Source organism: Mytilus edulis, chromosome 8 (assembly GCF_963676685.1).
Source record: "Mytilus edulis chromosome 8, xbMytEdul2.2, whole genome shotgun sequence".
NCBI lineage: Eukaryota > Metazoa > Mollusca > Bivalvia > Mytilida > Mytilidae > Mytilus > Mytilus edulis.
In genome coordinates this window covers 54789836-54861924 of record NC_092351.1, presented here as the reverse complement: position 1 = coordinate 54861924, position 72089 = coordinate 54789836, and the positions used below count along the sequence as shown (strand labels likewise).

The window sequence follows — 72089 nt, the reverse complement described above, 5'->3', positions numbered from 1 at the left end:
ACTGATATAACTAAGAAATGCTACTGACAAAAGATGAAAGTAAAAAATTCTGAATTCCATTTTAAACAGGAGTTAATAAAAAAAAAAACGTTGCGGTCACATGGCAAAATATTGTCTATCAGCTGATAAACGAAACAAAATTACCCAATCAGAAGACTCGTTTTAACCAAAATTAAATTTAATTATTTTAGAATAACAATCATAAAGTGTCATTCCATGTGGCTGTAAATGTTTGTGGACTGATGAGTATGTTTAGGCATTTCAACTAGATTGGTTAAATTTCCCAAAAACAAATATGTAAATTTGCTTTTATTTATTCTAATTTGCATCAAACAAACATAATTACTAGTTAAATTTTATTTTAGTTTTTTTACGGTTGCTTTAAATATCAGAAAGGCATTCAATTTCTCGTTGTTGCTATTTATTTTCCGGTTAACTATGGCGAGATCAACAAACAAAGTAATACAAATCATAAAGCTTATATACAAGCTATTACATATTTTACTTTAACCGTTGTAACATTTAGATGCCTGACGTTGCAAGTAACAATAAAAAAAAGCTCTCAAATTATACTTTAAGCTCAGTTACAAAGTTAACAATATTCCATTTTCTATATAAATACTCTCCAAATTTCAGTTATTGACAACGATGTGTGAATAACACAAACAAACATAATAAGTAAAATATCAAAGATAGGGGTACAGTCAACATTGTGATATAATCTTGATCACTATATAGCAAAACAAATGTTCAAACAAAGGAACATAATAAGGCATATGGACAAAGCACAAATGAAAGACAAAAATACAAAAATTAACCATATCACAAAAACACAATGACTGGATGTATAAAAGCCCAGCCACGTCAAATGAATATTACCTTGTCAAAGCAATAATAGTTTACCGGTGCTCCAAAATAGACTTAACACTAAAATTAGCAATTTAAAAAAGTCAAACCAAAAAAATATATAACACGTTATTAAGACAATACACATCGTTATTGCGTAGAATATATAAGTTTAATGCATCGTCCGGTGAAATCGAATTTAAATTTTTACAAGAAAAAAAATCAAGTTCGCCCTCCTCCCCTTCCCCTCTTAAGTAAGATCAAATTAATGTGAAAGTCCAAATTTCAATACCAATCAGTGTTACTTAAAGATGATTTAAAATTTTACGAAACATTACCTGATGTCGATGAATACTTTAAACATATAATCACTGAAAGAAGTGTGTTGTAAAATTTCTGCTTTACCGTCGCCATTTCAACTTTTCAAATTGATAAATAATAATTTCTCACTATTTTCATCAGATGATTATTAAATTGCCCTGAACTATTCTTCAAACACAGTAACATAAAGTGAAAACATCTCACAACACAACACCTTCTTTTATCCATAAATTTACATGTCACACGTTTTGATATTTTTCTTGACAGTTTAATGGTTTATAGAAATAAAAGGAATGCAAGAAAACTATGAAAGCATTTTATTGGACGGCAGAGATTTTAAAATATTTTAATATTTTTATGTTAAACTAGAACACATCTACGAAATCTCGGGCATTAATGTAAACTGATTAAGGATGAATTTTTTTTGTACAACAAACTATATATGTATTCGAAAGGAAGGGAACGAACTGTGAGCCTCTCCTTGCCGACCTCTTTATATGAATCGGAGTTCCTTCATACACTTGTCAAAAACAAGAAGATCAAAGAAGCCAGGTTATTTAATTTCACTTTCAGATATATTGATGATGTTCTATCCATTGACAATCCGAACTTTTCTGATTGGGTTCCATTAATATATATACCAGAACTAGAAATTAAAGAGACAACAGACACGGTTTCCTCCGCCTCATTTTTCAGACTTATACCATGAATTTGACACACACAGTCATCTCAGTACCAGAATCTATGACAAACGAGACGATTTGAATTTTGAAATTATCAATTTCCCCCAACTTAGTAGCAATATACCAACTTCACCTGCATATGGAATATACATTTCCCAACTTTTTCGGTATTCAAGAGCTTGAAGCTCCTACTCAGACTTTGTAAAACGTCACCAAAGCAGAAAGTTGATGAACCAGGTGTATGTCACAGAACGTCTCGTCCTTTTTCTAATAAAGTTCATCGGAAGGTACCAAGAACTTGTTGATAAATATTCCGTATCAACTTCACAAATAATACACGATGGTCTTAAAGTATAGATTTTGCATACTAACGTTGGCTATCATCTTAATAACGTGTTAAAGTATTGTTTTATTTGTCTTTATTCATTTACTTTTACTGTTAAGTCTGTTTTTTAGATATTCATTTGACGTGACTCTGTGCTTATGTATACCATCATACTTTAAACGACAAAATTATTGTATTTATTAATATTACTTTTACTTGTGTATCCCGCCATCAGGTCATTCTTTGAATGACAATTATTAATTTATTTATACTACTTTTACTGTCAAGTCTTTTTTTTGTTATATCTACTTTACGTGACACTGTATTTATGTATCCCGTCATAATTTGAACGACAAAATTATTTTATGTCTACCTGTGCGATTTTCAAACGCGCAATTTTACACCAGTACTTAAAACCTTCCATCCTTTATGGGTGGATTTTACATAGATAAATAAAATTGTATAATATAAGTAAAATGAGGATGTTAAATTTGATGTATGCCTTTTTGTGCTTCTTCGTTACATTTGTTGTTTTTATAGTAATTAAGATGATAACACAATGCTGACTGTTGTACCCCTATTTTTGACATTTTAACCATTTGTGTCTGTTTGTTTTGTTCACACATCGTTGACAATATAATGGAATTTGATGCGACTGTCATACAAGTGAGAGGTTTAGCTAGCTATTAAACCAGGTTCAATCCACCATTTTCTACATAAGAAAATGCCTGTACCAAAAGAGGGACGAAAGATACCAAAGGGACAGTCAAACTCATAAATCTAAAACAAACTGACAACGCCATGGCTAAAAATAAAAAAGACAAACAGAAAAACAATAGTACACACGACACAACATAGAAAACTAAAGAATAAACAACACGAACCCCACCAAAAACTAGGGGTGATCTCAGGTGCTCCGGAAGGGTAAGCAGATCCTGCTCCACATGTGGCACCCGTCGTGTTGCTTAAGTGATTACAAATCCGGTAAATAGTCTAATTCGGTAGGTCATATTCATGAAAGGGAAGGGGATTGTAGTTACGACGTAAGGAACATATCCGATATCATTTGTGAAACGGTTATTCCATAACGGTCAACCAACTCGTGATGGCGTCCGTAAAATTTACGAAGGGATGATTTCAACTTCACCATTTGGAACTCTTGGTTTAATAGCTTCCTTGTGAGCAGCAAACCTCTATCAAGAAAATCATGATAGGAAATGCAAGCACGGGAATATCGTATCAATTGGGAGATATATACCCCGTATGCAGGTGCTGCTGGAATGTTGCTACTTAGAAATGGAAAGTTCACAATAGGAAAGCTGAAATCATCTCTTTTGTCGTAAAGTTTTGTTTTCAACCGACCCTCATTGTCAATTTCTAGATGTAAGTCAAGATATGAAGCCGACTTAACTGTATCTGTAGTATCCTTTATCTCTAGTTCGATTGGATAGATGCGTTCCACATAGTCACCAAATTTTGAATTGTTTAGTGAAAGAACATCATCTATATAGCGGAAAGTAGAGTTAAAGGATATTGCTAACTTCTTATCTTTCTTCCTAAGAAGTTCCTGCATGAAGTCAGCCTCATAATAATAAAGAAACAAGTCGGCGAGTAGAGGGGCACAGTTTGTTCCCATTGGAATGCGGACAGTCTGTTGAAAAACACGTCCTCCGAACGTAACAAATATGTTGTCAATCAAGAAATCAAGCATCTTGATAATATCAGTTTCAGAGAATTTTTTGTTTGAATCAGAGTGATTCTTTACAAAGTAGGATTTATCCCTACCTAAGACAAGATACTTGTATCTACGTTGGCCATTCTTTTTTATGAACCAAGTCAGGAATATGACAGTTGTTATCCATTCGTTTGATGTGTTTGGGCTTTTGATTTTGCCATTTGATTTGGGACTTTCCTTTTTGAATAATCCTCTGAGTTCAGTATTTTTGTGTTTTTACTTTTTATATGTACTGGAGTATTCAAGAAAGGTATCTAGTGTCTTTAGCACTTGGGAACAGGACAATTTTTTAGCCCTCTTCCTTTTTTTTTTAAAACCGTTTTTTTTTCTTTTAATTTCATTTATTTTCGCGTTTTCTGTATAATATGTACAGACATACCAAAATCTCTATTTGAAGTATGACCGCCAATGACAGTAGACTTTGAATTAATAGTAAATAGCATATACAATTCACACTCAGCAAAGGAATATTCAGAGTACTCAGAAAAAAGCAAAAATAATTGTCCTGTTACCCAAGTACCTATGAAAAGAATGAGTAATTTTAACCAGTCCTAAACGGAAGTGTTGTTAATGACTTAAAAGTCAGTCTAATTTTCGTTTTCCTCCCAAAAATAACCCAAACGGAATAATCATAAGAGAGGATGACAAATGCAAATATGCATTGTATCTGAAGGATACAAATGCATGATGATTAATTTATTGTGAGAAGAAAAGAACATTTTGACATTTAATAGTATAGATTATGCATACATTTGACTATTTCGAAGACAATATACAACTAATTCGGTTTGAAATGAAATGTTACTATTTAATTATTTGAACTGTCAATTGCAATAACCATATATATGAAAAGGGTTATCATAAAGGGAGGTCAATGCAATGAACACAAGGAAGAATTATTTAATCAGTGGCCTGATCACACTTGGTTTAATTTATTTGGTATGCCTGGTTAACAAAATGTAAATGTTTATGAACAATTGGGTGAAACCACAATTATATATGGGAATTAAAGAAATGCAAAACTTGTCTATTAGAATTGTACACCAATTGAATTTATCACGTACACACGAGTTATTATAATATCATATGTATCTTTCCTATTTCAACTAAGTATTGTCATTTGGAGAAAAGTTCAGCTTTTTGTCTTCATATGTAGACAAAACATCGATATATTGGCGTAATATCCAATACTTTTGGTAATAAGACTGACAATTTCTCTTCACGTTGAGACAAAATCTTCATCTTCTTTCTAAATGCTCATTAGTGTCATGATAAATGGCATATAGTCTGCTCATATTCAGTGTACTATTCCTCGAGTGCCAGTTTAATGAACCGTTTTTAAAACCGACCAACACAGTTTGCAGAATGTCAAGTGCTATGAAAGGCAAATGTGAAAATATGTGTGATACAACGACTCATCGCAATAAATCGTCTAGTTTGAAAAATGATACAATAAGAAATAAATTCATAAAAAAATGTTTTTTTGAATTTTAAATTTATAACATAAAAATGGCAAAATACAAATACAAAAAAAAATGCAGATTATATGAAAATTATTTCTTTTTAATATTATTCAAAACATCTTTATTGTCATGCATGGTCTAGAAGATTTGTTTTAATGTGTCGCTGTGTCACACATATTTTCACCTTTGGAAAAATGTTTCTTTTCAATACATTAGACATTCTGAAAATTGTGTCAACCGTATTTAAAGACGTCTCGTATTGGACACAATTTTTTTTGAAATTTGGGTCAATGCTCCTCAACTTTGTTTCGGCTTTCTAACTATTTTGATCTGAGCGTCACTTATGAGTCAGATGTAGACGAAACGGGCGTCTGGTGTATTTCAAAACTATAAGCCTTTTACCTTTTATTACTTTATTCATTAAGACAGTCAATCAGAGAAATGGAACACTGAATATGAGCAGATGAACAATTCATAATGACACTAATGGGTATTTTTGTCTAAACGTCCAAGGGAGATTATTAGTCTCATTATTCAATGTATTTGTTTCAAAGCCAGTATTACGATGTGACTGTGTAGTAGAAAATGTTCATTTGAACACAGGCACTCCTTAACGTTGATCTTTTGGAGACAAATAGGTGAACTTATCTTCAAATAACAATACTAAGTTATGATAGGAAATACACATATGATAATACATGTCTTTGAAGATTAATTCAGGGCAATCCAATAATCATATGAGGAAAATAGTGTGAAATTATAATTTATAAAGGAGTAGGTCCGGTAAGGGCTCATTTTGGCCTCAAATTTCAGTTTCATCTGACGAAAGATTTTGACCCCTTTCTAAACACTTAAGTGTCCATTTCACTTGATTCAATTAGTTTATGTGAAAGATTTTAACTGATAAAGTCATTAAAAACGATCCGATTGAAGCTCAAATATGAAAAATCTCTCAAATATGCCAAAAAACGTCACTTTTCAGATTGTTTTTGTCAAAAATGAAAGTGGCCGCATCCGTGTTCATCCTCAACCTTTATATATGTTATGTATTATCATAAAATACAACTTACATTGCAATATTAAGGATGAACACGAATGCGGCCACTTTCGTTTTACACGGAAACCGTCTAAAATTTAACTAAAATGATAGAATTTTGAAGATTTCAGTAATTTAACATGACTTAATGGTGCTACAACCCGATATATGTGCTTTGCATTGTCAAAAACAGCCCATATTTATGTAGCAGAAGCATTCAACTGTCCAATAAATAAGTAAAAATTTACATTTTAACAATTTTGTAAAACTGTTATATTTTTGGGCCAAAAAGGGGCCTTACCGTACTCCTTTGTAAAGTGAAAATGGCGACGGTAAACAAGAAATTTTACAACGCACTTCTTTCAGTGGTTATATGTTTTCATCGACATCAGGTAATGTTTCGATAAATTTCATCTTGTATCGTTAAACCTGATTGCAATCGAAATTTCGACTTTCACATTAATTAAAGCAAACTTAAGTGGGAAAGGGGGAAAAACCTTCTTTTTTTTCTCTAAAATTCAAACTTTGTATAAAACATGTAAAAACGACACCTTTTATAAATAATTATGTCCATGAACCAATCTTAGCAAATCTACTAAATTAATAATATTTTTGCTGTAAGATATTTTATTTTATTGTCCGTATCGAAATTCAATTGATGCATTCATAAATTAAAACAGTGCATAGGTAAAAACTGGATGCGCTTTGCAAACCAATAAAAGCTTATAAAAAGCATAAAAATATAGCAGATCTATTGAAGACAAAATTGAAATAAATTGATAGGTAAATCCCTGATTATTGTGGCATTTAGGTCCTCCGTAACCCCCCTAATAAATTATGTTACAAATAGCAAAAGTTACGTGTCCGAATCTCCCAGTTGTGTCCTTGATCACAATATCAGCACAAACTGGTTCACAATATAATGATACGATAGCATACATAGCATCAATGGTTTCGAGAGGACGGGTGGTTATGTGGTTCGGAAATGCAAGGAGGATAAAACTTGGGATGGAATTTCTCCTCTTTGTAGTGAGTATTTGTTTACTGTATTTGTCGGCTAAATTTCATTTCCTTTGTAAATAAACATGCGTGTACAGTTGAGTCGCCTCAAAATGCCTGCCTGTGTTTATGTTGCAATCAAGCTTAGGATTACACCGCACGTTATACATATCATTACCATTATCAACGATCTGTAGCATAAACGTAAAAATAACCCTCTCAGTTGGAAATGCCAGCCCTTCTATCTTTCGATTCGCCAAATATATTTGACCTACTACAATAGTACCATCAATTACGACAATGTACGAGAACTTGTAAACTCATCATGCAATATTCTAGGTGTAAAAAAATACAATTACAACAATACTGAAACAGAACAGTGGACCAATTATAGCCGGAGAATTAATACTAATCTTGATTTTTCCTGGTTCCTATTGCACTGTGTTTTCTACTCAAAAGACGACCAAAGGATACAAATAAGGATACATCAACAGTTGACGTGACGTAAGTAGAAAGTTAAATAACAAAAATACTCAACTCTGTGGAAAATTCAAAACGGAAAATCCGTAATCCAATGGTAAAACCGAAAGGTTAGAAACACCAAACACATCAAACGAATGGATAACAACTGTTATATTTGGGAAGACATTACTTAAATTAAAAACTTCCGTCTAATCCATTTGTCCTTTCTGAACAATAAAATATGTTGAAAATAATCCTAGAAAAAAATATAACTGACTCGTTTTATCCATGTTAACTGATCAGAATGAAATCCCTGTATTGTATTTATACAATATCATACGTGTCTCTAGAATCATGACATATTTAATTTGTACACGTCTTCTTTTTTAGAAACAGTATCCAAGGTCAAGACATTCTAAGTCTTATATTTTATAAGAACACTAAGCCTTATAAGGTTTTTCATTTCAGAAACAGTAAATAAAATGATGATAATCGTGTGATTAACACACATTCAGATACATAACAAATATACAGAAGAAGGCTATGTGGATATGAAGAGACAATATTTCAGTAATGAAATTATAAAACGAACCAATCATGAAGCAGATTGGTATGTTATCCGAATGAAAGCAAAATTATTATTCACCATTATCCACATGTGTGTATATGTTCATTTAAACTAAAACAAATATATCATATTAGTATATATAATCTACAACCCTTATTTAAGCACAACGATTAATCACATTAAAATGCGATTTACCACTTGTTTATATACTCAAATATTGCACCTCAATACCATGAACCTGTTAAATGTTAATTATACAGCAATCAAACGAACAAAATCAGACTGAAAACAAATATGTCCACACCATTATCCTCTTGTATTTATGTTTCTTTTAAATAACATGAATAACGCTAAATAACATGAATAACGCTGACCCTTTTTATAATTTTCTATGCTTTAATAACACTTACCCTTTCTTGACATTTTCTATGGTTTAATAACGCTTACCCTTTCTTGAAATTCTCTATGGTATAATAACGCTTACCCTTTCTTGAAATTCACCTGTTGTACCCGTAGTGTTGCTTATGGTATAACAAATCCGGTAAATGGTTAAATTCGGTAAGTCACATTCATGAAAGGGAAGGGGATAGTAGTTACGACGTAAGGAACATATCCGATATCATTTGTGAAATGGTTATTCCATAACGGTCATCCAACACGTGATGACCTTCGTAAAATTTACGAAGGGATGATTTCAACTTCATCATTTGGAACTCTTGGTTTAATAGCTTCCTTGTGAGCAGAAACCCTTAATAAAAAATCATGATAGGAAATGCAAACACGGGAATATCGTATTAATTGGGAGATATATACCCCGTGTGCAGGTGCTGCCGGAATGTTGCTATTTAGAAATGGAAAGTTCACAATTGGAAAAGCTGAAATCATCTCTTTTGTCGTAAAGTTTTGTTTTCAATCGACCCTCATTGTCAAATTCTAGATGTAAGTCGAGAAATGAGGCCGAATTAACTGTATATGTTATATCCTTCATCTCTAGGTCGATGGGATAGATGCATTCAACATAGTCACCAAATTTTGAGTTATTTAGTGAAATAACGTCATCTATATAGCGGAAAGTAAAGTTAAATAATATTACTAACTTCTTACCTTTCTACCTAACATTGTATCTTCAACCTATATCATCAACAATAAGAATTTACACATAACAGCATTGATATTGACATATTATTTTATACAGTATATTTTTATTATAAATGGAATTTGATTTAAAGTAGATTGGTTCTTGAAAGAGAATATTTATGACTAAACACAAAGAATTATTCTTTGTCTTTTTATGTTGTAATGTTTCACCACTGTTTCAGGTTTAGATGAAGGTTGTGTGCCTGTTTAAACGTTTAAACCCGCCGTATGTGTTTGCAACTGTCCTAACTAAGAAACATGTTTTTCCGTGGTCGTCGGTTTTTTATGTGCTCTATAATTTTTTTCTCGTTTCTCGTTTTGTTTATAGATAAGACTGTTGGTTTTTCTATTTGAATAATTTTACAATAGTCATGTGTTTGCACTTTACAGCTTTTTGTTCAGTGTGTACCAATGCTTCGTTAGTTGAATGCCCTACATTGACTTATGATGGTTCACCTGTTACTTGGATGGAAATTCGTCTCATTGGTGATCATACACACCATTTTATATTTCAACACTATGGAATAATATTCTGTGAAAACCAACAAACAAGTATCTGTAATTTGTCGACAGATTAAGGAATATGCATTTAGGAAATAACGCAAATTAACACATGTCCGACTATGTAGACGCTGAGTGGGCATATAGTTTATGCAAATACTTTTGAGCAGGGTTCCATAAAATGTCACAAATCTGTGTCTGATTGAAATATAAATGCACTAAACGAAACCCAAACATAGCAAAATTTATCTGGATTCTTAGAACTGGATGATACATGTATATGTGTATAAGGTATATATAACCACTAATTAAGGCCAGGTCTGAAAAAAAAACAATCAAGAAAGTAGTACATATTTAAAACAAAATAGTTCCTACACATAGCTAAAGTATTTTTAATGTGTAAAATATTTTGGCAATTTTGCTATCAAATGATCATTGTAAAACCTTTGGTGAATGTTTATATTATATAAAAAAAAAAGTTGTATGAAATTGAAACATAAGGGCATTTATTGCCTAATTTTCAGATCTGAAGTTCCTGTTTTAGTACTTCCAAACTTGTTGGAACCAGTGCGGTCTTATATGCAATTAAAGGTATGATGATTTTTCCAGCACGGATAACCAGAAGGTATTGTTTTGACATGGAATGAGTTTCACTTCATTTAAATTTAAAACGAAAGTGCTATGAAAGCTTGAAATCAAGGAATTTAACATAGAAAGCAATGGGACCATTAATTAATCGTTTTATTCCATAAGGAACATGAGAAAATGATGGCAATGGCAATTATATGAATTGTCCAAGGTCTATAACTGATTAACGAATCTAAGAGTTCGAACACTGACTGTTTTCTCACAAAGACACAATACGCTTTAAAATTTCGCTACGCACAACACAAATATGTTTCGTCTGACTAAATACAATGCTGGTGGTTAATCATTCATATAATATACTATAATCGAAGTGAAACTCAAAGTGGTTTTATTTGTGAAGGAAAATCTTTTTACAGATCAAAAACTTCGAATATGTATTTTTTAGCAATTTAATGTTGTCTTCTCATATGGAATCTCTCGATAAAACTTCAGCCAACGCACTGCGCACGTTCGGATTGAAAGAAAGCAAGTACCTGCAACAATAGGAGAAAAATAAGAATATAACAGATAATTTAACAGCTGTTAGTAAAATGTATACAACAAATATGAACGCATGCAACATATTACTGAAAAATTACATCACGATTTCGTGAGTGCTTCATCATTCTGTGTTGATTGTTTATCAATGTCACGATCTGGTAAAACGTCTTCAAGAAACTGAAAATGTATGCAGCTGGTGATCGACAACCACTGAAAACAAATATTACTTGACAAACTACGCTATAAATTTGTAATAAATATTTCATAAAAACGTGTATAGAGTACATAGTTTAGTATCTATGCATGCGTTGGTTCAATAATGTCTCAAACATTAAAAAACTCGTTTCATATGACTTTTAACTCATTAAGCATAATTATGTGCACATACCATAAGATATATTACTTTGATAGTACAAATATTTAATATCAATGTCATGGTGTACAAGATTTTGTTAACTGCACTTCTAGATAGATTAGGAGCGTCACTTCTTCACACAGAATGCCACTGGACGTTACGCAACCAACAATCAATCAATCCATCTTCACACAGAATTCCGTCTTTAAAAAACACTAACCTTCCATGATTGTCATGGCTTAAATCAAGCAAGTGAGCGAATCAATTTGTGTTTTCGGTTATTTTTTCTTAAAAGCGGTTGCGCAAAGCGCAATTTACACTTATTTCAAATAGAAACGATTTTTTTATTAATGGTCATTTGGGTTCTTGTTGATAGTGAAATGTATTAAACACGAAGGTTAACATGCCAAGGGGGTTCACTTTCACAGGATAAGAAATGTAAAGTTGTTTTGATATTTGAATGCTTCTATACGTATCCGACTGTATCAGTATACTTCTGATATTCTATATTAAAAGTAATATAAAAGATCTAAAATGGCCATAAGGACACAATCGAAAACCAAATAAAAAATACTGCTCCAAAGAAAACACACACTTGGATGTTGAAAAGTAACAGAAAATGTTTTGCCAGTGTACCTACAATGACCTAGAACCAACGTTCTACCAGTCTGTAATTAAGAAAGCCACCATTTTAAATTTCAGTCTGTTTTAGTATGCTATTTCTCACAGACTAAACATGAAAGTCATATTTTAAACCTCAAAATCTTCTTTTTGTCAACGATTCGTCCATTCTGAAGCGTACAAAAGGAATAAAATACGTCTAGTGTTTATATTCGACATCGCGAGTATATATATGACGTCACATGATTTAGCTGCTAAAGACAATGAAACAGTTTCGTGAACATTTTCATTTAAGTCATATTATACCATAATATTTATTAAAAGGTATTCATTTCAATATTCTGTATTAAGCTTTGTCTTCGTAAAACGTTATTTAACTGTCGCAAATAGCCGTTTTTGGCACAACCTTTTGGAATTTGTGATTTTAATTTTGAGCAGTCAACAATTAAGCTCAAACACATCAAAAAACCGAATGGAAAATAATTGATATATTCCTAACTTGGTACAGACATTTTCTAATTAAACTTAGTTTTATATCTAGCGAAACCTCAACCGTGAATGACAGTCGCATAAAATTCCATTTTATTGAAAACAAACCGACATAAAAATGAAAATGTAAAAAACTGGGTTACAGACGTCAACATTCTTTCATAAGCTTAATCACTACTAAAACACATAATTATGTAACAAAGAAACTCAAAAAAGGCATATACATGTAGCTATAGACATAGCACATCGGTATCAATGAAAGACAAGAATACTAGAATTTACAATTATAGCACAATAACGTACTGCGCAAATATTGCATGCATATGCTGGACCATAACATCTTGATGTCGTAAGACCTGAGTTTATTGATTAATTAACTAATTGGTTGATAGCAGCTTGCGCAAATAAAACTTTCATATGATATATTATGTCATTTAAATTCATAAGACCCAATCCTAGTTATGAAAGCTATTAAGATTGTCACAGGAACACAATAATTTTAAATCACGCACACAGAAATATTTCTATTCGTTATTTAGGTATACTTCACACGACATTGGTTTAAAATAAACCTGTACATGGGAATACTGATAAACGGCTAATTTTCAATTTTCAAACAAATGTGCATATATACCATAAACTCTAATTTCATTTCCATTTAACAAAAGTATTTCATAAGATATAAATATCAAATGCCTATGGTAAACATCAAAATAATCATAATAAAACCAGTTTTCATGAATTTATTTCTTTTTTAATATAATTTAAAACACATTAATGTCATGGTCGATGTGTTACACATATTTTCATCTTTATAAAAACTGTTACTCCCATAACATCTCACAATATGTATGACACAAATTAACATAAAATATAATTTTTCTTCATCTTTACCATAAAATAGTAAAACAATTTTCTCTTATCAGATCAATCAAAAACCTTACTAAGGGCTTATATTGTATATTTATCAAGCATACATAAATTAAAAGTATGCTAGAGTGTGAACTAGTGTTATCATGCCACTGATTTAAAAACCACTGTTGTGTTAATTTCATTGACCTCACTTTAGAACAACCGTTTTCATCTAGATGGTCATTGACAGTTTAGATAATTGAATATAAACATTTCATTTTAAACCAATTTGGTAGTATATTGTCATGCTTCAAAATAGTTAAATGCATGCATAATTTAACATAAGGTGTGTATTTTAAAATCACTGTCGTACATTAGATTGCCTTTTAAAATCTTTGTTATTTATATTATTTCTTAATAATTCTTTTATAAACCATTGAACTGTCATAAACAACATCTAAAAAACGTGTGTCATGTAATTTCAATAGATAAATATAGTTTTGTGATGTGAGCTGTTAAATTTGTTATATCGTGAATGGAGATAAATTAAGGATATAAATTTCAATTGTCATTTGAGGAAAATAGTGGAAAATATTGTTATTTGTAAATTTGTATAGTCAAAATGGAAACATTAATGGCGAAACTGTACAACGCCCTTCTTTCATTGACTATATGTTTAATGTATTCATCGACGTCAGGTAATGTTTTTTAAACTTTTACAATTTCATTTTGTACAGATAACACTGGTTACAATTAAACTTCCGAGTTTCACCTTAAGAAAGCTCGCTGCTCAGTTTCAAAATAAATAACTTTTCATAAAACAAGTATGCATTGATAGGGAATAAATTGAGGAATCAAAGAAGCAAACAAATATAGGGGTCAATGTGCTTGTTTTCGAGATATTAGCTTTTGTAATGTTAGCGGGAAAATGTTCTCTCTTGGTTTTTCATAGCTTTATCATTGACCAGTTAAAGTTCTCAAATACTATTAAAAAATAAATAAAATGTTATAAGACTTTTACAAATTACTTATAATTATACTTGTAAAAGAATCATAAAAAGAAAAATAGGGGTTCATGGGGTATTTTTTTTAAGGCATTCAAATGGATAAAACCAGATGATTCCGTAAATCTGACAAAAATTCCAAAACATGACCAGCAGACATCCTTAAGGATATACTTAGGTGAGGTTTTGGAATAAGTGTCAAATGTTCGGACTCCTTGGTGTTTTTTCATAGGATACAAGGTAAAATATTTTGCCCCATAACACCTATTTATTTTTTAACATAAGACTTATTAGCTCATAAAAGTCATAAAAAGCAAAATTTAAGTAGATTCTTGATTTTCTTTCTTCTGTTTTTACACCCAAATAATACCAGTGCAATTATATGGTAAAAGTCAGAGTCATCCTTTTATCGGCATTTTTTATAAATCAAATATCTCGAAAAGGAGCTCCATGACCTATCAATATTTTTGGCTTATTTTGATCCTTAAATAATACTCTTCAAACCTAAAGTATCAATTTTGAATTCTTGATTTATTTAATTTTACCTTAGATTACCTAAGTACACCCTTAATTTCTTCAAACTTATGGGGGAAGGGGGAGAATGTATAGATTTTTTTTCCTAAAAATGAAAATCTGTTTTCACCGGAGTGAAATGTGAATAATATGATAATCCTATTAGCCAGACATGCGTTTTATTACCACAAAAAGACTAACAAGTGATGCTCGAATAAAAAAGGCTGAATAAAGTACGAAGTTGAACAGTATTGAGGAAATACAAATCCGAAAGGTTTTAAACAATATCTATATTTTGGAGGAAGAAAACTCCTTAGTATTACAAACAAATCGTTGTCCATCTTATTCAGTTCGCGCAAAACGTTATTTACCATTTTCATGATTTGTATCAAAATAGTTTTTACATTTTATGTAGTAGATAAAGGCAACACTAGTATAACGCCTTTCAAAAGTCATAAATCGATTGAGAGAAGTCAATTTCAGGAAGAATATTCATTTTCATCCTATCTTAAGCCTTTTTTATTTCATCTCAGTTCTTGCTAGATCAGGATATCAATTTATAAAATTGTAGTCCCTATCCATCAGATAATTGAATTTTATTCATCTGATCAATATATATGTCACGGTGGGTATGGTTGTCCTGCGAGAGAACGTTCTGTGCTGGTGATTTGGTCTTGTCAGGTGCTGGCGGGTCCTGATTCTGTGCTGGTGGGTTTGTTTACATTGTATCAGAACGGCAATAAAACGACTATTTTGTTCCTTAATTTTTCTCTGATGCGTCATAAGTACCATGCAAAGTATATTACAACAATATTATATTGCAAAAGTCGTGCAAGTTCGTTAAACGGAATTGTAGTTAAAAGTGCCATATATTCAAGATCATTGATGCTGTACTGTTATTGACTAATTAACTGTTGTCTGCTTTCTTGAAATTGACATTGTTGTGAATCTGTTTACTGTTATTATGAGAGAAAAATACCCCTATTTTTTTTTTTTTTTTTAAATTAACTGTAATCTTATTTATTGGCCTGTTAATGGAACCTTTCTTTAAGATAAGAAAATATGTTAACGATTTTCGGGATTACGATCATTTTGCAAGATCACCAAAATACGTTGTAATTTATACAATACTTATATAAAGTAGATGATGTGGTATGTTTGTTGTCAATGGACAAATTTCTATAAGAAACCAAACAATAACCCATAAAATAAAAATGTAAAAGGTTTTGCATAAAAATGGAGAGCAAAAATATAGAACAAAGGACTTTCTGAGCGTTTGAATCAAATGTCTTTAGCAGCTTAAAACACATTTGTTTGTGAACAATTTAGTGCTGACTATAAGAATGACAAAAGTGGGTTTTTTTGCTGGTTTTTTTTTGGGGTGGGTGGGGGGGGATGGGGGTAAGTTAGAGCGAGGTTACAGTGAAAGTTTTAAGCTTGGAATAGTTTCCCGTAAGATTTAAATATGTCAGAGAATGAAGACGAGATAACCTAGAGAACACTAACAAAACTAAGATTTCTTTCAACATAATTTTTTTGTCTGAACGGTTATCAGGTATTTCTTTTAATGTTCTGCTTCATCAAACATTTTAAAATGTGAACTTAAGTTTTGAGTCTTTTTTAATCGACACGATTCGCCATAAGATCATATATAAGCTCACCTGTGTCGAGGGGTGTGAGGTTCATGTATTGTCTTGGCGTCCGCAATTACAAAATGATCTTTTCTGAAATTACTTGACCAAATGTTACCAAATGATTTTTCAAGAGTGAATCTAGAAAAAACAATATTCATCAACAAACATGACCACTGTCTGTTAAAATGTATTCGAGTTTTTAGTTACAGCCGATTCCATTGAGTATGTAGGCAAAGGTAATATTTTTGGTTAGCTTGCTTGTTAGCTAAACCGTGAAGTCATTGTTAGGTAAGGTATACTACCCTCCTCTCGAAGTAGCCTGGTCTTCTAGACAGAAAGATGTGTCATTTGTCGGACTAGTCTACTCTTAAAGTAGGGTAGTTTACATAACCTAATAATGACTTTTTTGTTCAGCAAGCAAGATAAACAAAGATATTCCCTTTGTCTACACACTCATTAAAATCGGCTTTAATATTCCGTACCATTTTCTTCCATTCATGATCATTAAATTGAACTGTAAAATATTTCTTGGTACCTTCTTAATTCCTTTATAAGTCTTATCTATAATACTAAAATGACGAGGTCTAATTTGTCAGCCGTCATCAGGTAAAAACGACAAATCAAAGAATTCAACTTTATATATAGCTAATATAGGACATTGGTGTTGATTAAAAATTACACCACTCCAGACCCTTTTGCAGTCCACATAATTAATATTGCCAATAATTAACAAGTTCCGGGTCGAATCCGATACCGATACCAATAGTATATTCACCTGTAACTTATTACCTTAACTGTACGTTCCGCATCTAACAGGCGCACCACCATACGGTGTATTTAGGATTTTGCTATATACACGGGTCATAACCACAGGGTTGACACTACTAAATTCAACCATTGTCACATTGTTCCCTATTGTAGTATTTTAATCAGTATGACTTTCTAAGATGACAATACGAATACTAAAGATTTGGACTTAAATTAAGGCGTATAGGTACAGTTTTCAATTTGTTAGCCGGCATGACGCAAAACAGCGAATCAAAGATCAAATAACTAATATAGGACAATGCTGTTGATTAAAAAATACTTCATTCCAGGCACTTTTGTTTTCCAAATAATTAATATTACCAATAATTGATAAGTTGAAGGTCGACGGGTTCAAACAGAAAGCTTTTTTAAAGCAGAGAAAACTGTGCATCTTATAATCGGCATGACTTTATCAGATAATACGCATAGTTCTATACTTTAATTAAGTCACGGACCCGCGATATCACGGGTGTGTTCTAGTGTAAACATAATTATGACAATAACTGTTGTGAGCACAAGATTCACTGCACACTTTTAAAGTTCTACTTCATCAAGCATTAAAATGTGAACTTAAGTTTTGAGTCTTTTTTAATCGACACGTGTGGATTTTTGTATATGAGAACGTTTATCTATTAGTTGAAAATGCGGCTTTGAACTAGCTTTCAGTACCTGCGAGCATTCGTTGTTCAATAATGTGTGTCTTTGTGTTATTATTTTATGTGATAAATTGTTGTGTTGGTACACCACTGTAACCATGAAGGAGGAAATGAGGAGTGTTGGTTGGGGGGAAGTGGGGAGAGGTATGCGGAGCGCTAACAAACATGTCTATGCGGCATGGGCTTTGATCATTGTTGAAGCATTAATGTAAGGGGCATTTAATATCTTAATAAAACTATTCTTATTTTAGATACTATATATTGTTATCTGATATTGGACGAAAGATGTTGCCCTTTTATGTAATTATGTAATACAAGTTACGATCATTTGAAAACACATATTAAACAGCCAAATGTATGCACAAGATCTAAAATAGGAGTCATAGATCCTATTGACAACAATTATCTGCCCAATTTTATTGATTTTGTAACATTTGTTTCAAATATGACCAACTTCTTATCCAAAATCACCAGCACCGTATCAGGACCCACCAGCACAATGACAGGACCCACCAGCACAGTATCAGGACATGAATAAATTGAGAAAATGCTAAATTTTAATAAATTGCAATGTTTTTTCACAAAATAGTTTTGTCGTGTGGATTGCGGTATAGAAAGCGGACTCTATAAGCATTTTTGTTTTATTTTTTCAGTTCCAGATTTTCTGAAAATGAGCATTTTTGTGTTACGCTTACTGAAACAGTTAAGAGGATCAACTTTTTAATGGTTTACATATGAACCCATAAGAAACAAAATAAAAAAATCTTAACTGTTTTCTTCCGTTTTTTATGAGTGAAAACGTCAAAAATCATCATTTTCGTCTTTGTTTACATTTTTTCATTGATCACCAGCACCCGTCAGGACCGAGTCACCAGCACAGAACGTTCTCTCGCAGGACAACCATACCCACCGTGTATGTGGAATATGCTCAAATGATTAAGCACTCATATAGGTACACAGTAAAAGATTAAGTATGCATATAACAAAATGATTAGAATTTGTAAATGAGTTTGATGTTGCAGATGGGTATACATTAAAGCAACTTTGCGTTTTTTTAAGTTAGAAAAGTTGAAATACCAAAACATACTTAATATTCCACAAACATTAGCGCAACATGTGATTATGACGTTATTACAAAATATACAATGTATAAACAATCATCTATGAAAGAAATTTCCGTGTATAACACTATTTATAATTATGTTTGTATTAACTTCAGTACTGCGAGAACATACGCACAAAATCGCAGGTCTGCGCATGAATTAAAGTACCTACTCTTATTTTGGCAACTTTTTCAAGTTTTCGTATTGCTGTCTGCATTCATATGATTATAAAGAGCTCAGTTTCCTCTGTTTTTTAAATCTTTGTTTTAAAATAGAATGGCATAGAACAGTGTTTTATTTTAATCAACACCATTGTTCCATGTAAGTTGTATATAGAGTTCAATTCATTGATTCGTCGTTTGGTGAAATTCTTGCACACATACTTGGTGTCGTAATGTTTTTTGACCATTACTAGAAAACGTGACATAACTAGCAGATCATTTTAAGTCTCAAAAGAGAGGCTAAATATACAAGAGGGACACTGACAGAACCATGGCTAAAATAGAAAAACTAGACTAAAAAGACGAACAATAGTACAAATAAAACACAACATAAAAAACTCGAACACCACCAAAAAAGGCGACTATATCACGTTCTCCAGTAGGATAAGCATGTCATTCTCGTCCCGCCATGTTGCTCATGTTAGTATAAGCTTGTCAAGAGAACCTTATTGAAGTGGAATTTCTTTCTTCTTCAACAGTATCATGATTCATATTCGGGCAATATAAATAAAAGAAGTCATAAAGATATCGACGAGAAATTAACTTAAATTGTAACGATTTCGTATGAAGCAGGATCTGTTTTTCATTTTGAAACACCTGATAAAACCCCGATTCTTAGGGAGTTTTAAGCTGCTCAGTCACCACGTTTTGAGATTGCGTTTTGTATACTTTTGTTATTTTTGGTCGTTTTGTTAGATTCTTTCAATTTATGAATTTGAATGTCTATTAGGAATATTTCGTTCATTTTCGCCATTTATCATGGCGTTTTCATTTTATTTAAAAATTAAGAATTTGAATTTCCATTTCGTCTCTCTTTCATATGCATGCATAAAACAATAAAAGCATTATAGAGATCAAAATAATGCCTCACATGTAGTTGACATCAGGCTGATGTTTTAAGCAATCACATGATCTACTTTTTTCAAGTCATTGGATTTTATGTTGTCTTATCTCTACATTCTGTATTTTCAGATGCCGCGTGTTCTTTGCCCGATGAATTAAAGTCATCAACATGGGAATATAATTACACACATGTTATAGACAATTCAGAACAATCAGCGACTATCTCCACCGGAACAAATACGATGCAAACTTCCGTTATTTATGACGTTCAGGGGACAAAACTTAGCCGATGGACTTGCATCAATAGTTTAAACATCTCTAACACGCAGGATGTTGTGGTTTTCAAGTAAATATAAATATAGATTTATTTTGGGACGAAACTTTTTCTACAAAAATGTTGAATGTAATTTGGTTGTGAGATTTACGTCTGTGTGACAGCAATCCAACAACAAAAGCAAACAACAAACAACCAAAGAGCAACATGCACGTCTATGGTTATACAAATGCATGTAAATGCTTTGTGTAAATGCATGACCACACTTTTTAACTCTTTTCATCGGATGAAGCATCCTATTTTGATGTTGTTTGAAAAAGATTATAAGAAAAGAAATGAATGTTATACAATTACAGGTATTCAAATAGTTATCCATGACAAAACTAAGTTACTCATTTCTAGAGAATGAAATTTGTTTTCAACCCAAAAGTCAGTTTCTTAAAAGGACTAATATTCTAATGACATAAAAAAAAAGGCTTCCTCCTGTGCAAAATTCTCAATAGTATTCCTATGCAAACACCTGTGCAAAGGTCATGCAACATTGAAATCAAATTAATATAATTTTCTCAGCGAAGGTATGATTTTAAAGTTTGACAAAATGAAGAAAAGGATTGCAATATATTTCCCAAATAACTCGCATTAACCCACACACAATAATTCCCTTTCTTTTGGTTCATTCCACTTACTGCACAATTAAAATACATCGAAAAACAATCGGTCAACTTATACAAAATAAGATTGAATGTCAAAGCAATCACGAGAAAGGAATATGAGCATGTTTTGTCCTAAATTTGTGAAATTTTTTTCTGGCCCTGCGAAAAAAAAAATCCTCATTTTACATGTTACAACATGTATAAGATATTTAACAACTTAATTACACACGAGGTAAGTGTTGAGTCTGATTTATTTCTCGATACCCTCTAAAACATATACTAGCGAATCATAATGCACCATTTAACAACATATAACGTCTGTCATGACCTGGCTCGGGCACTGGCAAGACATTTGCAAGCTGCCTTTTTAACACCTAGCTGTCATGTTGCAAGCATGTTAATAGTCAGATAGGCCATAAGAAATGGAGAAAAATCGACTTAAAGAGGTAGACAGTATTACTGAGGTCAAGATGGATACATAACCAACAAATTAAAACATATAAAAACATCTACGTAATCATTAGTAAATTAAACTTGAAACAATGTCTAAATCGCTGAGTATTTCCTTTTGTAATTTTTTAAAATAAAAAGGGAGTCTTATGAACTTCTCGTATGTAATTACTATAGGGACCAACTCTAACATATATTTATCAATTCAAATTAAAAAGTTTCTTTTGTTACCTATTTTAACATCGGCATCGGACTTTGAATTCTTTTGAACTAACTTTTACTGTGCGTTTTGTTACGTGTTTGTTTATTAGACATTAGCTAGAGGTATAGGGGGAGGGTTGAGATATCCAAAACATGTTTAACACCGCCGCATGTTTTTGCCTGACACAGGTCTAGAGCCTGACTTTTGTAAGTCTTCAAATTGTATGATTTCGGGTGCGTTATCATTTGGAGCATCGAATACCCATTGGTGGCATTCGGCTGTTATCTGCTCTTTGGTCGAATTGTTGTCTATTTGACACATTCCCCATCTACATTTTCTTTTAGCTTTCATTATATTTACTTAAATAGCTACTGTAAATTCAAGAATTATTGTGAGGGTTTATATTTGCAAAAATTGCAACACAGATGTAAACGCAATAATTTAAACTCCCATTTAGAAATATTTTATATGAATTAAACTGATCTCAAAATCGTAAAAAATTAAAATCTCATATTAGTCTTAAATGACAAAAATCCAATAATAAATGCACACAATAATTTCTGAATTTACAGTACTAGTATGTTCAGCCTTATATTAGAGTTTTTCATTGATTTCAAATGGTAAATAATAGTGTTTCAAGAAAGTATTCTATATTTCATAAATAAACATATATTGATACTTAGTTACATTATCTACTTTGTTGTTTAAAAGTTTAGTTTTGAACAGTTATAGAACAATATGTTGAATTAAAATTTCCAAAGAAAAAAGATATTCAATTAAAAAGATTCATCTTATAACAATTTACTACCAAATAGAATACATTGTAACATACACATTACTGTATATTTATATCTATATATTTATAATTTGAATCCCATAGGATTTTATTTTGTCCCATGGGATATTAAAAATCCCATGGGATAATAATAATCCCATGGGATTTTTTTTGTCCCATGGGACAACAAATATCCCATGGGACTACAATTATCCCATGGGACCAAAAAAAATCCCATGGGATTTAACCAAAATCCCATGGGATAATGGTAAATCCAATGGGATTTTGCCCTGTCCCATGGGATATTGAAAATCCCATGTTTTTATAAATCAAATAGAAAAATAAAAATAATAGTAACAGTAGAAAACCAATGAAATTATTGAATCCCATGTAATTCCGCACATTTTGGTTATATACATGACACTGTAGCTCTTATTTGAGGCGGCGGCGGATTTGCAAATGAGTTTTTTGCAAATTTAAAGTGTCCAGTGTTCATAATATATTTCAGAAGTGACAACAGCTTTACTAGTGGACCTTCAGGCCCTAACAGATGGCTTTACCTTTGTATGAAAATCACAAAAGTAACCGACGATTTATTTTACTTTCATCTTTTGTCAGGTATTTACATTTCTGAATTATATTAGTTTAAAGAAAACATGGAAACAAATTCGTTATATATCTAAAATGCACATACATGTAATCCAGGACAATCGTTTTTTAAGGCCCCATTCACAAGTCCACCGGAAGCATATCGGCAGCAGAAAGTATATTAGTATTTTGACAAAAAAAGTGTTTTAATGAAACCAAATTGTTTATTCTTTGTTAGAATTGGCATTTCAGACGGTTGATTTTAGAATAATGAATAAAGAATTGAAAAATAAATAAAGAATAAATAAACTTAGACTAATTTTTCAATTATGTATACAAAAATATAATAAATCAATGTAAAATACAACATTAAACATTCAATATTCATTTATATTATTCAAATCTTCTTTCGATACTGTGTCTGAGTTCTCATTATAGATGGTCCGAGTTGACTTATGGACGGCTCGAGTTGTCTTCAACGACGGTCCATGTTGCATGATAAGTCGTCCCGATATGATTCGGTCTGGGTTTTTTTCTGACCCACATGTAGTTGTCCCGCATTCATAAGTATAAACATAACAATAACCAATTAAATACATATAAACATATACATACACATACGGTATATTAGGAACACTAACTAAGAAAGAGAAAGACTTAAGTAGACAGTTCGAGAAAGTACAGAACGATAACACCGTGAATAAAAATGAGGAATGTGTCAAAAAGACAACAACCCGACCACAGAGCAGATATCAGCGAAAGCCACCAAAAGGGTCTTCAATGCAGCGACAAATTCCGGCACCGAGTTATAAAAACTGTTCGAATAAGAATGTGTTCTTGTTTTTTTGTTCTAACATTGTTTTTAGTAGCAACATACCAACTTCACCTGCATATGGAATATACATTTCCCAACTTATTCGGTATTCAAGAGCTTGCAGCTCCTACTCAGACTTTGTAAAACGTCACCAGTGTCTGAGCAGAAGGTTGATGAACCAGGGGTATGTCAAAGAACATCGGAAGGTACCCAGAACTTGTTGATAAATATTCCGTATCAACTTCACAAATAATACACGATGGTCTTGAAGTATAGATTTTGCGTACTGACGTTGTTTATCATCTTAATTACGGGTTATATTATTCTTTTATTTGTCTTTATTAATATTACTTTTACTGTTGTCTGTTTTTAGAGATATCCTTTTGACGTAACTCTGTGCTTTTGTATCCCATCATACTTTGAACGACAAAATTATTTTATGATATGACTCTGTACCTATGTATCTTGTCATACTTTGAATAACAAAATTATTTTATGATGTGACTCTGTACATGTACCTATGTATCTTGTCATACTTTGAATGACAAAATTATTTTATTCATTAATATTACTTTTACTGTTAACCAACTTTTTTTGTGATATACATTTTACGTGACTCTGTACTTATGTATCACGTCATACTTTGAACCACACTATTATTTTATTTATTATTATTACTTTAACTGCTAAGTCAGTGTTTGTTATATCTATTTTGCGTGACTGTATTTATGCATCCCGTCATACTTTGAACGACAAAATTATTTCATGTCTACCTGTGCGAATTTCAAACGCGCAATTTTACACCAGTACCCATACCCTCCTTCCTTGATGGGTGCATTTTACATAGACAAATATAATCGTATAATATAATCAAAATGAGGATGTTAATTTGATGTATGCCTTTTTGTGCTTCTTCGTTACATTTGTTGTTTTTATAGTGATTAAGATGATAACACAATGTTGACTGCTGTACCCCTATTTTTGACATTTTTACCTATTATGTCTGTTTGTTTTGTTCACGCATCGGTGACTATATAATAGAATTTGATGCGACTGTCATACAAGTGAGAGGTTTAGCTAGCTATAAAACCAGGTTCAATCCACCATTTTCTACATTTGAAAATGCCTGTACCAAGTCAGGAATATGACAGTTCTTGTCCATTCGTTTTTGATGCGTTTTAAAATTTGATTTTGCCATGTGATTATGGACTTTCCGAATTGATTTTCCCCTGAGTTCAGTATTTTTGTGATTTTACTTTTTTTAATTTAAGATGTTTTCACTGAAGTAACTCCGAAAGAAAGAGTGTTTGCACCAGACAGTAGTGCTCCAAGTCATAACGCACCAACGTGTAGCACCTTCTGTCAATACACAAGCTCACCGAAAATACGCACATTGAGAAAACAAGGTAATTTATGTTCTAATGGTTGTGTTTATGAATTTTGTCCTTTCGTTTGAAACATTGTGCAATAGGAATATTATGTTGCAAGTCAGAACGTCCTTCCGTATGTCTAATGAATATGATATATAGTCTATTTATCTTGAATTTGTAGTCAAATCAATTTGATACATTACTGAAAAAATAAAAATCTTCAGAAAAACGAAACATTAGAACTCAATCCAGATTTAACAAAGTAAAAGGAGGTTAAAGCAAAAAGATTAATTCGTTAGATAAAATATGTACTTTGTGTTTTTGTTAGATATAATCGGTGACAAGACTGAATTGTCGGCGTTCTGTCTTATTTTTTTCATAAGCTAGATTTTTATTTAATACATTGATATATTTGTTTATTACACTTTATGAATCACATGTGTTCGAAGCGATGTTTTGTATTGACGTTCATCAGGAAATTAGCCTAAAATCTTCAAACACTTTTCTAAATTGACCACCTCATATTGGATACTAGCAGTCTCCTTTTTGGTATCCTTGAATGTATGGTAAAAGCAGAATCAGTTGATTGGTTATTAAACATACATATTAACGAATAATATAAAAAAAAAAGAAGATTACCATACCAACGAGACATTTGTCCTTCAATATGAAATGGATCAGGATTTTGATAAATATTTGTCACTGCATAGTTTTCAGCAATGTCCGAAACACATACCGAATAGAAAATATACATGTTTTGGCAAAACATGATGAAAAACAAGTAAGGCATCATAAGTTCCAAACAGAAAACAAACTCCCTAGTGTATGCTGATAACTACAAACCAAGAAGAAATAAAACATAGAATTTTCAAATAAAATCTTTGAAAGACGAGACAATGACCTAAAAAAAATGGTAGACTTCATGCAATGTCATTATTTAATACCTTTTTGTTTCTATTATAAAACATTTAACTGTCATTCTAATGAAACAACGTTTGTAACGTTCATTTTGATTGGATTACGTCACTTATTTACATGGCATCAATTGACAATTGATGCTATGGGACGTACGCGCAAGCGCAGACGGCTTATGACAGATTTTAAATACATGTTTTAACGTTGTTTTCTGTCAGTTTCATTAGAATGGAGATAACAATATTGTATAATAAGCTCCGACGGCATCAATTGGGGATTTGATGGTCGCAAATACCCGTTTACTGTCTCCGCTAACGCGTCGCCAGTAAACTTAATTTGCGACCATCAAATCCCCAATTGATGCCGTCGGAGCTGAAAATACAATACAGTTATCTCCTAATTCAAGGGTGCAAAACTCTAATAATTGATATGTATCATTTACCTTTATTCAGGCACCAATGATGTTTTGCCAAATGATGCTTCCTTGTGTGAACCATGTGACAGCGCCTGTGACGTGGGTATGCTATTTTCTGGAGCTCCATGAAAATGGACGTTCAAAATAAAATTTCCAGTGCACTATAACGTGTATAATAAGAAATTGAACATGTCCGATGTTTACTTAGTATAGTATAAGGAAAAATTTAGAATATTTTGCTCATAAAAATACAAAATACAACGGTAGTCAGAGATGTTTAATAAAAAAAAGTTGCACAAAAAGACATGTTTGATGCTTTAAATTATTTTGTTTGTATTATTTGTTCCGATAAATTCCCGCATAACAGTTGCAATTGTCTCTTTGTTATACTATGTCTTTATACTGCTATGTTTAAGATAATTGTTAAATATGCTTTCAGCAAAATGCTTATCACAGAAAAACGTTTTGAACTGTTCATATGCATCAATAGCTAAATTTCCAATGAGACAACTCTTCACAAGAGACCAAATGACGCAGAAATTGACTATAGGTCACAGTACGGCCTTCAAAAATAAGCAAAGCCTATATCGCATAGTCAGCTATAAAAGGCCTCGACATGACAGATGTTAAACTATTCAAACGGTAATCTAACAGCAAAGTTTATGTAAAAATGAAATAAACGGGGAAAAAATATGTAACATAGCAACAAACGACAACCACTGAGTTACAGGATCTTGACTTGGGAAAGGCACATACATACAGAATATGGCGGGGTTAAACATATTAACGGGATCAACTTTATTTACTTTAAAAAATCTTCTTCCTTGAAACTGCTGAATCAATTTCAGCCAAACTTGGGCTGAATGAGTTTCAGAGTATGTAGTATAAATTTATATTGCATTTCCTTGTACTCAGAAAAATAGCCACTATTGTTGAAATAGGGGAACAATGCAATCTTTTGGGTGGCTTTTGAAGAAAAGATGACAGATACAAATAACATTTAAATGGCATTTTTGATCCACTCATTCATGATCAAAGATAAAGCAAAACATTACAGGTGAGCGATTCAGGCTCTTGAGAGTATCTTGTTATATTGTATATTAATCACATATCATGTTAAGAAATATAACTTGCATCTTCTATGTTAGCGGTGACATGTGACTTCCCGGACACAGTGTCTCATACAACGAATGTAACAAGCGGTAACGAACAAGGTGATACCATAACGTTTTCCTGTTCTGTTGGCTATAACAAAAATACTGGAGATGAAGTGCGTACTTGTAAATCTGATGGTAAATGGGACGGATCTCCTATTGTCTGTTGTGAGTGTCAAATGCATAAATAAAAATTAAATGATCCTAGTACATTAGTCCGTGTGGTTTTACAGGTTTTACAAATTTTTAAAGCAAATTCAAAGTCGTCGCATTGATATTGCAAGAATAGTCATTATAGTCTTTTAAACACTGACTGGTGTCGTTGTCGATTCCAAAAATAAATGATTACGTTTAACACACAAAGGGTTTTAAACGATCATGAGAATCATGTTGACGATAACAACACATATAAGAGAATTTATCTTTCTGGTGTACTCATCTGGACCACTAGTGCTGGTAAATATCTGTAAAATAAGCATCATTGTAGATTACGCAACATATAATTGTTTGTCATGCCCCACCTACGATAGAAGATGGGAATTATGTTTTCTGGTCTGTGCTTCCGTTCGTTCGTTCGTCCGTCCCTTCGTCCGTCTGTGCGTCCGTTCAGGTGAAAGTTTTTGGTCAAGGTAGTTTTTGATGAAGATGAAGTCCAATCAACTTGAAACTTAGTACACTTGTTGCTTATGATAAGATCTTTCTAATTTTAATGCCAAATTAGATTATTACTCAATTTCACGGTGCATGGAACATGATAAAAGGATAGTGCGAGTGGGGCATCCGTGTACTTTGGACACATTCTTGTTTTTTATATGATATTAAACACGTGAAAAGTAGTTTGAGAATGGAAACGGGGAGTTTGTCAAAAAGACAACGACCCGACTATTTGATTGTCTGAGCTTTTTTGTAACTATATGTGGAACTTTGAATGATACTGTCGTTCTTTATGTATAGCATTGTGATTGTGTATATGGAGAAGATACAAAAACACAAATTCTTTAAACATTACTACTACTTTAGTGTAAAGGTGTTGGTACCGTACAGTGTTGTTTTTTTTTTTTTTAAGTATGTTAAATACAATGTACATATCGTTTCAATTTTATTATCTCATAATTTTTTGACATAGCTGTTACAGAGAGTTTATCAAAAATTTGAAGCAATTTTTTCAACAAAGTATGGAAAAGAGGAAAATATGCTTGGAACGCAGTAACGTCAACTTTCATCATATTAATCTGTATAGCTAGAATAAATGTATCTGATCAGTCTTATTATCATTAAAGCTCCAGTAAAATGCCCCAATCCTTCAGCAGTTGTCTCTGTCACAATATTGGTACAAACTGGTTCAAATTATCTGGACACGATTACATACCAGTGCATTACTGGCCATGAACTATCATCTGGTAATTTAGTACGGACGTGTAAAGAGGGTAAACTTTGGGATGGAAGCCCTCCTGTTTGCAGTAAGTTCTCTTATACATGTGATAGAACCCGTTTGGTGATAAACGATATTGATATTTTAAGTGTTACAACATTTTCATTTTTCTCGTTATATTTTAATACTTAATTGTGGGTCAGCTTTCTAAAATAAGATTTGTTTCTTCTATTTTTTGTTGGACTAATATATCGAGTGTTTTGGGGGTTTTCTTATTCGTGTACAATGTTTTTAAATGCCAAGTAACGTATTGAATAAGCGTCTATCCCGCTATGCAGAGAATACATTGCAATGCATCCTACAGTCACGAAGGTAACCCCAAGAAAGATCAAATGTACCGTTCTATACTGCATAAGGTATAACCACCAACCAAAGAAATACATAAAACATGTGCGCTCACGTACGACAGAACGTCTATAATTATTGTGTGTTGACAAGACTCTACTGGACTTCATATTTTTTCATATCATTTCAAGTACTAAAATAAATGAAAGTTCGTTTTTATCCAAATTTGAAACGAAACTTATGTATTATAATTAAAAAGTACAAAATTACAAAGTAACCTTTAAAGTCTTTATTTATTTTTTTTGTTGCAATATTCTTTGCAAACGTAATATCACATAAAAAATCAGTTTGTCATTTGTATATTATGAAGCGTGTCATATGGTTATGATAAGTAAGCATTTCCACGTCATATAAGCAGTTACAAATAAAACTAACTCTGTTAATAATTAGAATTACGAAATCAATTACAGTTGTCAATAGATAAAGTGCACTAAAGTATAATATAGAACACATTACCATTTTGTATTGTTGTAAAAATAACTAGTCTTAATCTTGTAGTAAAGGTCACATGCGCAAGTCCTTCCTCAGTTGCCTTTGCTACAATATCTTCACAGACGGGTTCCAAGTATCTTGATACCATACGATACACATGTAATACCGGTTATGAACTCTCCTCTGGTATTTTGGTTCGGACCTGTAAGGCGGATAAAACTTGGAATGAAAGTCCTGTTTGCTGTAAGTATCTTACATAGAAAGTTATCGGTCATTGCTCTCATTGCTTCAATTGAGAGAAAACAAGGATCGATAACTGTGCATAGGAAATGGATGTAAGCACATGTAGTGAACTATAGTGTTCGTAATATGAATATGTTACGAAATATCGTGAATGACGTCCCTATCAGATATATGCATATCCCTATTGACTCACACTATTTATATATCTATATGAAGATATTACAGGACAGTTATTCGTTTGAAGAAACAACCCGGACGATATCAAGTTTGAATAAAATGTGCTTAATAATGAATAGACTATATAATAACATGTGTAATATCATATTTATCCCAATTGAAATGCAAACTACGTAACAATTTGTTAAAAAAAAATTAAATCAGAGGATAATAGTTGTTGCCTTTAGTTTGTTGTGGGTTTTTTTTTTTTTTGTACAATTTTCCATTTTTATAATTCTTATTTTTTTTAAATCATATTGACAGGGGAAAGAGAGAACAAACTATTATTCGAAATACATTCCTTTCAAATTGTCGAATTATCATTTGCCATTCCACCGAAAAAAAAATCATGAAACGAGAGAAAAAATAGCACCTCTCTTTTATATTTTTGATGTTATATTTTTGATGTTATATTTCATATGGCCATAAAAGTGCGAGGTTTGGCATGCCACAAAACCAGGTTCAACCCACCATTTTTTCCTTTAAAAATGCCCTGTACCAAGTCAGGAATATGGTCATTGTTATATTATAGTTCGTTTCTGTGTGTATTACATTATAACGTTGTGTCGTTTGTTTTCTCTTATTTTTTAGGGTAAATTCACATTGCGATAAGACGTGTCACGGTACTTGTCTATCCCAAATTCATGTATTTGGTTTTGATGTTATATATATATGTTATATTTGTTATTCTCGTGGGATTTTGTCTATGTGTGTTACATTTTAGTGTTATGTCGTTGTTCTCCTCTTATATTTAATGCGTTTCCCTCGGTTTTAGTTTGTTATCCCGATTTTGTTTTTTGTCCATGGATTTATGAGTTTTGAACAGCGGTATACTACTGTTGCCTTTTTTTATAAAGTTGAAATAATAAAAAAAACATAACCAAGAGACTAGTGTTTTCCACATACGGATGTTGTGTTTCTAGTTTGTTGGGCATGAAAAGAATATCCAACTATGATCTGATCGGTAAAATGGAATACAATTTCTTGCAAATTTTTGCTGAATATAATATTTTGAGACGACGGTATAATAAGTTGTAAGTAGTTATAATAAGTCAGATAATGCACATTTTAAGATTTTTAAAGTCGTAAAGCACACCGTTGGCTTTTATATGACAAGAAAAAACTAAAAATATTCATGCCATCTTAACATTTTATTCAATGTATCTGGACGTACCAAACTGATACAGTACAACATATGTTTTTGTCTCTGGAAAACATTGAAAAAGGTTTATTTTGTCAAATTGATATAGTAGCGAGGAAAATCAAATATTACTAAGTTTTATAAGAGCAAGAAAGTGAGTGCATTATTTTTCACATTATGTATCCAATGTTATTCTTGTCACATGTTCATTCGGAATATGCATAAGATACACCAATCAATAGATTTTGTCCAATGTCTTTGAAGGTATATGAATAAGTCTGACATAACCATAGCCGCGTCGACAATTCGTACACAATTTATACACGGATAACAACTAATTTGCTTTATGTTACTATTTGACATATTTGCACTACAATAATATTAAGTAAGTTGCAATGCATGGACTTTGATAGTTTGTTCTGATGATGTACTGTTACACCACTTTCTTTGGTAAGGAAAATCAGGAGGAGCCTGTAATCCAGTGGTTGTCGTTTGTTGCTATGTAACATATTCGTTTTTTGTTCATTATTTTGTACATAAGTTAGGTTGGTTTTTTCATTTGAATTGTTTTACATTTGTCATTCCGGGGCCTTTTATATCTGATTATCGGTATGGGTTTTGTGCATTGCTGAAGGCCGTACAGGGAGGGACCTATAGTTGTTAATTTTTGTGTCCTTTAGTCTCATGACTTGAGTTGTCTCATTGGCTAAATACCACATATTTTTTATTTTGATATGGAAACAAAATAGCAATGACACTATAAGTTAACTCGATAGGATTTATAACTTATTATCAAGGGATAATTACGTAACAAAAGACATAATGGAACAAAAGGGTTGGCAGGGCGGCTAAAGAATTACGTTTCTTCCGTGACTTCTCTTTTGCTGGCAGTTAATCCATTTCGTAAATAGATGCCCGTTTCCTTATGCAAAAGGTATAAATACACGTCTTCTAAGAATTGCGACATAAAATTCGCCAAAAGGGTAAATTGTGTCTTATACACTTTCCACGAAAACAAACCTTTGTATTATATCTCTTGCAGTTCTGTAGTAAGCCTGTTGCAAGGCAAAATGTATTTTGCTATCAAACATGCCATCATTCCTGAGTGGCAGTCAATATTTCACGCCCTTCATTACGTTCGTTCTATCTTGCAAATCCACCTTTTGTGTTAATTGTTAATTTTTTTCCTCGATTTGAAATACTTGCCACTGGACGTAAATCATTCATTAATCAATCAAATAAAGACAAATTGTTATAATATAGCAATCTTATCATTGTAGCAAAAGTTACATGTCAAAATCCTTCTGCCGCTTCATTTGCCTCATTAGAAACACAGACGGGTTCAAAATATCTTGATATGATAACATACAAATGTAATACCGGTTATGAACTTGCATCCGGTAATTTAGTTCGGAAATGCAAGGAGGATAAACTTTGGGATGGAAGCCCTCCGGTTTGTAGTGAGTATGCAATATATTAAACAATCAATACCAATTCTCTAAAGATCGGAACAGGTAGTTTTTTTTATAGAACTCGGTGATGTGAGTGATATGTGTCAATCAGATACATTCATTGTCGATTAAATTTCAAAACAGTTCAAATCTTTCTAGAAAAAAAATATTTTCTTATTTTCATCACTTGTTAAACACAAAATAAGTCACATCGCGATTGAGGTATCTGACAACCCTTAATAAACTATATATGAATATTATGTGTAATGTTTTTTTTTTCTTTGGTATTAACATGAGTACCTATGTTATACGTCTTGTCTTCTTTTTTTTCAAAATTATAGATATCTGCACTGATTGTTTTATTTAACGTGCATACTTAAAAACTCTTTAAATATGCAATTGCAATGCATCCTACAGTTATGAAGGTAACAACAAGAAAGATCAAATGCACCGTTTTATACCGTATAAGGTATAACCAACAGCAGAAAAAATACATAACACATGTGCGCTCACGTACGACATAACGTCTATAATTATTGTTTGTTGACAATAAAATTGAGAATGGAAATGGGGAATGTGTCAAAGAGACAACAACCCGACCATAGAAAAACAACAGCAGAAGGTCACCAACAGGTCTTCAATGTACCGAGAAATTCCCACACCCGAAGGCGTCCTTCAGCTGGCCCCTAAACAAATATATATTAGTTTAGTGATAATGAACGCCATACTAATTTCCAAATTGTACACAAGAAAATAAAATTAAAATAACACAAGACTAACAAAGGCCAGAGGCTCCTGACTTTGGACAGACGCAGAAATGCGGCGTGATTAAACATGTTTATGAGATCTAAACACTGCCCCTATACCTCTAGCCAATGTAGAAAAGTAAACGCATAACAATACGCACATTTAAAATTCAGTTCAAGAGAAGTCCGAGTCTGATGATGTCAGAAGATGTAAACAAAGAAAATGAAAAAAACACTTTACTGGAAGTCATATTTCTTTCATTTCATTTCAAGTACAAAAATAAATGAAAGTTCGTTTTTAGCCCAATTTGAAACGAAACTTATGTATTATTATTGATAATTACAAACCTTTAAAGTCTTTATTTATTACTTTTAATTGATGGAATATTGTTTGCAAACTTAATGTCACATAAAAATTCAGTTTGTCATTTGTATATTATGAAGCTCGTCATATGGTAATCATAAGTAAGCATTTCAAGACATATACGCGGTTACGAATAAAACTAACTCTGTGAATAAATAGAACTACGAAATCAAATTATTATAGTTGTATAGATGTCGCTTTGCATAATAATATGTTAATCTAGAACATAATACCATTTTGTATTGTTGTAAAACTAACTAGTCTTAATCTTGTAGTAAAAGTCACATGTGCAAGTCCTTCCTCAGTTGCCTTTGCTACAATATCTTCACAGACAGGTTCCAAGTATCTTGATACCATACGATACATATGTAATACAGGTTATGAACTCACCTCTGGTATTATGGTTCGGACCTGTAAGGCGGATAAAACTTGGGATGAAAGTCCTGTTTGTTGTAAGTACCTATCTCACATGGAGAGTTATCGGTCATTGCTCTCTTTCAATTGAGAGAAAACAAGGATCGATAACTGTGCATGGGAAATGGATATAAGCACATGTAGTGAACTATAATGTTCGTAATAGGAAGATGTTACGAAATATCGTGAATGACTCATACTATTTATATATCTATATGAAGATATTTTAGGACAGTTATTCGTTTGAAGAAACAACCCGGACGATATCAAGATTGAATAAAATGTGCTTAATAATGAATAGAATATATAATAACATGTGTAATATCATATTTATCCCAATTAAAATGTAAAATACGTAACAATTTGTTAAAAAAAATTAAATCAGAGGATAATAGTTGTTGCCTTTAGTTTTTTGTGGGTTTTTTTGTACAACTTTCCATGTTGTAAATTCTTCAAAAGATTTTAATCAGAAAAAAATCATCCCTCCATATATTTATTCGATTGAAATTCAAGTATTTAATCAAAAAACATCTTTAACGCACAATTTAACTTCCGACACAAATAATGTGAAGTCCTGTTAATTTATATGAGATAATATTACATAATATTTAATATGATTCTTATTTTTTTTTTAATCATATTGACAGGGGGGAGAGAGAGCAAACTATTATCCGAAATACATTCCTTTCAAATTGTCGAATTATCATTTGCAATTCCGCCGTAAAATAAACCATTTAAACGAGAGAAAAAATGGCACCCCTTTTTATAAAGTTGAAATAATAAAAAAAATAATTACCAAGAGACTTGTGTGTTTCACATACGGAAATAAAATTTGTGTTTCTAGTTTGTTGGGTATGAAAAGAGTATTCAACTATGATCTGATCGGTAAAATGGAATACAATTTCTTGCAAAATTTTGCTGAATATAATATTTTGAGGCGGTATAATAAGTTGTTAGTAGTTATAATAAGTCAGATAATGCGCATTTTAAGATTTTTCATGTCGTAAAGCACACCGGGGGTTTTATATGACAAGAAAAAACTTAAAATATTATTTCCATTTTAACATTTTATTCAATGTATCTGGACGTACCAAACTGATACAGTACAACATATTTTTTATTACTGGAAAACATTGAAAAAGGTCTTTTTTGTCGAATTGATATAGTTGCGAGGAAAAACAAATATTATTAATTTTTATAAGAGCAAGAAAGTGAGTGCATTATTTTTCACATTATGTATCTAATGTTATTCTTGTCACATATTCATTCAGAATATGTATGATATATTTTGTACAATGTCTTTGAAGTTATATGAATAAGTCTGACAAAACGATAGCCGCGTCGACAATTCACACACAATTCATACACAGAGAACAACTAATTTGTTTTATGTTACTATTTGACATATTTGTACCACAATAATACTAAGTAAGTTGCAATGCATGGACTTTTATAGTTTGTTCTTATGCTGTACTGTTACACCACTTTCCTAGGTAAGGAAAATCAGGAGGAGCCTGTATACAGTGGATGTCGTTTGTTGCTATGTAACATATTTGTTTTTCGTTCATTATTTTGTACATAAGTTAGGTTGGTTTTTTCATTTGAATTGTTTTACATTTGTCATTCCGGGGCCTTTTATATGTGATTATCGGTATGGGTTTTGTTCATTGCTGAAGGCCGTACAGGGAGGGACCTATAGTTGTTAATTTTTGTGTCCTTTAGTTTCATGACTTGAGTTGTCTCATTGGCAATAATACCACATATTTTCATTTTTATATAAAACAAAATAGCAATGACACTATAATTTAACGCGATACGATTTATAATTTATTATCAAGGGATAATTACATGAACAAACGACATAATGAAACAGAAGGATTGGCTGGGCGGCTTCAGAATTTTGATTTTTTCCTTAACTTCTCTTTTGCTGGCAGTAAATTCATTTTGTAAATAGATATCTGTTTCTCTATGCAAAAGGTATAAATACACGTGTTCTAAGAATTGAAACGTAAAATTCGACAACCGTGTAAATTATGTTGAATACTCTTTGCATGAAAACAAACCTTTGCAATAGATCTCTTGCATGTCAGCCTGTTGCAAGGTAAAATGTCTTTCGCTATTAAACATGCCATCATTTTCGAATGGCAGTCGATGCCCTTCATTACGTTCGTTCTATCTTGCAAATCAACCTTTTGTGTTGATTGATTTTTTATACGCCCGTCAAAATTTTGATGGGACGTATCATGGTATACAAATGTCCAGTGTCCGTCCGTCTGTCCGTCCGTCAGTCCGTCTGTCCGTCTGTCTGTCCGGCGTAAACATGTCGCACCGTAACTTGAGAACGACTTATCCAAATTTCATGAAACTTAATATAGTTGTTTCTTGTGATGGTCAAATGATCTGTATACTTTTTGGTGAAAATAAGATTTAAAATTTTTGAGTTATGGCACTTTGTAACTAAAACAGGGGTGTGGTTTTTTTCACATGTCGCACCGTATCTCAAAAACGATTCTTGATTATGGCTTAAAACTTTAAAGACTTCTTAGTTATATTAATCTTAATATCTGTATACTTTTTGGTGATGATTCAAAATTTCATTTTTGACTTATTGAGTATTTTGTAAAAATGGGGGAGGGTTTTTTTACATGTCGTGCCTTATCTCAAAAACGATTTATGACTATTGCCTAAAACTTTACACATGTCTTTGTTATATTAATCTAAAGATCTGTATACTGTTTGGTGATGATTCAAAATTTCATTTTTGAGTTATTAAGTATTTTGTAAAAAAAGGGAGAGGGTTTTTTTTTACATATTACCGCTTCGCAAAAACAATTTATTATTATTGCTTAAAACTTTACACACTTCTTTGTTATATTAATCTAAAGATCTGTATACTTTTTGGAGATGATTCAAAATTTTTATTTTCGAGTTATTAAGTATTTTGTTAAACAGGGGAGGTTTGTTTACATGTCACACCGTATCTCAAAAATAATTTATGATTTTTGCTTAAAACTTTACACACTTCTTTGTTATATTAATCTAAAGATCTGTATACTTTTTTGATTTTGACTCAAAATTTTATTTTTGTGATATTTCGTTTTTTGTAAAAATAAAAAAAAAGGGTTGGGGGTTTCACATGTCCTGCCGTGTCTAAAAAAACAATATATGGTTATTGCTTAAACTTTCTCAGAAACTATTTATGATTATTGCATAAAACTTCCACACAAGACGTTGGGCGTATCATGCGCTCATGGCGCAGCTGTTTATTTTTTCTCGAATTGAAATATTTGCCACTGGACGTAAATCACTCATTAATCAATCGAACAAAGATAAACGTTTCTTAGATAACATTCTTATCATTGTAGCAAAAGTTACATGTCAAAATCCTTCTGCAGCTTCATTTGCCTCATTAGAAACACAGACGGGTTCAAAATATCTTGATATGATAACATACAAATGTAATACCGGTTATGAACTAGCATCCGGTAATTTGGTTCGTAAATGCAAGGCGGATAAACAATGGGATGGAAACCCTCCAGTTTGTGGTGAGTATGCAATATATATATAGGGAAAACTGTACTATTTATTCTGCCATAGGCGACAATATTAACATTTTCTGAATTTACCACTTTTTATGATAAAAACCTTAATAAAACAGTTATATGTGGTGATAGTACTTTATTATTCTGTTTTTAAAATTGAAGCCAAATAGTATCATGACCAATTCCAACGGAGCTTGTTTATGTTATTCATGCCCACCATCATTTTGCACCAAATTTATCAAATTTTGGAAGTCTTTTCGAATAATTCTCTAGAAAATATTTTAATAGGTTTCAAAATTTATATTGTAAATATACACACTGCAGTTACTCATAGATAAATAAAAAAAATATATATATATTGTACCCTTACATTCAATCACAGCGCTACTAATTTGACTTCGTGCACCTGCTTTGGGTACACAAAAGGCCAACCTAATGCTGGGAAAATGTAAAAGTACCATTTTAGTACCATTTTCCCTATAAACAATCAATACTAATTATTTAAAGATCTGAAGATGTTATTTGTATAGCAATCGGTAATGTGAATGATATGACTGTGATCATTATTCATGGTCGATGGCCATTCGGCAATCCTCGGTAGGGTACGGAATCGGCCGAGTTGAGACGAATGGGTCGATGACAATTGAAAACAGATCTTTCCAGAAAAAAATGCTTTCTCATTTTCATCACTTGATATACACAGAATTACTCACATATCGATTGAAGTATCCGAGCACCCCTAATTAACTATATATATAAATATTATGTGTAATGTTATTCTCTTTTTTATTATCATGTTTACCTATGTTCTACGTCTTTTCTTCTTTTTTTCAAAAATATAGATGTGTATACTGATTATTTTATTTATAGTGCATACTTTAATTCTTTAAATATGTTTTTATGTTATTTTGATTTAAATTCCGTCATATGTTTCTTAGTTTAATAGTGGGACACATTTTTTCAGGGGTCAACTGAAGCCCGCCTGCGGTTGCATGATTGTCTCGCTGTATTAAAAACCTATTGATGACCTCGTTTTCAGTCCTAGCGCCTGTATTCGTGTTGTCACTTGAAGACATTCCTAATTACCATTCTCAATTTTATTAAATATTAATGGGGTATTGTTTTTATCTTATGTAGCAAAGATAACCTGTCAAAACACATGGCCAGTGGCGTTTTCAACTATATCTACAACTGGTAATAAGTATCAGGACACAGTAACATATACATGTAACACTGGTTATGAACTAACATCTGGTAACTTGGTTCGCACGTGTATGGAAAATAAAAATTGGAGTGGAAACCAACCAGTTTGCAGTAAGTATAATCAGGGAAGTACAAATAAAATAAACTTCATTAAATAACACAATATAAGGATTTACCGTATGACTTTACACTATATGATGGTTTTAAACTTCTTTTGAATAACATATCCCCCTTGACATTTCGAAAAATTTCTACTGTTATTGCATACAAAAAAACGTCATAAATTGCATAAAATTAAAAACTAATGTTAGTAAGTTAGTTCTTAATTTATCAGTATATTTGAAAAACAAATACAAGTCTTACAAAAAGTTAATTATTTGTTGTGTTCCGATACATGGTATTGTTTGTTACAGTTGAATCACCAAATGCAAGTATATATATATATACATATGTACATGAACCAACTTCTAATAAAGATCGATTATTAAATACATGGCTATTATCAATATTGAACCAATTGCATTGACCAAGTCCGGATATTGATTTGATTCGAGCGATCGAGCGATACTAAGGAGTCTCACATGTGCGTCTGAATCCGAATGTATAATTATCGCATCTATCATTGTCTATCATGTCAATAGTGAATCATAATCATTAATATATATTTATAATAATAAACATTTTGTAATAAAATTTGAAAGGAAATTGTATCTATTACATGTAGTAAGATAGTTCCATTTCTATAAGTTCTGCTTTAATTCCACTACATGTCTTAAATTTTGTCAACCAATGCAAATAAGTTTCTAAAATCTAAAACAGTATATATCAAAACAACCAACAGGTTCTGTAGTATGACGCTGTTCTAAAGTCATTAATCGATTGCGAGAAAACAACAGAATAACAGAAACACAGAAGTGCAACAATAAACGGACTACATATAATAGTATTTGATATTAAATGCCATATGTCTGTCTTTGTACAGGACATTTAAAAACATATGGTTGATTTGACGGGTTTTTTTTTTGTTTTTTTTTGTATTTAAAACCTCCCGCTAATCTGGAAATGTTTGAAAGATATTGTTAATGTCAACATATTTTTGTAAAGGAATATGTTGCTCAGCCTTTAGTTTCTATTTTGTGTTTAAAAATTTGATAGTTATACGTTTTCTACCACGGCATTGTCAACTGCAATCGACTTATGAGTTCGAAGGTCACATTGGTATCTTCAGCCTCGCTTTGGTAATTTTATACAAATATTGAGGGGTCTCATTGAGGGGTTCTGATCCCGGATCCCGCTTACTGTTTTGTCAGATTCCCGTATCCAGCTTACACTATATACGTAAGCAATTCTCAATTTTTTTTTGTAATTTACCGTGTCCCGCTTGACTTCATTTCCCGTTTTCACGGCAAAATAATTTGACTTTCACGTGTCACGCTTATAAAAAGTCGGCAATCCCGCATCACGCTTAGACCCCAATGAGACCCACTATTGATTTGTTAATTATAATTGTAGCAATAACCTGCCCAGATCCTGGCGAAAGTGATCATGTTACAAGGCAATTGAATGGAAATAATCCTACAGAAACCGTAGTGTATAAGTGTGACTCCGGATACGATTATTTCTCTGGAAATACGACTAGAGTATGTGGAAGCGATGGTCAATGGTCTGGTGAAAAACTAGTTTGCAGTAAGTGTTTTCAAAAGAAAAATAATAAAGAATGTGCGACCTGTTTAATTTCATGAATCAATGATTTTCTTATGTAATATGGTTCCCTGGAATCTTCCAATTTGACGATGATCTACTGTGTAACGTCCACTGAATATAAAATAAATATCCAGGAGTAGAATATCTGCATTTGATACGAATATATATATAAGAACTACTTTGTATTAAACGGACAGGATGGGTTCAACATGTTTAACCTTTTTAAAGTGTTGTTTACAAGTACAAGTACAAGTACAAGATAACAAATATTTCGGAAAAAAAAACGAAAAAAGCCGACTACAAGAATGTCCAAGGGAAAATACTGATGGGAGCACTACCTCAATTGTAATTCATACTGCACTCGTTGTATTTGAGCAGTCTGCGTTGACTGTATATTTCTATGTCATATACAGTCACTGATCCGATATCACTTGACCTCATGCATATCTACATAGTAGTTGCCGGAACTATATTTAATTATTCATGACGAACTTTTTCAACCTGTCTTTGTATTCCATATAAACAACGCGCGTTGAACGACTTAAACTTATTTCTTTCGTAAATGTTGGAAAAACAGTGTTAAATCAAATTGTTAACGATAACACAATTAACAACAAAGATTTATTTTTAGAATGCAGTATGAAGACAATTAATAGTTGAGAGTTGTTTCTAATCCTCATCTTTGTATCCTTGATATGTCAAGGCATTTACACTTAGTATATAATTATAGATTATCGTGAATCATCTCAACGAGATTAATTTTCTCGCTTGAGCTGGGACGGCGAAAGCGAGAAAGGCAATCGAGTTGAGATGAACAATGATAATCTGTTTATCGCTATTTTACCTATGAAGACGTTGTCAATTTCATATCAATTTCGTTAGCAACGCTACGTGCCTGCTTAGTTTCTAGCGATAATTTTCCATCTCAAGCGAGTAGCATGATATGAAAATTATCACAAAAAAAGATCAAAGTAAAATGAACAAAATAGTGATAATATCAGATTATTACATGGCATTTTTCATATCGCATGTATTATCAGCCCTAGGTTCAATATCAGCCCAAGAGCCGCATGGCTCGAGGGCTGATAATACATGCGATATGAAAAATGACATGTTATGATCTTTTTATCATATGCTTCAACAGTAGTGAAAAATAACAGATTAATATATTGATCCTTCAACGTGGTTCCCGAAAAGATCTTGAAAGAGTAAAAAGTTCACGGACGTCGGACCCAAAATTTGATACATTCAATAAGAAATCTTTCTATCAGATGCCTCAACAGAGAGAAAAAAAAACACATTTTAATATGGACGAATCGACAAAAAAATAATTCAACAATATACATAATGAAAATTGTTTGGAAAAGTCAACTTTTTTTAAAGTAACTTTCTAAATTATGTTTCAGAAAAACTTACAAAATGCATTTATTTATTTTTTTATTTTAATTTAATTTAATTATTTTACACAATATACTTTCCAGTATTCATATAATTGTTTTGTACACTACTTTGTAATGTTTTTCACTGAAAACGTAGCATTAAGGTGTATTTTCCGGAATTTGCCGAGTATCACCGGAATGCCATGTGATAACGTTACGGAAAGGCATGTGATAACAATCGAAGCATGTGATAAACTTTTCATATCAGCCCGCTAAGCACCAATTCGAAAAATATAGAAAATACTTTAATTTAATGCTATTATCATACGGTAAAAATCATATGTTATTAAGTCTAAGTATATGATAATAATCATTACATGGTATGTTAGTGACCTAATACGATATTTACTGACCCCATATTTACCGTATTAGGTAACTAGCATACGGTGTAACGAATTTACCTTACCGATTATCTTCACATGTGGTATCTTGATAAGCGGCCTATCAAAGTGTTCATATCTTCAATACTTGGTATTGAGACCATACTTCCATTTGTTTATACAGAAAACAAATGCCAACAATAACATTTTTTTAGCTTTAAGTTTGTTAATGAATTTTATTTCAATCGTTCATTACATGTCACTACGTTTAGTCTTTAAACGAATCATATCTCTATAAATCTATAGGAGGTAAGATAATAGTCTATGCATACAATAAATAAAATAACACATATTCGTGTATATCTATTTCTCATCTTTTTCAGGGGCTTATCTGGCAGTGTCAAATGAACAGAGCAATTACATTATTGCTGGAACTATTAGTGGACTATTGCTCATACTTGCAATCATAGTGATTTTCCTATTTTGTTATTGCATAGTGCGCAAAAAGAAAAATGGAAAAATGGAAAAATGGACTACAAATCGTCAAGTGAAATTTATTCCTCCCAGACTATGATATCCTCCTTATAAACAATAGGAGCTACAACAGTTTTTGGTGTTGTTGTTGTTGTTTTTTTTTTTAATGATTTCAGGATGTTTGCTACTTTGTTTCAAAATACCAAGCTTTATATAAGATTGTTTAAAGTATATGAATAAAGAAACTAACAGAGCAGAAAAAAAATGAAGGGTCCGTGTGTCTGTATTTTTAAGATAATTATAAGCTATTAAAATTTGGCGGGATGTGATTATCTCTAGATTTTTCATACATTAACATTGGCACCTTTTCTTTTTTTAAACAAAATATGAAAAATTAACAATGGTGTGATAAAATCTTCAATAATTGCTTTTCAAGCTATGCGTAATCAAAATATGAGAAAAATCGGAGTTTGTAGGCAAACTTTTTTAATGGCACTACATGGATAAAACTCGCCTAACATTCAAAAGCAAGAACAGCAAACATCTCTAAGGGGAGAAGAGAGTAAAGTGGATTAGAAAATATAAACTGGAGATAGTTATCCATCCAGCGATATTTAAAGAAATAAGGAAAACGGGTGAACATAAAAGATCAGGATATGTGGAGGAGGATAATTTTTTATTATCATACACATGCTACTGAATTTATCTGCTTTTATAGCTTATCAAAAGATCATAAGTTTATTGTTTATAATTATTATTATTATTGCAGATGTATCATAGAGCAAATAAAGGTTTACTACATTTGTCATAATTCAATCAGTTTCACGAATATGACGTAGTACACACTTTGTACTTACATGAGCAACACGACGGCAAACTCCGGACAGTGATCGTTTCCATTCCGGAACTGTTTTCCTTTACTCCATCAATGTGTAGAGTAGTATTCGGGCCCGTATGCGGATCGGAACTGGAACTGCCGGGGAGTTTGACACGACGGGTGCAAGATGTGGAGCAGAATCTGCTTACTCTCCCGGGGTATCTAATTAGATTACCCCATTTTTTACGGTTCGTGTTGCTCAGTCTTTAGCATACGATAATTGTGTTTTGTGTACTTACGTTTGCCTGTAACAGTTGTTTTTTTTAGTCATGGCGTTGTCAGTTTATTTTTTACTTATTAGTTTGAACGACTCTTTGGTATCTTTCGCCTGTCTTTTAGAGTAATTTTTTAGCAGATTAATTATCAGATAGAGTTATATTTAAGTTTTTACTGCAATCTCTGTATTTATTATAAGTACTACAACAACTCAATTGATGCAGTCACTTTGACTATCTATATACTCTGATTTTCAATGGCAGTCCAAATTTCCCCGACCTTCATCTTCTATTATACAGGTCATGACAGGACATTAGAATACATTCCAATACTAGTACCAATTTCTAAAAACACAAAATGTAAACATGCTACAAGTATGGGCTACTACGAGTTTAGTATACCATAACTTAAGAATTTGGTTAACGCGTATTTTATAAAGTATCTCGATATCTCATATTTAATAAGTTTGATCTGCTAACGAAATAAAGCGCAATCTTCAATTTGCATTCTCAGACAAAAAAAATGTAATTTCCAGGTTTCTGAATTCGACATTGGTTCTGAGTATTGTCATAGTAGTTGAAAACGTCTTGACACCTGTTATGCACTGTACACGTCTAATGCATAGGTCCAGACTGGGTGCATTCATTTTACGTAAAACAAAACAAAAAAGTCACCACCGTCCAAAATAAAACCTTTTGAGGTCCTTAAAACTTCGTTATTCTTGTATGAATTTTAAATTTTAATTTTAATTCATTTATATGTTTTGAAGTTAAGTATGATGTTCGTTTTCACTGTACTAGTACACATTTTCGTTTATGGACAAGATGAAGTCCGCTAACGGTAAATTGTCTATGTGTTGAATACCCATTGTTGTCCTTCGGCTGTTTTCTGCTCCTTGGTCGGATTGCTGTCTCTTTAACACATCCCCCATTTCCATTCTCTATTGTGTCATATATAGCTAAAAGAATATGTGTTATGCGTACCAATGAGTCAACTCTCAATCCAAGTAACATTTTGTAAAAGAAAAAAAGTTATACTAGGTCAAAGTACGGTCTTCAACGCGGATCATTAGCTCACACTGAACAGTAAGCTATGAAGGGCCCTAAAATTTACTAGGTTCAACCATTCAAACTGGAAAACCAACGGTTTAATCTTTATAGAAAACGAGAGCAGAGCAACACTTATGAACCACATCAAAAAACGAAAATTACTGAACATCTGGATCCTGATATATATATATATATATATATAAGGAGATGTGGTACAAATGTATGATGGCTAGAGAGACAACTATCCACAAAAGCTCAAGTATTTTCCCCAAACCAATGCTCTTTCCTAAAAAAAAACAGATATTACGCAGACATCTTGCATGACAAAATCAAACACCACAGAAACAGAACATGCCCTGATATATACTGAGATAAATACAATAATTCAAATCTGAAAGGGATATTGCCATAAATATTATATATATGAAATATTTGCCACTGGACGGTAGGCAATCCACAGTCTTGTCTCGCCAATGATTTGAGTAATATAAAACAATACCATGTTTACTTTCTTGTAACACGCGAGGGTAGGGGAAGGGTTTACAGTATATAGAATGATGGGTCGGAATTTGTTTTTAAAAAATGAGAAAAATTGAAGAATATAGAGATTAACAGGGTGTTTAAATACAGAGAATGAAGAAAAGAGAACCGGATAAATAAAGAAAGAGAAAAATTGACAAAACATAGACGGTCAGAATGTGTCCATAGTACACGGATGCCCATTTGCACTATCATTTTCTATGTTTAATGGACCGTGAAAATGGGGGGAATCTCTAATTAGAAAGATCATATCATAGGGAACATGTGTACTAAGTTTCAAGTTGATTGGACTTCAACTTCATCAAAAACTACCTCAATCAAAAACTTTAACCTGAGGTGGGACGAACGGACGAACGGACGCACATACCAAAAAACATAATGCCTATAAATGGGGCATAAAAAATGAAGATCCTTTAGACCCTCATACGACGCATGTACCTCTGGTGAATAATTATGAGTTTATATTATATCGAATAAAATAGACTCTACTAAATTCTTTTCACAACATGGTTTGATCCTCGACCTTTGATCTTCAAGTGATGTAATTCTTATTTACATGCAATAATATATCCAGTATATCATTTTATGAAATACGATTTAAAATTTGGCTTAACAACATGATAAAGAATATTTAAAAACTGAAATCTGATTCATTTGAAATTTCATTAAACATCTTGAATGATATGTATGTTTAATCTTCAAGTTATCTTTTTAATATTAAAATGCTAGCAACTGTTCAATACGTATTGCGGTACTTATTACACGAATTTGTTGTGAATACATCTAAATACCAGCGCAGTAGGAGTTATTGAAATAAATAGATAAAACGCAGCGGTCTTTAATAATTGTTATGTGTTCAGATTCAACATGCAACACAAAAATATGAATAGGAATCAATTTCATAAAACCACACGCCTGAATTAGGCTAGGTTCGTGAAACATAATAAATGATATATTGTATCGAAGATATATTTTGTGAAATCATCCGTGACAAGAACGTACTTTGAGTGTATAATATGTATATACTCTAAACATGTAGGATGGACATATTTCGGACTTTCAAATGTGTGATGCTTTTAACATGGATGATATTAAAAAAATCAGGTTTGTGTTTAAATTATTAGTAGCTAAAAATATAATAATATTATATTAAAAAAATGAATTAATGGCCATTTGTTTCATGTATCATTATGTATATATCATTTTTTTTACAGTTTTTTTTTAAAGTCTTCTAAATTTTACGTCATCACATCTTCGTAAGTTTACTTTCAAGTTGCACAAACTTTCGCCGGATTTCTGTACATAAATCAGGCCGTTGTTTTTCTCTTTTAGTTTGGTTCATATTTTGTTGTGTCGATGTCTTTCCTAGCTTAGTACTTTAGAATATCATTTTTTTAAAAGTTATCACATCGTGTTAATATATATGTATTGTATAATAGAGAAGCGCAAGATACATTTGTACCGAAGGGATAGCCATATTCATATGTAATAAACGAATTCACAATGACAAGAAAAAGCGAACACAAAGCTATCAAGAATGTACGAAGATAAACAACAATATACAAATCACAACATAGCAAACCGAATAATAAGCAACATTTTGATTCTTCCGCAAGTTGGTCTTATTTGAGTATTGTCTTATTTCAACAAAAACGCTCAAAACCTTAACATCATGTTACGGGTTTATGTATTTTTGTCTTAAAAAAGTTTGTCCAAATCATAGATTTTTTTTTCAAATTTAGTATTAACGAAAAAAACGAAACAATTATAATTTTATCAAAACTCTATCTCAAAGCAAAACATTTGATTTCGTAACTTCAGACCGTCCGATATTATATTTTTGTATAAGAATGATAACATTTGGTATGACTGTTATGACGTCGACTATCCACCAAAGATGAAATACAATGATTTATCATATACTTAGCATTGATATGATAGCTTTTGCATATGTGTAATGGGCGGAAGTGCACAAGCCATATCTTCCCACCCGGGCTGATAACCCATATCAAGTGCCTCTCGTGCAAAAAACCCATATCAGTGCCTCTCGTGCAAGTTACTTCCGGTGTTTCCGGTATCGGTTGTTTACTTTTCCATTGTGACGTCAGATGTTTTTTATGACGACGTCAAAATTTACGCGAACTTTTGTTGGGATAGTTTAATACTTGCTAACAAATGCCATTGACAATTATCAATCATTTTATTGTACAACAAACATGGAGTAGTATTAAATGATCGTAAAACTCTTCCAAGTTTTCAATGTTTCAAAATGCCTCTATAGGAAATGTTACCATAAATATATAAGGAGTTAATGATGCTGTTGTTGGACAACTATAGTATATTTGATTCATAATTTTAATTTTCTTTATAAAATGTTTGACTGTTTTAGTTATTGCATTAGTTTATTTGACTTACATAAAACTATTGTCGGAAGTATATGATAAAGCGATTAATACATGGCCTTTTCCATATCAGCCTGGGTATCATCCCTCGACCCATATCAGCACCTCGACTCCGTCTCGGGCTGATATGGGGGTCTCGGGATGATACCCAGGCTGATATGGAAAAGGCCATGTATTAATCTCTATATATATGGCTTTACATTAAAAATTTATTACGCGTCCCGTACGTGGCAAATACGGACGTACTTTTTAAGGCGGATAAAGTTTTTGGTTCATATTTAAAGATAACTTTATTGTATTAAGTATATCAACACATTGTATCGGATGTTTACCATACTACACGTAGTGAGACATAATACCCTACACTGCGAACTAATATTTATAAAGTTGACCGCTTCAGTGGTCTCGCGGAAGCCGATCCACCTCAAGTGCTTCTTAGATAAGCATATCCCTCTTAGTGCGTAGCTAAATTTCAAAACATTGTCCAGAAACGGGTCAATTTCAGTAAAAAATACCAAAAACAGTAAATTGTTATTCAGCCTTGTATAACAGCATGTTAACTCAAATAATTGAAGAATTACGAAACATAAAGTATAGATGTTTATTTTTTTTCAAAAAATAACGTTATTTATATGACATGACGTAACGTCATAATGACGTAACGTCACGTCCTAAGGAAGTTTTGCTCTATTCAATTAGTCAAGCACTTTGCAGTGTTTTAAAGAAAACTTTCAGTTTTTGCAAAACAGCACTATACTTTACAAAATTTCAAGTCAGATTAACTTATTTTAGGTTGGTCATCTTAGATCAAATCAAATATTTCATTGGATAAAGCACATATTAAAAAAAAAGATGGCCTTGCGTATTCCAAGTGTACTTCAACAAACATGACATATACAACATGACTAATAATGTAAATAAAACATAATGCAAAATGAGAGAAAATTTATTATATGCTGTATCTATAACGACAAGTCTATTTTGTGTATAGTTCTTCATTTCTTTATGGTAGACTAACTGACACTAAGCATTGTTTTGAACTTTAAATTGTAGTTTTCTCATTGTTACTTTAATGACCGTACGGTTTGCCTGTAATTACTATGTACTTATATCCACTTCATTTGAACTTTGGTGGATAGTTGTCTTATTGCCAATCATACCACATCTGACATATCTCCTTTTTTATATTCAAATGTTTGTCTCATACATTTACAAATTTGGTTGGCATCAGCCATTTTTATTTTGAGTAGTTAAATATGATACTGATTTGACAACATTAAATTTAACCAATTTATAATTTCTCCCGAAGGTTTTTATATTGGGGACATTATAAAAGGAAATGCGCACAATATTCTGCGTTATCTCCGCAAAATTTACAGAAACTTTCAGTTGCTAGTGCTTTATGAGGGAGGCTAGGAGGGGTCCTGATCCCGAAATCCCGGGCTTACAAACCTGAAGTCCCGAAATCCCGATCCCGGAGTCCTGAAACAGGTCCTATCCGCCTCCTTTATGTAAACTATCTATCATCCTGTTTCAATAGCAATTGATTGTGCACTTAATTTTAATTCGTAAGAAGTAAGCTGTCATATTTTGGTATAACAAAGCAAAGGTAAGCTTTTTAGTCGAACGATTAGCAAGTTATACAAACCAATTTGAGTTGAATAGTGCTATGTTATTAAGTTAACTATGCTCAAGTTGATATAATGTTATAAAGGATGTAAGTGCCCCAACATGAATATCGTCACAACTAAAAACAAAACCATGTAGTTGTCGTTTGTTGGTGTGGTTCATAAGTGTTTCTCGTTTCTCGTTTTTTATATAGATTAGACCGTTGGTGTTTCCGTTTGTTTTGTTTTACACTAGAATTGTTTGAGGTCCTTTATAGCTTGCTGTTCGGTGTCAGCCAAGGCTCCGTGTTGAAGCATGTACTTTGACCTATCATGGTTTACTTTTATATAAATTGCGACTCGGATGGAGAGTTGTCTCATTGGCACTCATACCACATCTTCTTATATCTTTTATATCATATTTCATTTTTCATATTCATTATCATATCAAATTGATGCTTGAAGATTGACAAATCCAAATTAAGCACACTTTTTTACCTGCATGCTTACTAATTACCACCATAAAGTCCCTTCTTAACTAATATCATTGCTGCTTGCATACCTGTTTCTTATTTTTTTAGGTTCGGTTCTAATATTTTCGTTAACAACTGCTTAATTTCTTTGATTACTATAATTGTTCAATGGTATATTTATACTATTTGTAAACATCAATGTGTATAGATTTATAGGATAAATAATTAGAGGGCCCTTCCGAATTTATATGCGTACTTCATTCTAATATTTACACATATTTAGAAAAGATATTTTATTACATCTTTCGATTTTTATCCCACCCCTTTCCCCCCAACTTATATAGCACGTGAAGTATACTAGGAAAAACATAGATTTTTGTTTAAAGCACCGTATTCACTATCAGCATGATATATCATTTTATGAGTTTTAAAAATGTTTACTGGTCTCAAATTTAAATATAGTATGGTGTTACTTCATTAAATAAATGTAAAGGAATTTCAAAATTTGCCGTTAAAAATGTAAAACTCTGATCTTCTATTGGTATAAATACAGTTTCAATGTGGTGTATTAGTCATCACAATCCACGCGTTATAAAATTATATATATAATAAAAACACTTGTTCCGAAAGGTTGAAAGGCAGGATATAAAAAACTATAACACAAAATTGATTAAGTAAGACATAAGTTTTCAGCAGCTAATATTTCAAAAGGTAACAACATTCGTCAAACAAAAAATGACCGGAAAATAAAGATAGCACACTCTTTTGTTTACGTCCCAAGTCATGAGTCTGTAATTCAGTGGTTGTCGTTGGATCATGTCTGTCACATATGTTTTTCATAATCTACATATGTACATTGTTATAAATTATGCCGTTAGTTTTCATGTTAATTTTACATTTTTTTCATGTCGGGGCCTTCTTTAGCTGACTTTACGGTAAAGGCTTTTCTCAGTTTTTGACTGATTCCTGCTCCTAACGGGTGTTAAATAACTCCATAGTATCTATCCATTTTTGCACATAAACTAGAGTTTATAATAGCTAATAATGCATAAAAACATCTAAATGCAGAATGCTATTTTATACCAATTTTACACTTCGGGTCAGTAAAATAATTGTAGACTTATTTTATACCAACGTAGACTTTTTCGTTGTTTAATTAATTTGTTTTTTAAGAGGTAAAAAAAACCAAGGCAAGCATGGGCAAGTTCAAGACTTAGTATATATGTGTCCCTCCAAATCTAAAAGAGTTAAGGACATTTGTTTTAAAAGTGTATTTATTGTTGGGCAAAAGAACTACTGAAAACCAATTAGCAAATAGTTTTGTTTGTATTGCTTAATGGTCATTTATTTTTTTCCTTCTGTTTTATACTATCATTCTTTTTTTTTTTATCTTATCAATAAAAGCATACAAATTGTTCATTCTAAAATTTGATAGCTTTATCATGCCGTCAAATCAATTACGACGTCGAATGACGTCAAATAATATATGACGTAATGAGGTAAAAAAGAAAACAACAACAAAAAATAATAACCACATGATGAATAAAATATATAAAATGTAATCAATAATTGAAGGAAATGTGTTTTTTCAGAAATATTACGAAAGGAAAAAAATAAGCATTTTTTTTTACACAAAGGACATATATGTCCTTCCCGCAGTAAGCCAGGGGAGGACACATATGTCCTTCCCGCAGTAAGAGGGATATGGCAATAAGGAATAATAGCAAAGTCTGATCGGGAAAAGTGTCCAGGTTAGATAACATTTCTTCCTGCGGACTGTCACATATTAAACTAGATAAAAGAAGATGTGATATAAGTGCCAATGAGACAGCTCTCCATCCAAGTCACAATTTGTAAAATGTTAACCATTACAGCCTTCAACACAGAGTCTTGGCTCACTCCAAATAGAATTTGGATGAAACAATAATGACTAACTTTTACATAATAAACAATTATTCTTGTGGTGATTGGTGAGTAATTTGGCCGCTAACTCACACATTTGTTTGACTTATATTCAGTTGTGAGATAATCGACGCAACCTCAATTATCTATAAAATCAGAAAAAAAACAGTTTTGAACATATAATTGTGTAACTCAATTAAAAAAAAAACATGTTTTACAGATCAGCGCGTTTATTTGTTATTTTTGTCCATGTCAACAACAGTAAGGCTAATATATTTTCAATTGACAAATGTTGTATCTACATGTAACCCACCATGTCTACTACTATGTCACGTGATTTGGTTTTGCGGGAAATGTCTCATCAAAGAGTTCCCTTCAATTCCCCTGGTAAGCCCTTACGCTTTCAATATTGTTCGTGTATTGTATTTTTTTCGAAGCATAACGTAATTACGGATTAATAATCAAACAATTTATCAGACACGTATTTTTAATCCAAAGTCCATAATTGTATGTCTTTTCTGGAGTAAGCAAGCTAAAATACAACGATAACGAACATTGCAGGTGCAGATTCAGGCAGAACAGATGACAAACACATGTATGTTCTTAAAGTAACTTTAAAACCTATTTGAGTCAAAAAATGTTCTATCGTTCCTAATTCTCAAAGATGCTCCCTCCAAGAGGCGGATTTAGGGGAAGGGCCCACCACCCCTTTTGTGTGACATTTTGTTTGTTGAACATTTTAGATAAATCTAAGCATGTTGAATACATAGGTGATCACTGAAGCATGACTGGAGCGGCAGTCAGTGAGTCCCCACTGACCTCCCCCTTTTTGACTCAACATCAAATCCAGCAAGTATCTGCGCCTGTATAAATACCTGTAATTTTGCTATCTGTGACTTTTCCAGGTAGCACGTGCACTTTACCAGCAGAACTGTACAACGGCGGAAACACGTGGACTGATATTGCTTTACAAAAGACTATCACATTTACAACAAATAAAATGACAGGATTTGAAATAAAACTGGCGGGTGAACCAAATGACGCCTTTACTTGTATTTCAAACACAGGAAATGTATATGTATTTAAGTATGTGAGAAATTAAACTGTTTGTTGAACATTTTAGATAAATCTAAGCATGTTGAAAAAAGTTGTATAAAACAAAACTAGTATAAGAATAGCAAATTTGATATTTGCAATATCGAAAATTGTATCACAAATTCAAAAATGAAAACAATGCTTAACGAATAAACATTTTACGTAAAAAGAAAATAATTATGTAGACAACAGCCAATGTTTTAAATAAATATAAATGGAGGCTACACTCGAGTCCAAATAGTCCAACAGCAGCAGTATTGACCAAATGCCAAAAAATGTTGAATACTACTTTTAATTTAAAAAAAAAAATGTTATGCTTCAGAAACTCTTTTTATAGATTTGTTTATGGAAATATAAAGGCCAATCAAGGAAGTATGTTATTGCATAAATACAGACATTGGTGTAATGTTGTATTATAAAAATACGAAACAAATTTTACATTGTATATATAAAAAAGAAGATGTGGTATGATTGGAAATGAGACAACTCTACACAAGAGACCAAATGACACTGAAATTAACAACTACAGGCCACAATACGGCCTTCAACAACGAGCAAAGCCCATACCGCAAAGTCATCTATAAAAGACCCCAAAATGACAATGTAAATCAATTCAAACAAGAAAACTTACGGCCTAATTTATGTACAAAAAATGAGTAAAAACAAGTATGTAAAACATACACAAACGACAATCACTGAATTACAGGGTCCTACATTGAGACAGGCACATGCATACAGAATGTGGCGGGGTTAAACATGTCAAGGAGGCCCAAACCTCTCCTAACCTGGGACAGTGGTGTAACAGTACAACAAAAGAAAGAACTATAAAAATCCGTTAAAAAAGGCTAAACTCATCAGATGAATACAAATACAAATACCTACACAGATTGGACGAGCACGTTTATCAATCGCTTCTTACAGTTTAAGACATGATACAGATCGCATGCTTGCATCTACTTATTAAAGGCTGAACATTTGGCATTGTTTGTTTTTGTTTTTTGTTATCCGTGTCTGTTATAAAAATTAACTTTCTGATTTGATTTGACTAAATACCCATATCCCAAAAACTTCAGGTAAATACGCTACATTATAGTCAAATCCATGCAAGATCAACTTGGCCTGACTGACTTTGAACCTTAGTTACATGCATCTAAGTTATCAGCTGATTAAGATGTAAACAATCTGCCATGAAGTCAAATAATCATGGCAGAAAACCGCATAATTGGCCAAACGCAAAAGCTATACGCACATGTCAAGGAAGTGCGTAATTAGCAATAAAATATAGTTTATGCACAAAAAATGTATAAAACAAAAATGATAACTAGGGGCAATTTAGGCACGCGTATATGAACTCGAAGCATTATACATTATTTTTGTAATAAGCCAAAATAAGGAAATTTGTAAAAAGAATATTTCTTAGCACAAAATTTTACTCAAATTTACGGAAATGCATGCATTTTGAAATCGACCATCAAAAGTTTTGATCTAAAACGGAAGCTTGAATTGAGTCTTAAAACAACTGTCTCGAAAAAACACATATGTAACCGTAAATGCAAGTGTATCCGAAAAGCGCATACTTAGTCATGAAGACGTTTACAAGTACATGACGTCATCAGGAACGTCCATTCATTCGTTGAGCCCCGGGGTTGAGGTCATTAAACTTTGCTCGGTGTTCGGAGCACAAAATCATGCTAAAACATGAAATCCATCATTTTGATTGGTCAATCTTGGATTATGAGTACAAAAAACTGACTCCATAACGGATAGCGCGAACGGACGCCGAATGGATAACTTTTTAATCCGTTCATGTCCGTTAGACGTGCGTTCTTATCCATTATACGTCGGACTCCGTCCGTTTCCGTTTCATGTCTATTCAGAGTCCATTTTATCCGTCGATGTCCGTTCTATCCGGTGAAAATGTTTTACATGTTCAAAATTTGAACGGACGTTCAATGGATGAAGTGTCCTTTGTACATCCGGTAGGCGTCCGTTTTTTACGGTACTCGTCCGTTCCGTGACCGTTTTGTATCCGTTACTTGTCCTTTATTTATCCGTGTGAGGTCCGGTCGACAAATTCAACAACGGACTTCTACCGGACATATAAGGGATAAAACGGATGTTTAACGGATGTGAAACGGACTTCTACTGGACGTATATCAGATAAAACGGATGACGAAGGGATCTGAAACGGATAAATGCCAATTGAAAATTTCTCGTCAGAAATGCCAATTATTAGTATGTCAGATTTCTTGAGTGTCTTGCATGCTTATTATTCATAATTGATCTTAGAGTAAGAGCATAATGGCATACAATTGTATCTTCACTATCAAGCAGCTCTTATTCAGGACAGACATAACCCTTTTGGTTTGGTGGCATTTTGAAAAAAAAGTCAAAACAAGTTATACGGTCATTTTTTGAATATTTATGCGATTTACATATGTATTATAATTGTCGCCTTTAGTTTTTCCGCATATCTTGTTCATCCGTTTATATACGGTACGCTTCCGTTAGATGTCGTACTTGTCTGTTGGATGTACATGCATATGTATGTTCGACATCCGTTCTGTTCGTTACGTTTCCGTTTCTCGTATGTTGCATATCCTGTGTGTTTCCGTTATGCATTCGTTACGCGTCTGTTTTATTTGGTCTGTAACAAATGTTGTCAACGGAAAACCTTTTTATTCATCCGTTAGGCATCCGTTCGTGCTATCCGGTAAGGTGTGACCACAGCTTCATTAATGAAATTTAAAAGAGATTGTTTCTTTTAGTTGATTTAATCTTTCATAGCCTACATAATAAGATGGTTTTGTATATTATGTCTCATATTATATATTTATATATGTATTTGTATAGTATTCATACGTTCCTTTTAGATGTGATGACACGTTTCAGGATGCTATTACATTCTTCGATCAACCTTCATTCCTCTGCATGAAAATGGTAAAAGTGTCTGATAATTTGTTTTATTATCATCTCTTATCAGGTAAGACATTTCTGGCAGTACCAATGTAACTGGTTGAAACATCTTCCGTACACAATAACTGTACTTTTGTTATATGTTTTATAGTATTCTATTAAACGACTAAAAATGACTTTAACCTCGCTAGTGTAAATTGCTGGTCTCAAGCCCGGATAAAGGAGGAGGGAAGTCCCTTTATTTTTATTTAGTGATAATATGTTATTTTAAAATAGGTTACTGTTTGAACCGCTCACGTGGCAGGTGTGTTCGACTCAAATCTTAAATGGACTAGAATTGTCAGTTTTCCTGCGTTAAGTGTTGAAATAGAGCTAAAAGTGGCCGAGTTCTTTAGTCTTATACATGATTTTTTTTATTTGTTGTTATTGGATTTAAACTACCTGCCAGTAACTGCGAGTACTCTCAGATTTGTATGTATTGTCTTTTTTATTTCTGTTATTGGGATCTAATACCCGACACCCCAAGGGTGACTGGGGTATAGAAATATGGTCACTTGGTCTTCTCCCGACTGGCCGTAAAACGCTTGCCGAGTTTGGGCGTCCGTTTGACTGTGCGGGTTGTATCAAGTTCGCAGTCACGTCCGATCAGAAGGGGGACGTTAAATCCGATGCCTCGTGTAAAGAGAGTGCCTAGCTCTTTGCACGTTAAGAACCCTTACAACAACTCTTTGAGGGGTCAATAGGTGGCCTGTTGCAAGGCAAAATTGTTGTCCCTATCCAATATACCCTCATTTACCAGTTCAAATTTCTCCGACCATCATCACAGATGGCCTCTACTGTATCAACCTATACCTATTGTATTTATTGTGAACTTGTTCTCGTCCTGAATATCCATGAAATATTTGCAACTGGACGTTAAGCAACCAAAAATCAATCAATCTAATACCCGGCCACGTCCACTCTGATTTTTTTGTCAGATGTCTTTATATTAGTACATGTACAAAAAGTACCCATCTGATGATTTAAGCCTTTATAAACTAAGTGTTATAATTTGTTCTTATGTTGTACTAGTATTCCACTGTCAATGGTTATGGAAGGGTTGGGCGCCCTCTTACGCGTTTCACTTCGCCACGTTCTGTTTGTGTTTGTCTTATGTCCGGAGCCTGTGATTCATTGGTGGTCGTTTGTTGCTGTGTTGCATACTTAAAGGGGCACTAGCTGTCAAATTCATTGTAACCGATTTGACTCAAATTCTCATATTTGGTTTATAACAATGTAAAACATTTATCCAAACTATCAAAAGTCTAAAATAAACAGTTTACAGAGCATGGGGTAAATAATATAATATAGGTTCGTTTCGTGTGTATTTTAGTACAGACGCCATCTAATTAACTATCGATTTGACCTCAGATGACCATATAAGCGATGTAAACAAAAATAAAGATACGAATAGATTAAACCAACACGTGCAATTGGATTTTTATAGGTCTGTTTGATTTTATTTTATAGATTAAACATAGATGTTTCTCATTGTTTTTAACCTTATAAGAATGATTTTATGTGCATCGAATTAGTAATCAAATGATTTACCGTAGTTTCACTTTCATTGTTGACATTCTTTTTCTTTAGATAACCAGTACACGTACAATGCATGCGTTGTCAATCTCTAGCTAGGGGTTATTAAACTTGAAGTCACATGAATACCGGTTGGAATGATGATGTTTAATCACTTATTTCAACAAAATTAAAGGAAATTGATTGCTAAAAGCAAATTATTATTTCATTATTCCAATTTGATTAATGATTGATCTAAAAAAAATCATACTTTATTTTTTTTTATATATCGTAGCTAGTGCCCCTTTAATATTTGTTTTTTTGTTCATAATTTTTTATCATAGATTAAACCGCAAGTTTACTCGTTCGAAATATTTTACATTTGTCATTTCGAGGCTCTTTATAGCTGACAATGCGGTGTTGGCTTTCTTCATTCTTAAAGGCTGTATGGTGACCTATATTTGTTAACTTCTGTAACATTTGTTCTCTTGTGAAGAGTTGTCACATTGGCATTCATGTCATTCTTCTTTTTTATGATTAAAATTATATCAATAAATGCGATTCCTAAGGTTCTTTTGGTTGGTAGAGTGGACTGAAGAGCTTAGAATAAAGGAATTTCAAAGCTTATTTCGTCTGATTTTTAATGCACGACCAAAATTGGAAATGAATGGGGAAATTGTTTGCGCCATATTACTGCATGGTATTTCTATTTTGATAATCCAACCTACTTGTATATGTTCATGTATCATAATGTTCAGCATTTTTTTCGCAATAAATATGACAGTATTAGTTTTCATAAGTGTGTGTGTGATAGGATGAACTTAGGTGAACATGTTTATGAATTTGTTTTAGATGTTCAGATTTCTTTGTGTTTTTTTCTTCAATACAGGGTAAGTTTCTTGCCCCATAACAATCATTTTTCTTTTCATATAAGACTAGTAGTACAATAGCTCATAAAAAGGTCATTTACGAACTAGATGTGTCAAAACGACACGATGGCTCCGTATTAAAAAGTTTTAAAACTGCATGTTCAACAACACATGTGGACACAAACATGATGATAGTCTCACATATAAAAAAACAACTCAAAATCTGGAGGCGTATAGAAAAACGGCCATACAACTGTGATTTTCAACAATTTGCAAAGTCTTAAACCCTTAATTTCGGCAAAAATGAGCTGCGCGGAACTAAACTTAAATTTAATCTGTAATTCATCATGGTTAACTAACATACCAAAAAAATCAGCCAAATATCTCAAAGCATTTAGAAAAAAGGCTGTATAACTGTGATTTTCAACAATTTATCAAAGTCCAAAGCACGTAAATTCGGCAAAACTTAGCGGAGCGAAACAAAACTTAAACTTGATCTGTTACCCATCATGGTTAACTCAAATACCAAAAATCAGTCCAATATGTGAAGCAATTAAACTTAGTGGAGCGGAACAATACTTCAACTTGATCATGATTGACTCACATATCGAAAATCAGCCCAATACATCAAGGTGTTTAGGAAAAACAACGTATAATGGTTTGTTGCGGAATTAGGGAATGACGAACAAGGGTAAAACTATTTGGCACCGACAACTTCGTTCCGGGGCCATAAAATTAAGCAGATTTTTTAGATTCCTTTTCCTTCAATTTGAGATCCCAATGCGACTATATTATCTAGTAAATGTTATAATCAGCCTGTTCCTGTTATTTATTTTAATTCAAATATCTAGTAAGGAGCTCTATTACCTATCAATATATATAGTTTTACTTTATTTTGTTCCTTAACTAATACATGCTCTTTCGACTTACACATGTATAGTATCAATTTTAAATTCTATTATTTTTTAATTTCACCTTAGTTCATCCTTTATTGTCTTTCTACATTTTGTCCTGCTTTTTTTCAGAACCAGATGGAACCGGACAAACAGATCCAATAAATTTTCGTATATATTTCTCCGCTGCTTCATTCACATCTACTGGTCCTAACCCAGCAAGTACGCCTACATGTGACTATTGTTCATTTACAACACCACATTCCGACAGTGACTTTCGCATGTTACAAAGACAAGGTAATCAATTGTCTATTTTACCCAACCGGCTTTGTTTTCCGATTTTATAATTATTTAGTCAAGGGAGATAATTCTTACATGGAAATAAAACGGTTCCCTGTCAATGCAAACCTATAAGGAAAAGGTTTTAGTGAAAGTACACGTACTAAGCTGTTAGTGTACATTTGTATATATTTTATATTTACTATGTGTTTACTACTTTTTACAAGTTGCATTGTACATTCTCGACGTAAAAATTATTTTCCTATCCAATACAGTAAACCATGTTCGTGTCATTTGAAACTAGGAGCACGGGAGCACATACACTTTCCAATGGATTTGTTGTTTCCTTTTGCAAGATATAAGCATAATTAAAATAGTAATTCTTAAAGTACTTGATATCTAACTCGTAAATACCAATATTAATTATTTGCTAGTATCTCAATTTGAGTAGTTTCTCGCTACATTGAAGACCCATTGGTGGCCTTCGGTCGTTGTCTGTTCTATGGTCGTGTTGTTGTCTCTTTGACACATTCCTCATTTCCATTCTCAATGTTATGCATTTTGCACTATTTGATCTGGTTATATCTTATTAAAGCGGAACTTTGGAGTTCTCAACTTGAAAAGGCTACCCTTTGAAGCTCTTTACTTGAAAAAAGTAATCTTTTATTATCTATGACCCGATAACTTTCAAATATTTCATAAAAACGTTAAATAACCGCAAAATATACTTTCACGACGACATGTCAACTTGAAAGTAGAAATACTTTGAAATGAAATGCAGACACAAACAAGCCTTTAATTACTTCCCACACAAATGGACGACTTCAAATTAAGATCTATGAAAAACGTGAAAATAACAACTTTTCTATGATTGTAAACTTCTCATTTCTCAGCAGTTATTATCTATTTACCTTTCTACCATTTGCATGGCGTATATGTATCTCAATTGATATGTGCCCGTGCATACTGTATGAATTTCATTAGCGAATGTGTGCTCCTTACACATCAACTAGTCCATCAGATTTATAAGAAGAACTATCACAAATTGGTTAACCGCTTCGTTATATGGTTGTGTTTTAACACACTTACGATGTGTGTTCGAGGTCTAAAACCTTCAGATAATAGAATAGTTGACTAATCTGCAATTTAAGAAATTGTATCCCTTTTCTCGTTTTGTCTTTTTGAATGAGTGTTTTCCCCATGACAAGTGATACATACAAAGCAAAATAGTCGTTCTTTATATTTTTATTCGATTCCCTTAATTTTGTTTGGTACCATAATTTGGGTTCTTCTTCTTCTTCTTGGTAAAATTTTATTTTCTTGTAAATGCCAATGAAAAATATATACAAATTTGAAAATGTGTACATATATTATACAAACACTATATATTGGTTTATGAACTTAATAGGACAAATACTTTTGCCTAAACTCCTCTCCCCGAAAAACAATAGATGTGCATTATCTTTTTTTAGGGACGTCGGAGAACATAACTCAAAGCGAGGCAACATTGTGCCTACCGTGCGATGCAGATTGTTCAGAATCTCAATCCCCACAGTCAAATTCATCTAAGACAGATCCCGATGATTGTAAGTGTGCTTGTATTTTAGTATTGGATATATTGTGTTCCTTTTTTTAAACCTTTTTTCCCTCTATGTAAAAGAGTTCCAAAATGAAGGAAATACTAGGTTTTTTTTATCTCAATGTTGAATATAGGTGTTTCCTTTTATTTGTGAACGTACGTGTTTAATAAATTGAAACTATAATGGCGCGATTATACAAAATATCATCTTTCATATATAACATTGTACATTTTAATTTGTATTTCGATTGAATTTTAATAATAGCCTTAAACACATTTAAATTTAATGGTCTTCGTTTATAGGCTTCATTTGATACTAGTTTTATTAACTTCAACATTAATTTTTTATTGAATGTTATTAATGTAAAATTTATAAGATTTATTGACTTTTTTCAATCTATAGCTAGCTTGTCTATATTTTTCTTCCTTTTTTTGAGAGATGATTTACTACATGTCTATTAACACTATATAAATATTTAGTTGCTTCACTATATACCTCGTCTTGCATTTTATCTATAGTGCATTTCTATTCATAATAAACGTATTTACACTTTTGGTATTTAGCTGAATCTTGCCTCCGAATGACCTTAGATCTACTCCGAATCACCTTTTGACGTCAAGCAACAATTACTTTTAAATTGTGACGTCAAGCAACAATTACTTTTAAATTGTGACGTCAAATATTTTAAATTATGATGTCAAAGTTTACGGGAACCTGTGTGATTTTACGTAATGGCGGACAAATTTGCATACAAGTGTAAATACGTCTATGTAATTATTCATAATATACATGTATGTTAGTCAATTGTAAAATATAGAGAAAACATGATGGTTTTTTTTCTCTCTCTTTGTGTAATTGAAACTAATAGTTAGATCCGGATAATTTTAAACATTTTTAACATTTTACTATGTTTTTCAATTTGTATTTGTTAAATAGATATATATTTGTATATATAGTGTCTCATAAGCCTTTCTAGGCTGGGTATTTGTCTTATTTCATTATTGTGCAATGTATTTTATATAATCTGTATAAAAATCTGTAGACAATAAAATTGAGAATGGAAATGGGGAATGTGTCAAAGAGACAACAACCCGCCCAAATAAAAAACAAGTATGTGACACTTTAATCAAATGAATTATTATTATTTTATTTACTAACACAGGACAAATTTTGTAAAATTGATTGATGAAAGATTTACAGTAGCGGATCCAGAAATTTTCATAAGAGGGCGTTTACTGACTGACTAAGAGCCTAAAAAGGGCTCCAGCCATGCTTCAGATAATCCTTTTATAACCAACCAATTTTTTTTCGCCTCTGATTTACAATGTTAATTAATTTTAATCGTTTTATGTACATTGATATGTACGCATAAGATGTTCTAGATGGGATTTACAGAATATAGAATAAAGGACAATAAGGGCAGAATAAAAGGCAATAGAAAACTTTGGAGTTCGATGCATTTCCGCCAAAAACTCTGGTTTTAGTGAACGTCATTCGTGCGTTTAGGGGCGTCGTCACTTCCATTCCAATGTTGAGCGAGTGGTTGGAAAACTATAATTCTATATTGAACGAATTATTCGGCAAATTGAATTCTCAAAATTGACAATCAGCATTGCTGTCATTAGGGAATTGTCAGTCAGTAACTACAGAACAACCATTATATCTAGTTTATCATGCACAATGACGATCACTAAGACGCTTGTTGAAAGTAAATAGTGCAGGGATACAGGCGACCCCCTCTATCTGGTAAATGACGTCATAAAGGCGCGTATAATTGACGATTTTTTTCCGGTGACGGATGAACTCGAAAGTGGTCTGAAGTAGAATACAACAAATAAAGATAAGAGAATAATAAGGTGTTAAAATATAAAGAATATAGAACAAACGCTAAAATAGATAAAAAAAAATCAGATTACGTGGTATAAAATATTTAAGAAAACAAGAAAAGGACACCATTCTGAACCTCACATAACGGTTTGATTTGTTTGTTGCACGTTTGTTGATTACTCATCGTCCAGTAGCAAATATTTCATAAGGACGCACTAATGATGATATGGTAATCAAATTGAAGAAAAGGAGCAAAACTATATAATGATTGTTCAGTGGCAAATATTCCATGCATAAATAGGATGAACACATGTTACAAAGTTACTCAAAGAGATGAGACATGAATCAAAAACAGACACATCCATTTTTGTACATGTATGTCTCTTAAACCCGTTACAATTCAATAGAATAACCTCGAACATACTTGTATTATATTAGTAGGGTCTGGATGAGGTTTGCAGAATAGAAATAATTAATGACAGAGCCAAAATCGTCAGAAATAGGGACCAAAACATAATGAATTGAAACAAATAGCGATAAAAAAGTATTTATTAAGATAATAGTATTATTGGGGTGCTAAAATATAAACAATAAAAGATAATTGCTAAAAGGTATGAAAGGGCAATAGACGACAGTTTTTTCATACAGAAACAGAGGAAAATCCGATCTTTTCCAATCCGTTTTGCAAATAAATCTCAGATCTGCAATGCATTGAATTGACCCTAATCTGTCTTAACTTATCTTTTTTGATGAAATGTCTCAATTATTTTAAATAATATATTATGTTGTGGCGAGGTTCCAGTTGTACTTAATACTAGTCTATCTGTCTCGCTCTTAATTATAGGATTTGAACACCATTGAAAACTGTTTGTTAAAATTACAATGATGATTGCAATCATATTACTCCTTTCGTAAACCTAACATTTAGATAATAAATGAATTCATGTATATTTTGATATGTAGTTAGTGCAACACATTAAAAGAGGAGTTAAAATATGTTGGGTTTTCCTTTTTCCATTAAATTTTAAATGAGAAATTTAAATTTGTAATTAGTGCCAGAGTAACAACATGTTTTTTTTTTCTTCCTGTAAATTACTTCTTTTGACAATTTTGATGACTTGACAAAGTTAACACCTTATGAACATACATAGTGTACATGTAAGTGCATCTTAGAATTATTTTTGTAAAGTTATTTTAAAATGGTACTTACCGCCTTCAACAATGCTGTAACCCACCCGCATAGTCAGCTATAAATGGCCAGGAAATGACAAATTTAAACAATTCAAATAATAAAACCAACAGCCTGATTTTGTACAAAATAATAATCCAAAAACAAATATGATATACAGCAACACACGTCAACAACTGAATTACAGGCTCCTGACTTTGGACAGGCGCATCCATAATGTTGCAGGGTAAACTACTTTCTAGGTACGTCAACCCTTCTCTTACCCACGACATTGGTATAACAGTACAACATTTAAACATGTTTTTTGCATGTTTATATTGACAAAATGATAAAGAACTTATTGATAAGTATGAACAATGTGATAAAATAGTAGTCATTAATCTTGTTTTCTCTGCGTATTTAAAACTTACAAGTGTTCGAAGGAGACTGTTACTTTAACCTTCAACCTATTGTATGCTTATATTTTAATAATAAGTACTAGTAAATTGACCAGTAGAAGAAGTTATTGTACTAGGTTGAACGATGACGTGTTCAGTGCCAACAATACAACTTTTGAACAAACTATAATAAAAGACAGTGAGAAACTTTAAAAAAAAAAAAAACATTTCAGCACATGACTTTTTTATAGATACATGTATATCTCAAAAATTTCAATGAATATGATTAAACTTTAAACATTAAACACTATAACGACTACGTACACTACAAGACCAACAAATAGTCCATCAAATAAGATCTACAAATGAACCATCATTACTGATTGCAATATCAAAAAATTGTCAGCGATTTAGGCTCTTGAGAGCCTCTAGTTTATGTTTGTCATTTTCTCTATTATATTTTTTTTCAATCTTCACTTTTCTTTGTTCTGTTTACTCAGTCCAGACCCTCCTTTTCCTTTATGATAGCCGTAGAGTATGTATCGAAAAAGTGTCAACTACAAAAAACTTTATAAAAAGTATTTTAATAAGTCTATCATTGTTAATAGTATGCACTGAAAATATGTAACTTTTAATAAATAGTTTTCTCTAATCAGCATATGGGTTGTATACGTACTGTTCGTAGATTTGAAAAAAAATCAATAACATGGTTAAGAGTTAATATAATATTCATTATAGTTTTGAAAAGCAATTTCTTTTTCATTTGTTTGGTCATAACGCTGTTATTTTTTTTTCATTGAATTCTAAATTGATGGGTGTCGTACTGTGCACATGTAATGATGTAATGGTACACTACAGTGTTATTATATATATAATACTTATAGATATTATGATTTTCAATAATCTTTATCACTAACTAATATTTAGGCGGAGATATGACCAAATTCGGTAATAAATTGCACACCATCTTTCTGTAAAATATACAAACAGCACACACAACCAGACAACTGGGCATATATTTATTTTGTTTAGGCAAATTGCTTTGACATTCAATACTATTTAAGAATGCAAATGATTCGGATCTGGTTGAACGTGAAAACAAAAAACTTGAAATAAACAGCTCACATGACAGAATATGTTTACATATGCAAATAAATAAACAAATCATGATGGCTGTCCATCAAACGACTACACGCAGTTTTCACGTTTCGTATAATAAAATTGATGACAGTTATTCTTATTCCAGCTAATGTTCCTTTGATAGTTGGAATAGCCGTACCGACCGGAGTAGTTGCTGTCATTGGTGTGTCGGCTATTATTGCTGTAGCTATGTATAAAACACTTATTATGAAGTAAGTAGAAATAAGGGGTGGATCGAAAATCGGAATAGGCTCAAGAGATAAAAGATCTGTACATTTAACATAGCCCTCGGTAAATTGCGAGCCAATTCCACATAATGCTGTGCACGGTTCGAAACAAATATGTCAAATAGTTATAACCCTCGTCATTTTGAAATGGCCAACATTCAAAATATTGAATCAGCTCAGATCTTATCGTAAATATTTTTACCGTAAGATATCTAAATATGTAATATTTTGGTACATGATAAATCTTTTGGATACTAGTAGTGCTGTTTTTCATAATAGTATTATGATATAATCAGTGAATTATTCCGTAAATCTATCGATTGTGATATATTTGAATAGAATTTGTGAAATCATAGACGGTAATCCGGTAGAACATCCGCGTTAGATCAAATTGGCCATTCTTGGAACTACAAATAAATTTAGCATCATATTTTTTTAGATACTGAAGGATTTAGAATTTTAGTACTTTTGCAACTTCATGAATAAATTTTACCTTTTTTTTTATTGTTTGTGTACATGCACAAATTAACTAGTCTGTTAAATATATGTTTTATGCTTTACTTTTGTATATCGTTTCATTTGTTGAATCTGTTTAATTTTCAGTGGCGCAAAAGTTGCTGCAGCTAAAGGAGTTTCAACGACGACTGGTGCAAACGGATGTGATCCTACTTAAAATACAATACTGAATGTCAGTGTATAACACTTAATATATTTTATATCTGTCATCATCATTTGTCAATGAAAGAAAAGAAACATGTCAATAAAAGAAAACCGAAATTGTTATTTTCCTTTAATAATTATAGCACAGCGGCTGATCCAAAAAGAGGACTCCGCCCCTTTTTGACGATCATTACATTTGAATGGGGACATACAGTTGTACTCCCTGGGTCCTGGGTTGGGAAGCTACTTTAAAAAGTGCTGAATTAGCCCCTGAAACATAGCTGAATTAATTGCTAGTAAAACAATGAAATACATAAATACAAGCCTTTAGATTCGAAAACAGTATATTGTACATTATGTTGTGGTCTTTTTAAGTTGTACATCAAATTTAAATGTTTATTCCTATCAACTTTATATCTGATCTTAATTTTGCGATACAATCAAAGAGGGACGAAATATACCAGAGGAAATGTCAAACTCATACATCGAAAAATAAACTAACAACGCCTTGGCTAAAAATGAAAAAGACAAACAGACAGATGTACACAAGAAATCAACCCTCTAACTGCCGAGTTTGTTTCTTACTTTGTCGCGCAAAAGGCATCTTAGAAAATTATTATAAGGAATGGATCTCCCTCAAGCAAAATTCTGCAAAACTCAGGCAAATTGGTACCGTTAATGTTATTTCCACGACGGATCAGGATATTGTGTCTAAACGACATCTATGCTTGTTTTTCCTATTTATTCTCATAAATATAAATGGGTATATATTACAGAATGTAAAAAAACAGCATAAACTTAATTGACAAAATAACTAGGTCCAATTTGTTAGCCGCATGACGTAAACACGACTGATCGAGGAATTCAACTAACATACATGTAGGTCAATGCTGTTGTTTGAAACATTATTATTCCAGACCCCTTTTGTTTTCAACATAATTAGTATTACCACCAACTAACCAGTTCCAAGTCGAATCCGATACCGATACCGATACTTTATGGCACATGTAGTATCCGGATATAGTTGTATGCCTGTTCGCTTATTTAAATCCTCCTCTATTAGGAGAACACGGAATTCTTCCAGTAGTTGTTTTATATATATACTAGAACACACCTGTGATATCACGAGTCCGTGACTGAATTAAAGTATACAACTATGCGCAAGCCTTATTTTAGTATCAGTATTGTCATTTGATAAAGTCATGTCGATTATAAGATACACAGTTTTTCTCTGCTTTCAAGTCTTTCTGTTTGAACCCGTTGAACTGGCACTTATCAGTTATTGGTAATATTAATTATTTTGAAAACAAAAGGTCCTGGAATGGAGTATTTTTTAATCAACAGCATTGTCCTATATAAGTTATATATAAAGTTGAATTCTTTGCTTTGCTGTTTTACGTCATGCCCACTAACAAATTGAAAACTGTACCTATACGCCTTATTTTTAGTCCAGATTTTTAGTATTCGTATTGTTATCTTAGAAAGTCTTACTGATTAAAATACTACAATAGGTAACAATTTGACAATTTAGTAGTGTCAACCCTGTGGTTATGACCCGTGTATATAGCATATTAGTCCTGAATACAACGTTTGGTGGTGCGCCTGTCAGATGCGGAACGTACAGATAAGGTAATAGCTAACAGGTGAATATACTATTGGTATCGGTAGCGGACTCGACCCGGAACTTCTTAATTATTGGCAATATTAAAAAGGTGGAAATCAAAAGGGCCTGGAGTGGTGTAATTTTTAATCTACACCTTTGTACTATATAAGTTATATATAAAGTTGAATTCTGTGATTCGTCGTTTTTACGTGATGACGGCTGACAAATTGGACCTCGTAATTTTAGTATTATAGATGTTACAATATAGAGCATTATTTAACAAGACTGTTTTCTTCCACCTTAAAATCACTAACATGGGGTAGGTATTACCTGTGAAATCCTATATTAATCTATCACGTTTCCCTGACCTTCAAGTTTCGAAATCTAATAAATGGCAAATCGCAATTTTAAATCATCGAAAGCTATTTCATAAACACTTACTTATTGAAACAAGCTGAAGGGTCTGTAAATTTTAAAAGGATTGCATTCAATTTTACCATTCAAAATCCTCGTTAAAACAGCGTAATTCCAGGCAACAACATTTTATCAAGAAAACCGAATAGGCAACGAAATCCCTATACGATGTAATATCGTATCGTATCGTAAATGATTATACTGAATGTTCATGCGCTGCTGGGGTGTCGCATCACTGAAATTGAGAGTCCAGAATATATGGGGAGCTTGAATTATTGTTTTTTTAGTAATGTTTAGATGTCAACCTATACCCTTAAAACTCCCATTTCTGAATAAAATACACTTGTAAATGAATTTGATTTAAACAGTCATGTTGATAGATAAATCATCTGAAAGTATGAAGTCGCTGGGCTTCCAAAGTGTTGTAAGTTACAAAATTTTCAGAAAAAAAGTATTTAACAAGCAGGCTATGAAAGTTTGGTTGAAATGCATCCTTCCAAAATGGCGTAAGTGAACCTGAATATTTTTGTAAATGGCAGTGAAATAAAAACTATGACGTTTGTGGATTACTTAAAAAGTAAACTTATTTTAACAGAAATATAGAAATGTATTAGTACAAATGTATTTGATTTTTGAACACTTTTCAATTTAATATACAACATTTTTGAAGCAAACTTTACAAGCAGTTGAGATTGGAAGTTTTTCAAATATTTTGATTGGTCTACATGTAGCTGTATGCTGTTTTTGGAGCATCAATTTAGCCTCTCGCCAAGACGATTTGGGTATAAAAGTAGATTTAGCCAAAAAAGTCATATCTGACATTCCAAAAGTCAAGCGACGATTAGCAATAAATGTTTCAGTCATATTCAGACTTTAGGCCGATCAACTTTCAGACTTACCCAAATTAATTAAATTCTGTATCTACATATCGCTTGAAGTCAATTCGGATTTGTTCAGTACTTTTCAGACTGTGCATTATGATATTTATGTGTTCAGGTAAGGAGACGCCCATTTGATATTCTAGGGTGGGGGGGGGGGGGGGGGGGGGGGGCAGAAGGAGTTTAAAAATATATAACTCAGCCTTGATATTTGTTTTTTTTTATATAACAAAAATAAATGGTTTATTCTGTGGTAGTTTGAAAATAAATTACTTGACTTGCAATGTATTCAAAATAAATAACTCAGCAGGTCTAATCGAAAGTATAAGATGGCACCAGATTTTTCATAAATTCATTTTTTTCTCCAAAAAAAAATCGGGAAACACATCCCAATTTTTTTGATAATAAAAGTATAAATATTATTTAATATAAAATTGAGAATGGAAATGTGGAATGTGCCAAAGAGACAACAACCCGACCATAGAAAAAAACAACAGCAGAAGGTCACCAACAGGTCTTCAATGTAGCGAAAAATTCCCGCACCCGGAGGTGTCCTTCAACTGGCCCCTAAATATACTTGAAATGTCTTAAAATTGGTTTCATTTAATTTGAGATATATTGTCTCAGGAAACCTTACCTCACTTTTATTTTATAAGGGCCGTAACTACATTGAGGCAAATGCCTCATGTAGGAAATTTCAAAACCAAACGCTTGTCTCCATATCAAATTATGTTTACGGTGAGTGCCTTGCAAGAAGCAAGTTCTATTTTCCCTCAGATGTAGCCCTGATTTTACGGGATCAATGTTTCTTATTTATTTGTCTTTTGTTCATTGATTGCCATTCTGTATTCTTTTAGTGATGCATTCCTTTTAATTTTGTTATAAACTTGATCATGAGTTTAAAAAAAAACAGCAGCCACAGACTTAACTATGTGAATTTCCTTTTTTGCTTTATCATGCACATTGGTCTTTTGATGTTGTCCCTAGAAACTTAAGTCTTAAACTGAATTTATACATTTTGCTTTGAGACCAAAATATTGTCAAAAAATGATTAAAACAAAAATTGCATTTTCAAAGTTATGAATATGTCTTCTGAACACCTTGAAACCATAATTTTGCATCATTTGTTCTATAGCTTCTTGGGCCTTCAGTGACTCCAAATCCCTTAAAAAAACAATTTACTCGCTCCGCTCGGCGAAATATGTTTTCCACGACTTTTACAAGAGGCTAGTTACAACCAAACTTTAATACTTTGTACATTTGTATGTATGCAATACATGTATATATGCAGTTGGGAATATAAAAGATTCATTTCTGCAGAGGATGATGATTAATTTTGATTAAATAATACATGATGACTAAATATAGAAGTGAAAATAAATAATCAGTCCCTTGCTTTAATGAAAATGAAAAATCTTGCTTCAATAGTGCAGAAAATGAATAATATGTCCTCTTAGTTTACAGAAATAAATAACCGATCAAAAACAAATCCACCTCCCCCCCCCCCCCCTTCCCGAATATCAAATGGTCGTTTCCTAACTATCAACTTCTGAACAGTTTTAACATACTAGGATGAATAGATATTAATGACTGCTACCGAATTGTTTTAACAGTAAGAACAATACTGTATTTACCGCAGTGGATGAGTCTATAAATCGCCTAAAATATCTGAATTTGGCACAACTTTTTTTGTAAATTTGGGCCCCCAATGCTCTTTGACTTTGTACTTGTTTGGCTTAACATTTATTTTAATCTGAGCATTACTGGTGAGTCTTATCTAGACGAAACGCGCGTCTAGTGTATTAAATTATAATCCTGGTTCCGTTGATTATTAACTCAATAGATATTGTGCAGTTGTCAAAGGGCTGTTCAGAATGAATTAGTGTAACACTGATTCAGAAAGACATAAAATAAATATTTTCCCTTAGTCGACAATAACAATGTTTCCTCTTTGCTTTTTGAACTGGGTTGATTTTTATTATTAAACCTTGTCGAAAATAAAATATTAACTGCTTTATATGGAGAATATTTCATTTAAATAATACATAACTAGTACTGTAGCTTTTCTATGTGTAATTTACAGTTGTTAAGGGTGGCAGTCACAAACTCGCAAAAAATACCTTAAAATCTATACACTCAACAAT

The 72089-nt window shown here is 32.3% G+C and overlaps 2 protein-coding genes across 8 annotated transcripts; both read left to right on the top strand.

Moving 5' to 3' along the window:
* Positions 1–13875: 13875 nt before the first annotated feature.
* On the top strand, positions 13876–44181 carry LOC139485901 (CUB and sushi domain-containing protein 3-like). 7 transcript variants are annotated; one of them, XM_071270557.1, is made up of 14 exons: positions 13876–14219; positions 20432–20648; positions 23165–23274; positions 25330–25464; positions 26796–26861; positions 27907–28080; positions 29193–29372; positions 30188–30364; positions 33002–33181; positions 34558–34734; positions 38062–38241; positions 39376–39552; positions 40954–41127; positions 43288–44181. In XM_071270557.1, the coding sequence occupies exons 1-14, from the start codon at positions 14144–14146 to the stop codon at positions 43476–43478; spliced, it is 2214 nt and encodes a 737-aa protein (XP_071126658.1). In that variant the 5' UTR covers positions 13876–14143; the 3' UTR covers positions 43479–44181. The 7 variants fall into 7 exon arrangements, with proteins under 7 accessions (XP_071126658.1, XP_071126660.1, XP_071126665.1 ...); XM_071270561.1 differs by lacking the exon at positions 13876–14219 and adding an exon at positions 18794–19087; XM_071270559.1 differs by lacking the exon at positions 34558–34734.
* A 2584-nt stretch (positions 44182–46765) lies between these two features.
* On the top strand, positions 46766–67171 carry LOC139485900 (uncharacterized). The gene is made up of 7 exons (XM_071270556.1): positions 46766–47164; positions 53350–53530; positions 56413–56522; positions 59904–60068; positions 61523–61636; positions 66270–66375; positions 66994–67171. Exons 1-7 carry the CDS (start codon positions 47101–47103, stop codon positions 67061–67063), a joined length of 810 nt encoding a protein of 269 aa, XP_071126657.1. The 5' UTR covers positions 46766–47100; the 3' UTR covers positions 67064–67171.
* Positions 67172–72089: the final 4918 nt, after the last annotated feature.

What these genes read in the sequence shown, in the direction of transcription:
- LOC139485901 (XM_071270557.1), top strand. Translation starts at nt 14,144, where the DNA reads ATGGAAACATTAATGGCGAAACTGTACAACGCCCTTCTTTCATTGACT. An exon ending in TGACAGCGCCTGTGACGTGG is followed by an intron (nt 26,862 to 27,906) that starts GTATGCTATTTT and finishes CTTCTATGTTAG; the next exon opens with CGGTGACATGTGACTTCCCG. An exon ending in GAATGAAAGTCCTGTTTGCT is followed by an intron (nt 30,365 to 33,001) that starts GTAAGTATCTTA and finishes TTATCATTGTAG; the next exon opens with CAAAAGTTACATGTCAAAAT.
- LOC139485900 (XM_071270556.1), top strand. Translation starts at nt 47,101, where the DNA reads ATGGACATATTTCGGACTTTCAAATGTGTGATGCTTTTAACATGGATG. An exon ending in GGAAATGTATATGTATTTAA is followed by an intron (nt 53,531 to 56,412) that starts GTATGTGAGAAA and finishes CGTTCCTTTTAG; the next exon opens with ATGTGATGACACGTTTCAGG. An exon ending in TTATTATCATCTCTTATCAG is followed by an intron (nt 56,523 to 59,903) that starts GTAAGACATTTC and finishes GCTTTTTTTCAG; the next exon opens with AACCAGATGGAACCGGACAA.